Here is a 59,772-nt window from a genome sequence, read left to right as displayed (position 1 = left end):
GACTGTTTTTCTCAATGTCTTGATGTCCCAAAAGTGTTCTCTGTCAATTGACTGTCTGTTGTCGTATGAGAGTGGCTCCAACTACCGCAGACAAATTCCTTGTATGTTTTTTTTGGACATACTTGGCAAAATAAAGATGATTCTGATTCTGATGAGATGTGCAAACCAGTCACCCACCAAGACTGAAAATTAGCTGCAGCGAGACATCATCAATGTAGCGTTCCCATTTGTAAAGGCATCAAAGAGCAGTGGTAAGGAATGCACATTTCAGCAGTACAGTAGGCCTATAAATAATAACTACAAAATAAATCACTAAATATTGAAATAAAAAAGGATAAGAGTAACACGGCACATTTAAGATTATATTGTGATAGGATGTTTCCCATATCGCCCATCCCTAGATCGTGTTTATGTAAAACCAGTCCGTGGTGCAAAACAGATTGGGGACTGCTGCCCAAGAGCCAAATCAGCTGATCCCATACTGAAAGTGAGGTCGGTGGGTCATCAAAAAAAAAAAAAAAAAAAGAAAAGAGCACCAAGCAACAACGTCTGGTGCTCTTTTGAGAAGCGGACCAAAAATTTTAGGAAACATCCTCAAAGCACCTTTCCTAAGAATTTTTGAATTCGAACAACCGAGTACTTCCTGGTCATCGCGCTCAGCTAGTATGGGAAAGTTCCGAACAAAAAAAGCGAGTATCCCGAGGAGAATTTTTCTTAAAAGTGCACATACTGTATATGCAAACTGTAGTAAGTCGTACAACGTTCCACTTATGTCAGGGTTTCTCTCAAGCATAAATGTATTTTACAGAGGTGCACTATTCGAGAGAGTACACCAACCTGCACACACCAGCAGCTAAACTAGATATGACCCATTTAGGCACCTCATTGATTTTATGCAAACAGCAATGCTTGAGCAGGTTAAAGCATTAGCAGCTCTATAATAGTAGGGCTGTGCGGGCTGCACTGTGCATTCCATTCAAATAATTGGAAGCGATAATTGCGTAGGGGCGTTATGGAGAAATGTACTGAATTCATGGCAAGAGTATTGTGTCTCCTTACTGAACAAGTGCAGGGTTGATTTGTTCATGTTTGAGACGGAAGTCAGTTAGAAAGTGATCTCTTTTTACACGTGAATGTAGATTGGGGCAAAATATTCAAAAGCTATATATTGTGTACTATTGCACAGCGCAGGGTTTGGCAACCTTAAACACTCAAAAAGTCATTCAGACAGTCTCCCACGGGGGTGAAAAAAAAAGGGAGCCACAATTTTTATTTTTAACTGTATGCCTAATAACTATAATGTGCTGCATTCATGAAATCAATGAACTACTACGTAGAACACAAAATGATATTTCTGCAAGTAACAATTTGAACTTTGAAAAAAAAGACGCTTGGGTGAAGCTTACTTTTTACATGAACTATTCAATGTCTATTTCGAGTCGTCCTCCTGTTCATGAAATAAAAGCCAATCTTAAATGATCCACCTGCAACCAACCAAAAACGCTGTCTGCTTCTTTGTTCCGTTATCATTTTGTCGCATGGGAGCGTGCAGTCAGTTCTCAACTTAAATTCCATTGTTGTTCATTTTGTTTTCAGAGCCTTCATCAGGCCCACCTACATTACACATCACAACAAAGATTCACGGGAAAAACAAACAACAACAACAAAAAATAGATCACCATCGTCCTACCTCTTGGCAATGTTTTCACACATGAACAATATCACCCGGTCTGAATACTTTCACTTATGAAAAATCTAGTGCCTCTGTCCATCCCTCACCTATGTGTGTGTTTATTTGAAGTTTCAACAAAGATGAGAATGTTCCTCGTGGTTGTTACAGTGTAAATATCTGACTGTAAAAAGTGTGTTTGGCGTCAAAAATCACACGTTTATAGGATTCGAACACAATTGAAAATTATGTGGACGTGATTCACTATTATTATTGTTTTCTGTGTATTTTGAAGTAAATGTAAAAGTGATGATGCGCTTACTCTCAGTGTGATCTGGAGCTGGCAGGCTTATATGCAGGCAGTGATGAGCGCTGATGGAGAACAGGTGCACAAAGCGCCACCCAAGTTCCAAAAAAGGAACTGCAGGGCACAGACCATGACAGTACGAAGAATAGATTATTAGTACAGCACATGGTACATCAGTACAGTAGCCACACGTGATTCACTGATACAGTAGTTACTCAAAATACATGCTACAGAGTCGAACAAGTAAACAACATTAACGTAAAAGACACCAATGAATAATTTGATAAGATATGAAATCAAATACTGTTAAAACAAACAAAAAAAAACACATCATTTTATGCGGCCAGAGAAAACAAAACATTTGCGTCAACTTCCATGATTCTTGCTAAATCCTGTGCCAACATTTCAGATCGTAATTGGTAACAAATAATGTTGAGATACTGCAAGCATTTTTTGTGTTTCCAAGCCCCTTTTTACAGTAACTTCAATAATAGTTGAACAAATGATTATTCTTGACTTCTGATTTGAAAACTTGTTATCCATCATTCTGTTTCGTGTATATATAATACTATGATCAGGTGATGAAACATTTTGTGGTTTCACGGTCTGAGAGAAACGTACCAAAAATTTGTTTGACACCCCTGCCATAACCAATATAAAATTCTGACCCGCACCTTCAAGACCATCAACAACCTCGCGCCGCCATATCTTGCTGACCTCCTTCACGTTGCCATACCATCCCACTCGCTCTCTCTCTCTCTCTGATTTCTTTGTTCTCCTTCCACTTCGCCGTCCCTTCTGCCCGTCTGTCCACCGTGGGGGACAGGCCTCTGCCTCCCATCTTTGAAACTCACTACCACCTGACCTCCGAAAGACAGACTCATTAACCCTCCTCAAATCCAAACTCAAGAGACACCCATTCCTGACTGCCTACTCACTTTATTTCACCTTCATTTTGCATAACATTTACCTTATTGATTGATGTTTTATGCTTTTCTTATTGTTATTCTATTGTACCATTTCTTTTAACTACGTTTGAACAACACCATGAGTGGCTCCAAAGCCGCCAATCAATAAAATGTATTATTATTATTTTTATTATTAGTTTTTAAATAAAATCTGTCCTCAAATGTTCTCAGCTCCTGTTTCTATGTTGAGGAGATGAATGTTGCCCAGAGGACTAGTACCATATTTGAATGTGTTTATTAACGTGGCTGTTATTTGAACGGGTGTAGAAATGCCTTGTTTCTTACTGGACTGTATCAAGTATTTTGTAACACTCCTCGGTGCACTTCTACACCACCCCAAACTGCAACCACAACAATAAACATACTGTTAAATGAATGCAGTACATCAAGTGAATGCAAGTGACAACAGAGGAGAGTGGAAGACAAAACAGGAAGTGAAAAGGATGTATTTTTCATAACATTTACCAGCACTGAGTATGGTCTGGATAACCCTGAGATGAAAACCACAGTGTTGGAACCACAAACAACGTAAGGATATGTACACAAGGTTCACGTTTATTAATTTTGACACAGCTTTTCCTGCTTCGTCACATCAGAAAAGCGTTCGTATCACACTAGTCTCGTGTGACAACTGGATCAGTGGTTCTAAAGCAATATAAGCTGCTGCTCCGCTGGCTCTTTGTGGCAGCAAAGAGGAGCCTCGCACGTTTGCAGCTGGAAGGTCAGCAGCCAAGAGTCTGACAACCAGTGGAACTGCTCAGTCCTCAATTTTAAGCTCAATTAGTTTTGTCGTTGGGAAGGCAAGCCAGTCAAGGTTGTTGTCAGGGCTGTGGGGATTGGAAGCTGCTCTGATTATAGTTAGAGGCCTCCCGGCGGAGCACAGAGAGTCTAAACGCAGTAAGGTACAAGAGCGGACATGATGGATGTCATCCCGTGCAATTGCATGCAAATAGTCAAGCCTTTTAAGGCATTTTGCACGTCATCCTCAGCATAAAGCTGTCGCCTGTCATTTAATCCACACTGCCTTCAAATGTGATGGGATGCAAAACATTGCATGCCTGACAATACAGACCATTAAGTCAAAAGTCACTTTGGAAGAATACAATCATGCGGATAAAAGCCAGTTGGGATTAAGCACAAAAGTAATGATGATGATGATGATGATTGTTCTTTTGTTGATTGCATTTATTTTCATAGTATTTTAATTACTACAGTGGTGCCCTAACATTTGTTCCATGACCATGCTCGTAACTAAAAAAAAAAACCTCATAACTCAAATCATCTTCTCCCATTGAAATCAATTGAAATGATTTTAATCCGTTCAAGACTTCCCCCCAAAAAATTACAAACATTTATGTAACGTGTATTTTAATCAGTGTTGGGAACATGACATTGGAAATGTAGCTGGTTACAATTACAAATTAACCAGTTGAAAATGTAATAGCAGTGTAAGTAATTCAATTAATTTCTTAAAGTAAATACATTTGATTAAATTTTTATTAGTTTTCTTAATTTTGAATGAATGCATCAACAGGATGCCTGGATGTTTCCTCTAAAAACATGGATTCAATCTGTAGTTTATTATTTTGGAATTAACCACATATTTGTCCATTACACAAATCATAAAATAACAAAACATGATGAAAGGTAAATACATAATAAAAAAAATTTGTTTGTTGCATTATACTGTATGTGTGGGCCCATCATGTGGAAAACCATTTTACCATACCATGCTCACCTAATGACAAATGTACCATTTTCTGTACCGCTTATCCTCACTAGGGTCGCGGGCGTGCTGGAGCCCATCCCAGTTATCTTCGGGCGAGACAGTATCGCTGCATATGACAACCCAGATAGGTGAATGTTCCATAAAAAAAAGCCCAAATTTAACCAGATGAAATTGTTCAAAAGTCAATGTTCTTTTATGTGTTCAAAACTATGAGTCTTTCCAAATCTCTGACAAACTAATAGATTGCACCACAAGGTGGCGCTTCGAGGTCATATTTGGAAAAATATGTTATTGTTTGAGACACCAGCAGAATAGCACATGACCAGAAAGAGACAATCAGTTTTGCCTTTAGAAGGAGGAAGTGATATGGGGGGGGGGGGGGGGGGAAACTAACCTTTCGTGGCTATTTTTCAAAAATTACATTACATCATTTTATTACATGTAATTAGTTACTCCCTAAGACTGATTTTAATGTAGAAAAATAGCCCTCCATAATATTGCATTATCCCCCTACCCACCCTTGAGGACTTGCACGCTGCCAGAACGAAGACAAGAGAGTGCAAAATCCTCTCGGACCCTCCGCATCCCGGTCACCAGCTCTTCCAGCTCCTTCCCTCAGGTAGGCGCTACCGAACAATGCAAATTAAAACTAGCAGACATTCTAACAGCTTCTTCCCTCTTGCCATCAACTTCTTAAACAGCTAACTTACAATTCCATTGCAACATGCCGCCAATTTTTTGTCTTGAGTTTGTTGTCACATTTCTGTCGGGCCAATTATACATACTCTGTTGTTGAGAAATACTGGCCACTCATGCCAGAGCAGCATCTGCACCACTTGCACACTGACTGAGGAGTATCTGCAACATTTGCACAATCGACATTGTCCCAGATTATCGCACTACTAGTCACTTTAAACTGCATACATTCCTTGAAGTCTCAGCACCCTTTGCACAATGGTCATTGCACCGGAATATTGCTATATTAGTCATTCAAACTGCTTTAATTGCTAAAGGACTCTTGGTCCTATCTTTTTGCACAATTGTCCCAAAAAATAAAAATAAATAAATAAATAATGTTTTTAAATTAAAAAATTGTACCGGCATTACCAGATTACTAACAAAATTTTATTGCTCAGTGATTGTTTTTCTCAATGTCTTGATGTGTCAAAAGTGTTCTCTGTCATTTGACTGTCTGTTGTCGTACTGGATCGGCTCCAACTCCCGCAGACAAATTCCTTGTGTGTTTTTTGGACATACTGGGCAAAATAAAGATGATTCTGATTCTGATATAGAAACATACAGTAAGGACATAATTAACTATAATTGAAAATATTTTGTTTCTCCCACTGCATCAATTGAATGGCCGTTGTGCTTTTCTTTCTGGTGTGCCTAACAGACTGAAGGATATACTGTTCATTGAGACGTTTCAAATCCTCCGACTCATCAGTACAGCACTAAGTCCTTTGCAGAGGGTAAAGAATATAGTGCAGTACTGTTATGTTGCCTTTCTACATGTGTTGCTTTATCGTTTGTGTTCAATCCGCTGCTTAAATGGTGATAGCACAGCAATATAGATGCTATTCCGAAAGGCTAACATATGTGGTTGTTTTGAATATACAAAGTGTAATTCTCTTTGTTTTAAGTTTAGTTTGAAAGCAAAATTCAACTGGGAGTGGTAAAATGGGTTGTCGCAAATCACTTTGTGTATATACAGTGGGTACAAAAAGTATTCAGACCCCCTTAAAATTTGCACTCTTTGTTATATTGCAGCCATTTGCTAAAATCATTTAAGTTCATGTTTTTCCTCATTAATGTACACACAGCACCCCATATTGGCAGAAAAAAAAACGGAATTGTTGAATTCTTTTCAGATTTATTAAAAAAGAAAAACTGAAATATCACACAGCCATAAGTATTCAGACCCTTTGCTGTGACACTCATATTTAACTCGGGTGCTGTCCATTTCTTCTGATCATCCTTGAGATGGTTCTACACCTTCATTGGAGTCCAGCTGTGTTTGATTATCCTGATTGGACTTGATTAGGAAAGCCACACACCTGTCTACATACGACCTTACAGCTCACAGTGCAGGTCAGAGCAAATGAGAATCATGAGGTCCAAGGAACTGCCTGAAGAGCTCAGGGACAGAATTGTGGCAAGGCACAGATCTGGCCAAGGTTACAAAAAAAATTTCTGCTGCACTTAAGGTTCCTAAGCGCACAGTGGCCTCCATAATCCTGAAATGGAAGACGTTTGGGACGACCAGAATCGTTTCTAGGGCTGGCCGTCTGGCCAAACTGAGCAATTGGGGGAGAAGAGTCTTGGTGAGAGAGGTCACGAAGAACCCAAAGATCACTGTGGCTGAGCTCCAGAGATGCAGTCGGGAGATGGGAGAAAGTTCTAGAAAGTCAACCATCACTGCAGCCCTCCACCAGTTGGGAGTTTATGGGGGTCAGAGTGGCCCATCCCACATTCCATGTCTCGTTGCTCAAGCCTGTCTCCACCTGCACCCTTGTGACATCGTCACATGGTCACATGGGTTACGCGGCCAATCGGGTGCTTATATACTGTAACTAGGAAGTGAAGTGACCGCCGTAGCAGAATGGCTAACTGGCGTGCCTGCGTATATTCCAAAACTTAATTTTAAGCATAAAGACTCATTATCTTATACAGAGACAAGACCACGACGACATCGAGGCCCTTATAATACCGCAATATTGTGAATATTGTGACATCCCTACTCATAAGTCAAGGTACTAGTGTAGTATGATCATACAGAGCAGAGCGGGGAAATTGGAACACTTTGAAAATGTGACCATATAATGTAGGGCTCATTCTTCACATGTGAGTGACTTGACTTTTAACCCCAGAATCTAAACCTTCAACCTGCTCGCTCTAATCCCAACATTCCACAGTCACCACTTTCTGATGCCCCATTTAAAAAAAGAAAAAGCTCTCAGCATCTTCTTTGTCGCCCTGTCTTATCCATCACCCTGTGACTCTCGACCTTCTCCAGCCTTCAGGGAAGCCCCTCTTCCCTTCCCTCTCCAAACTGCTTCCTCTCCTGTCACACTCCAGTGCCAGTAACACCACTGCCTCATTTATTCCTTCTATCTACTGCTGACTAACTGCTGTCTGTGCAGCCATTCGGTGGCCCCCTGCAGCCACTAGTGGTGGATACTTACTCCTGCTTGAATGGCACTCGTCTTGGTTGAGATTTTTAATTAAGTCATGTTTGTCCCCACAATTCTTCCAGAAGGAGACCCTCAGTCATTCTTCCCTTTTTTTTCGGGGCACTTTTCAACAGGATTAATTTTGCTATTGTGGAACAAAAAAAAAGCTGTACAGTATAGAATTTCTTTTCAGTGCAATACAGCGACCAAAACTTATTGTATAATAAATCCCAAACACACCACAATGCCACATTTGCATTTTGAAATAATATATAAATTACTACATTTGCTCTATATACGGATAGAAAATGCATGGACATGTGGAAATAGTCTTTACATATATATACAAATACAAGTACAAGATGTAGATAGACAACTGTGAGACAGAAGTTGTTTTGTTTTTTTAGATGTGTTGATAATAATAACAACAGTTATGTTAATATTAGCTGTCTTGGCAACTGATCAGTGTCTCTTTTGAACTCAAATGTGTTCATGTGTTAAAAGACGTAAACTATTTTGTCCAGTTTCTTGAGAGTTGTTATTGTTCAATTGTGAATGCAAGAGGCAAATGTGACCCAACTAACACCAAACATTTGTGTAATGAATTAAACCTGTGTTTACCCGATATTTTTTAAACATTCAACACTTTACTAATTGTCATATTCAGGGCATCAAACTGTAATTATCAAGTCTGCAGGTTTAGAAAAAAAAAAAAAGAAACAACGAGGCACACCTGGATAAGACACGAGTGGCTGCCGCGAGCTAATTGGTTGGCACACGGTAGAGGGGCTGATGGGAACAGGTGGCAATGAAAACCAAATGAGCGGACAAAACATGAACATGGAACACAGGAAAAGGTGAAAAAATCTAATCAAAACCAAGTCAGCAAAAACATACATAATGACAGTAATAATCTGACTCATCCAACTCGTAACCTGTTAATATTTCAAATATTTTAATGTGACCTGTGTGTCCAGAATTGATGTTATTTCCTTTCGATTCCTGAACTTTATTTTATTTTATGCAGAGTATTTGTATTTTTATACCTTCTCTTCACTAAGATAAGCATGCAATCCAGTATGTGTGCTGTGTATGTATGTTAACACGTGAAGGACATCACTAAGCGAGCATAAGTTTAAAAAAACGGACTATTTCATGTAGTTGTCCCAAATATGTAATACTGTATATTTGTACGCTTTTTGACAGTGGTGGGAAGTAACAAAGTACAAATAAATCCTGACGACTTTTTAATGTTACTCCCTACGTTTGAGAACATACATATGTACTTGCTACTCCTTACCTTGTCAAAATAGGCTTGTAAAATATTTTTTTAACCAACTAGTTGACAACTGACATGAAAAAGTTAACCTTGGTCAAGATCTTGATGGAGTGAGTGATTGCGATCCTGGCGATTTAGCGACATGGGGGAACGCTATCTAGGGAGCGTAAACGATGTTGGCAACAGGTTCTGAAAAGGATATTCTCGATGCATGGCCTTATTTAAGAGAATTGTTATGATTGTGTTGGCGACAAGAATGACTCGTGTTGAATGCGTTCTTGTGCCAGTTTAAAAACCACCAGCTTCTGACATTAAAAGATTATCTGTCAAGTGTCAGGTGTATTTTTCTTCAGTTGCTATCATTAGTTAATTTGGCATTTTTGCGTTCGTCAATTCACAACATCAGCAAAGGTATGGGAACACGTTGTTTTGATAGCATAAAGCCAAGCCAATGCTAGTTAGCTCTTAAACAACAAAATGAGACATGGAATGTGATTTTTTTTTCCTTCTCAGTATGTGCACTATGTAAGTTAATAAAGGAGGGGAAACTATTTTGTGTGGAGAGAGGTTTTTGTTCCCTTGCCAGGTTATCAAACAAGGTATCCTAAAAAAAATACCTGTACTTCTACTTAAAGACTCTGGAAAGTCATTTCCATAGTTCCATCCATTTTCTATACCGCTTATCCTCCGCTTATCCTCACCAGGGTCGCGGGTATTCTGGAGCATATCCCAGCTAACTGTGGGCGAGACATGGGGTACACCCTGAACTGGTCGCCAGACAATCGTAGCGCACACATAAACAAACAACCATTCACAGTCACATTAATACCTACGGGCAATTGAGAGTCTTCAATTAACCTACCATGCATGTTTTGGGGATGTGGGAGTAAACTGAAGTACCCGGAGAAAACCCACGCAGGCACGGGAAGAACATGCAAACTCCACACAGGTGAGGCCAGATTTGAACCCGGGTCCTCAGAACAGTGAGGCGGATGTGCTAACCAGTCGTACAGCGTGCAGTCATTTCCATGTATCTATATATTTTTTGGGTGTGAGCCACAAGCTGTATTTTTGACACGGACATGTACTTGATTGACAACTGAAGGGGAGCATTCAGAGAAAACGCCCACACAGACCTGCAGCTCGAGGGCGGACTATATTTTTCATGATTTGGGAGCCTTATTTTATATAATTGGCAATTTTATTAATCATTCAAATGTGACAGACTTGTTAACAACACTCTTCCAGGTGGTGTGTCAAATTTAAAAGACATTTCTTTGGTCCTTAGTGAGTACGTTAGCCACCTCTGCTTTTTTTATTTGCCTGGCCTTCTGATATAACAATAGAACCTATCTGTAACGTAACAATAAAAGCTGCAATGACTAACAATTACTAGCGGGCACCACTGAGCACTTGAGCCCTGAGGGAAAACAACTGGAGGGGAAATGTATTGCTCAATCAGAGCTATTATGGAGTTACCTCAGAGGCCATTTGAACCAGCTGTAAGGTTTGCACCACCTTTGTCTGCTTCCTGGACTCAGCACCTGGGCCTGCAGAATGGATTAGCCCATGACATAGTTGTGTGCTCACCACACATTCTCTAATGCAGTTGTGTAGCGCATAAATATCGAGCTGGGTGCTGAAAGGGCAGGTATAAATCGTAACTGTCCTGCGAATGATAATGGACATCGTTGGACTACAGGAAACACATCAGACTGCTGATCACAGTGCCAGAAAACGCACATACATAAACGTATGTGCGTTTATCCCCCTTGCCATATATATATATGTTAGATTAGAAGAGCTACAACATATATATATATATATATATATATATATATATATATATATATATATATATATATATATATAAATAATTGGACTTGGTGAAATACGTCGGAAAGATGAAGCTATGTTGACTCTCAATAATGGCCATCTATTTTATTACAGAGGATCAGAAAGCGGACGCAATGGTGGAGTTGGTTTCATTATTAATAAAAGTATCGCCAATTACATTACCAGCGTCACAAGTGTGTCCGATAGAATCGCCACATGTACCATCTCTATTAGAAAGCGTTACTCGCTTCAATTGATACAAATATGTGTGCCGACCATCAGCCACACCGACGATGAGGTGGTTACCAAATTTAACTTTATTCAAGAAAGAAGCGACGAGTTTCAAATACTAATCGCTTTAAAGCTCTTCTAACGCTGGAAGACAGATCTGTCAACACACTGACGAAATTGTAAACGGGATTGCTCAAACGGCACACAAAGTAGCGCCATCAACGAGAAAGACGACAACATCCATAATATCAAAAGCTACTCTCGACTTAATGAAAACACGACGAGAAATGAAGAAAAGGGGCAGCATTATCAACAAAATTGAATATGTTGAATTGGGCAAGACGATTCGGAAAAAGATACGACAAGAATTGAGAATTTACAACATTCGGCTTGTTCAGAAAACGCTTGAAGCGGGACATGGAATAAAAAATGTAAAACGTGCATTAATTCGCCACAAGAAAATAATTTTTGGTTTGAAAATGGAAGATTGAACGATATGTCACAGCCCCCAAGAAATTGTACAACGAGTTAAAGAATTTTATACAAACCTATACAGTGACCCTCACCGAATGATTACTAGAAAGCTAAAAGCAGACCCAGTTCCATGCATCATGAATGAAGAGGTTGAAAATGCTATTAGTTCACTTAAGGCCTTGAAAAGCTTGTGGTCTGGATTAAATTTCTGTTGAAATGCTTAAAGCAGGAGGGAATGAACTTAATAAGATCCTTGTAAAACTATTTCAACGCTGCTTGGACTTGCAAGAAGTACCGGCGACATGGAAAGACGCAGAAATCATTTTGCTACATAAATAACACGATAAAATGGACCTGAGAAATTATCGCCCAATAAGCCTGCTCGCAACGATTTATTAAGTCTTTGCAAAGATATTGGACAAACGAATTGGAATCAAACTCAGCAAAGCACAGCCGATAGAACAAGCTTGTTTTCGTAGCGGTTTTAATACTATGGACCACATACAGACAGTTCAACAAATAATCGAACGACACAACGAGTACGAAATGCCTCTGTGTAAGTGTTAACCTTAGCCTTCATCGACTATGAAAAAGCGTTTCACTCAGTCACCACCACTTCGTTACTGCAGGTGCTAGTAAATCAAGGGATAGAGCCGACCTATATCAACATTCTACAATCAATATACAACGATTCTTCAGGTTCAATATGAATTGATGATGAAAGAGTGTGAATGAGTCGAGGAAAAGGGGTCAGGCAAGGCGACACACTGTCTCTGAAGCTATTTACAGCTTGCCTTGAAGAAATATTTAAAAAGCTCAATTGGGGAAAAGAAGGACTAAAAATGAATCTTCCAGCCATCTTTGTTTAGCAGACGACATCATTTTATTCTCCTACGATGGTGAACAACTACAGCGTCGCATTCAAGATTTAGAGTTAGAAAGCCATCGCTCAAGTCGGAAAATGAACAAAAGCAAAACAAAGGTCATGTTTAATCGTTACTGTCCACAAAAATATATCAAAATGGAGGACTATGTCCTAGACGCTGTCGACAACTACATCTATTTAGGCCAACTTGTAACAATGGATGGAAATACAAGCACTGAAGTTGAACGCCGCATAAAGCTTGCCTTACAGGCTTATGGCAGGCTTTGTGTTATATTCAAGAACAATCTTCCCATTTGCTTGAAAAGAAAAGTTTTCGATCAATGTATTTTACCAGTCCTCACTTACAATAGTGAAACTTGGACTACGAATGCCAAAGTTATACAAAGACTACGTGTAACTCAAAGGAACATGGAACGCCAAATGTTGAAAATGAGCATTCGCGACAAGAAAAGCTGCAGTTGGATAAGACAGCAGACGTGAGTAAAAAGCCTTAAATGGAAATGGGCTGGCCACGTTGCCTGAAGAGCTGACAAAAGGCGGACCACAGAAACTATCAATTGGATACCACTGGACACAAAGCGACCACGGCGAAGACCTAAAAATGGATGGATAGATGAAATCATTAAACACACCTCTTCTTCTTCACGTTTCCAACCACTACGACATTTTGCAATTTGTTGCCAGTGTATTCCGGTGTCTTTAATGATATATATATATATATATATATATATATATATATATATATATATATATATATATATCAAACTGCTGATACTCACCAGACTGCATCACGGGCTCAGGGAGTGCACACACATGAATGGGTGTGTGCATACTGTTTACTCCTTGCATTTGCTGAGTGGGGTACTAAGATGAGAGATGAGATAAGATGACAAATAGTATAAAATGCATGTCCATACATGTACTACTGTAAGCACTGTGGCCTGCACAGAAGATAAGTATTTATTGATTCGACAGTAGAACATGAAGACGTCCTTAATGTTGTCTCCTCTGACTGCAATGACCCCAGACCTCCATATTTATGACCAGGCTTCATCGTCCCTCCCTTTCTCAACCTCAGCAAATTGATTGTCATCTCTTTCATCAATTAGACCGTAACATCATGATATCACACCTTTGTTCATGTGATGTCACAAAAACACGCCTCTGTAGTGCATCTGAGGACTACTGTTATCAACTGCAAAGGACTAAAAACTGTTATTTTTTGGGGGCATCTAGTTATACGACAACAGCCTAAGGTGGACCACAGCACCCTTGATGCCATCTCCAGATAAGTGTACATTTAAGACACAGCTACTGAGACCAGTGGAGTCTCATGACTTACATAAGGCCCAGTACACATATAAAGATAATCAGGCTGTTTTTTGTTATATATATATATATATATATATATATATATATATATATATATATATATATATATATATATATATATATATATATAAACATGCATTAATTGGAGACTCTAAATTGCCCGTAGGTGTGAATGTGAGTGCCGATGGTTGTTTGTTTCTATGTGCCCTGCGATTGGCTGGCAACCAGTTCAGGGTGTACCCCGCCTCCTGCCTGATGACAGCTGGGATAGGCTCCAGCATGCCCGCGACCCTAGTGAGGAGAAGCGGCTCAGAAAATGGATGGATGGATGGACCCTATTGAAAATGTAGCAAACAGTCTTTAAAATGCATTATACAACTCTTACAATCCTGCCTGGTCTTTGTTCCCTTGCCTGTGGTGTATTGCAAAATTCAGTTTTTGGCCGGATTTTATTTTCTGTTTATATTCTGCCCCTTAGCCAAATAATTGAGCTCCTTTCACTACTATGCAGACGACACACAGATATATCTTCCACTGAGACCAGAAGATACTAGAAACAGAGCTGCTTTTAAAGAATGCTCTTCTTCTGCTCTTCAGTTGCTGGATGACACAAAACGTTCCCCAATTTATCCCCAAATTATCTTCAACATGCAAAACTCTACCCACATTGTTAAATCCAGCCATTGACTATTGCAGAAAATATCACAAACACAGCCAAAAATAGTAATATATAATAATAAAGTATTTTTTAAATTCATATTTCACCTTCACAACCAACATCAATAAAGTCATCCAGTCATATTTCTTCCACATACAGCCAAAATGAAATTAATAATTTCTAAATCCAACTGTGAAGGATTGATCCATACTCTAATTTTCCCCAGATTTGATTACTGCAATTCACTGCTCTCCAATATCAATCAGAAATCACTCTCTCGCCACCAGCTGCTTTAGAATGCAATGTAAGGCAAGCACCCGTTGGTTGTAGCGCTGACCTTTCTCTCCGCCGAAGAAGCGGTGTGCTGGGATCCGAGAGACGAAGGTGAAATTAACGTAGCGCAAATCGGTGAGATTAACGTCAGTCTACTTTCCTAACATAACGTTAGTGCTGCTGATGCTGTTAATTATGAGTACCATTGAATGTTGGGCTTATTTATTACAAAGGTGACAAGTACAGTATAACTCAACCATCACAACCATAACATAACATACAGGGTGTTTTTCCTCAGTGTAGTCACTTTACTTTTATTTGACCATTTGTTTGACTCAGAGGGGCCAGTTGTTGTAGTGAGGGCTCCTAACCCTCTCAACTTGGGAAAACCACTTAATTTTTACCATTAACACAACCATATGATTGACATACATTTAAAAAGTATTGGATAAGTGCACCACCACCATATAAATGTACCATTTATGATTATTCACATTTTTATTTTCTTTTTTTTGCAAATTATTTACCTATTTAAAATCATGGTCCCAAACAGAACATTTACAAATCACCCTGACTGCAAACATTGCACTTTATCTTAATAATAGTTTGTTTTCCTATACAATCCTCTTTAAGGGAGTCTGGGCTTTTTAACTTGGCACATATCTTCATATGTCTATGCTATGCTGGTCCAAGCATAGTGTCCCCAACCCCCCCCCCCCCCCCCCCCCCCCCCCCCCCAAAGAACCGCCACTGTAAGCGAACAAGACACTTATCTTATGTTTTTTTTTATGTATATGCTTTTTTCTGTGTGTCAAAGCACTTTTTAAATGTGTTTTGTTAGGTGCTATACACAGTAAATAAAAATATTATTATTATTATGGTTAAAGGTAAAAAGGCCATTTTTATTTACATGGATTATACAGAAGTTTGTTAGTTACACACTATCATTCATACAAAAGAAACAAACTGACTGTTCTGTTCATGGAATTTGACGCAGATGTCAAGTGTCTTATGTACGAGTCTTGTGGCTACATGCAAGTCCAACGCTGAGCTTTAATTGCTGAATCTGACTCCAATTCCACGGCTGTCACGACGTCCGTGGGATTATGTTGCTGTTTGCCACACATTTGTGTGTGTGTGTTTACATTACTTATGCTGTGGGGCCATCACTGTCACGGATTAGCATCAGCACAAGGAATTGTGTAAACGTGATGTGATCGGCACTGGCATGACGCCAGCATATACCCAGATTTGTGTGATGCCTTCAGGCTTCATTTTAGGCCGGGCGTCACAGTTTTAGGAATCATTTATTATCTGATAACGAGGGCGAGAGAACAAAAGATTTTCAAGGCTTATAGTCATGTGCATGTGTGTGTTGTCAGCATTGAACTGACACTGGTTTACTTCCGTTGTCGGAGAACATTCAAAATCAGTAGTATTCTCCCGTAGATCTAGTACAATAGTCCATTCCACGTGTCATGATTGAGCTGGAGCCTATCCCAGTTAACTTTGTTCGAGGGGTGAGGTACACACTGGACTGGTTTCCAGTCAGTTGCAGGAAACAGAGACAACAGCCAGTCACACTCACAATCACGTTGTACAAAATAGAGTTACAAACCTAGAGCCTCTCCATTCTAAGGCAGAGGTGCTAACGACTACCTCACCGTGCTACAAAATATTCTGTGATATGAATAACACTGGGGAACACAATTTTTGTTGAGTTAGGTCTCACAGCTGTTTTTAACTAATTTTTGGGAATGGAATCCAAAGGTTTTTTAACTATAGAATCCCTGTTTTCTTGAAAAATATGAAATTGAAAATACTGTACTTAACAGATATGGGCTTGTTTTATAAAAAAAAATCAAATATTGACATACAATGAAATATGAAAGAAACAGGCACAGCTGCAATGTTTATTTAACACTATTATGTTTTACAAAGCATATGGCACAAATCCTCTTAATTCCTACTATGCTAGCTTTCTGTTTGCGGATATTGATAGTACTGTCTCAATTGTGTCTGCACAAGCAAGTTGCTACGTAGCTGTAGATGAGTCCAATCGTAATCAGATGGCAAGTCTTACTCCAGCAAATCAGTGGAATTTTGCATATCTGGAGGGTTAGCTGTGGAGAAAAAAACTTGACATGCTAATAAATAAAAACAATTCAAAATCCAATTTTAGAATCAGCATGCCAATGTTCGTTTTAATCAGCAAAAAAAAACTCTTAACTCAACAGAATTTTTTTTTTCAAATTGTTCCCCATTGTAATAGGGTATGAATTTTTTTTATTGCTGCATAAATGAAAAGGAAGATGCAAATTTACTACAATACAGTTAACACTTATTACTTTTAGCTGAATACCAGCTAATAGTACAAGGCAGTTAGATGGAGAGTGATAGAGAATTGTGAGCCGTAGACAAGAAACGTTTATGCAACTACAATAAGATGTCAGCAGTGTTAAATGGCGTGATGCCTCTCTTTATAATGCTGAGTCAAGGTATCCATAAGTGAATATGAAATTGTTGCATCAGATCAGTGCGTTGCTTTCACTCTCCTTTATTGATCCAGTTAGCTAATATCAACTCATGAGTCCTGACATCCACCCACAATACAAACAAAAACTCACAGCTGCCGTGGCAGATGTAATGACAATAATTTATACTTCTTTATAGAATTGTTAAGTACTTGAATTTATCTCTGAGAATAGACAAAAATTGTACACAGGAAAAGCAAGAGAGGCGAGGCTGTTTGGCTCATTTGTTCCTACCAGTATAAAATATTTGACAATGTTATTCCTGTTGTTTCTTTTGTGATGGTCATAGTTATTCAAAATTATTCTTTAGGACCTTTAAAAAGATGCAGCGAGAAGCTATTAGTCATTGGTTTTGTGTTTTTACAGTTGCACAAGTGGTCCCTCAGCTTGTTGTGCACTAGTCAAAGTCCACAAACCAACGTGTGTGTGAGGGAGTAACTTCATAAACTGAAACTGCTCTTCCATCGTAATAATACAACATTCATGCTACAAGGAGTGTATCCACATTTTTTGTTCCCTTACTGCCACAATGTGTTTGCTGTTTAAGTTCTTAATTTGTTTTTTTTTTTGTTTTTTTTTTGGGTTTTGTCCTTGAGCTCTTCGGAAAGAAAAATAGGGCTTTAAGCAGGAGAGTAGAAAAGAATCCAAAGTCCAAAGTCAAAACAGAACAAGGTCCTGAGATACTGTTAGTTAGGTTTGTGCACCTCCAGTGCACAGGTTTAAGTAAAACTGACATGATTTAATTTGCCTCCCAATTAATTACTGTGAGGAAGCTTATCTGTACTGCTGAAAGAAATAAAAACATAACCAAGCTCATTGGTGCCATTCTTAAAATGGGCCACTGAAAACAGCTACACTGTACTTTTTTGCAGGTGACGAACATGTCTCAGTAATTTATTGAACTTTGTAAATGTCAAAAAGACACGCTTGTTCTCTTACCTAAGATTTTGAATATTTATTTACAGTCATGGCCAGTAGCCATGACTATGTAAAAAGACATGTCTTTTTCCCCTGCCTGTCTGACATGAAATCAGACTAAATGTTTCCTGTTTTAGGTCAATTAGGATTACCAAAATTATTTCTCTTTGCTAAATGCCACAATAATGAGAGAATGATTAAATGATTTTTAGTTTCTCTCTCTCTCTCTCTCTCTCTCTCTCTCTCTCTCTCTCTCTCTCTCTCTCTCTCTCTCTCTCTCTCTCTCTCTCTCTCTCTCTCTCTCTCTCTCTCTCTCTCTCTCTCTCTCTCTCTCTCTCTCTATATATATATATATATATATATATATACACACACACACACACACACAGTGGGTACAGAAAGAATTAAGACCCCCTTAAAATTTTCAGTCTTTGTTATATTGCAGCCATTTGCAGATTTATTATTAAAGAAAAACTGAAATATTACACAGCCATAAGTATTCAGACCCTTTGCTCAGTGTTTCGTAGAAGCACCCTTTTGAGCTAAGCCATGAGTCTTTTTGGGAATGATGCAACAAGTTTTTGACACCTGGATTTGGGTATTCTGTGCCATTCCTCCATGCAGATCCTCTCCAGTTCTGTCAGGTTGGATGGTGAATGTTGGTGGAGAGCCATTTTCGGCTCTCTCCAGAGATGCTCAATTGGGTTTAAATCAGGGCTCTGGCTGCGCCATTCAAGAACAGTCACAGAATTGTTCTGAAGCCACTCCTTCGTTATTTTAGCTGTGTGCTTTGGGTCATTGTACTTGTTGGAATGTGAACCTTCAGCCCAGTCTGAGGTCCTGAGCACTCTGGAGAAGGTTTTCATCCCCCACAGCATGATGCTGCCACCACCATGCTTCATTGTTGGGAATGTATTGGACAGGTGATGAGCAGTACCTGGTTTTCTCCACACATACCGCGCGCAAGACTGTGATCGTGGACTTCAGGAGGCATCCTTCGCCACAGCTGCCCCTCATGTTGTCCAGCTGCCTTGTGTCAACCGTCGAGACCTTCAAGTTCCTGGGAATTACAATCTCTCAGGACCTGAAGTGGGCGACTAACATCAACTCCGTCCTCAAAAAGGCCCAGCAGAGGATGTACTTCCTGCGGCTTCTGAGAGTGCACGGCCTGCCACCGGAGCTGCTGAGACAGTTCTACACAGCGGTCATCGAATCAGTCCTGTGTTCTTCCATCACAGTCTGGTTTGGTGCTGCTACAAAAAAGGACAAACTCCGACTGCAACGGACAATCAAAACTGCTGAAAGGATTGTCGGTACCCCCCTACCCACCCTTGAGGACTTGCACGCTGCCAGAACTAAGACAAGGGCGTGCAAAATCCTCTCGGACCCTCCGCACCCCGGTCACCAGCTCTTCCAGCTCCTTCCCTCAGGTAGGCGCTACCGATCAATGCAAACTAGAACTAGTAGACATTCCAACAGCTTCTTCCCTCTTGCAATCAACTTCTTAAACAGCTAACCTATAATTCCATTACAACAAGCTGGCAATTTTTTGACTTGAGTTCGTTGTCACATTTCTGTGACAATTATGTATTACTCGTGCACTCACTGTAGTTGTCTCGCCATGCTGCACTATTTGCATATACTGGCCACTCATGCCAGAGTAGCATCTGCTCCATTTGCACACTGATTGAGGAGTATATGTAACATTTGCACAACCAACATTGTCCCAGATTATTGCACTACTCGTCACTTTAAACCGCATACACTCCTTGAAGTCTCAGCGCCCTTTGCACAATGGTCATTGCACCGGACTATTGCAATATTAGTCATTCGAACTGCTCTAAGTGCTAGAGGACTCTGCATCTTTTTGCAGAATTGTTTTTTGTCCATGTCTTTATGTCTCCAAAGTGTTCTGTAAATTGACTGTCTGTTGTACTAGAGCGGCTCCAACTACCGGAGACAAATTCCTTGTGTGTTTTGGACATACTTGGCAAATAAAGATGATTCTGACTCTGATCAGTATAATCAAACACGACTGGACTCTAATGAAGATGTAGAACCATCTCAAGGATGATCAGAAAAAATGGACAGCACCCGAATTAAATATGAGTGTCACAGAAAAGTGTCTGAATACTTATGGCTGTGTGATATTTCAGTTTTTTGTTTTTTAATAAATCTACAAAAATGTCAACAATTCTGGTTTTTTTCTGGCAATATGGGGTGCTGTGTGTACATTAAAGAGGGAAAAAATAAACTTAAATGATTTTAGCAAATGGCTGCAATATAATAAAGAGTGAAAAAATTAAGGGGGTCTGAATACTGTCAGTGCCCACTATATATATATATATATATATATATATATATATATATATATATATATACACACACACACAGTATACACCTATACACCACACAATACAGTCATGATGCTTGATGCTTGAATGGGTTTGATGCCAAAAAAAAAACTTGACCTAAATGCCCTCAAACACCCTTAAGATGAACTAGGTTACAAGGTAATGTCAATATGAATTAATAATGGAATCAGGGGGTCATAAAAGGAAGCTCAATTTTGACCCAATGATGCTAAAATTGGTCCCAAAGCAAAAACCTGTAAACCTGAGTTACACTATTACTGACTTGGATCAACTGAGACCAACAAACTCAGCAATTTCTTCATCAAAACTAGATACATCTTATATCTCCTGTTGGATCAGAATATGGCAGGACAAGTTGAGGTTGAAAAGGCTGGAGAGTGAGGTCAGGTGGCGAATAGGTGCTGGAGGAAGAGGGCTAAAGTGCATCAGAGTGTCAGGTGAGGAGGACATACTTTAAGTAAGGTCATGTGATAAAAAGATTGGCTTGGCGCTTTGAAGAGGAGGGTAGGAATTAAGGTAGACTTTTTTTCCAAGTTCAGGTGTCACCCTTCAGTTCTGGTCCATGTCTTCAACAATGGGGGTGTTGTAACTCTGGAACAGAGGCTGCATGAAGAGGCCCACGGTTCCCGCCACACATACACAAACAAAGATCCACAGGAAGAGGCGGTCAATCACCATCGCCACGTACTTCCAATCCTCAATGATCTGTAAGGACACAGAGGTTCGTGTTTAAAAAATAAAATAAAAACACCATTGTTGTGTTTTATGTACAGTGTGTAATCTGGTATAATATAAATAAATCTTCAGTGTTTTGTTTAGTTAATTTAGTTTTGTTGGGGTTCACCCCGGTGGACGACAGGGTAGCCTCCCTCCACCTTCGGGTGGGGGGGACGAGTCCTAACTGTTGTTTGTGCCTATGCACCAAACTGCAGTTCAGAGTACCCAGAGTCCATAACGAACACCATGTACAAGCATAAGAGTGTCCAGGACACTTTGCACCAGGACACCTTAGGTGGCAGTTTGATGATCGACTTTGTGGTCATGTCATCAGACTTGCGGCCGCATCTCTTGGACACTCGGGTGAAGAGAGGGGCGAAGCTGTCAACTGATCACCACCTGGTGGTGAGTTGGCTCCGATGGTGGGGGAAGATGCCGGTCCGACGTGGCAGGCCCAAACGTATTGTGAGGGTCTGCTGGGAACGTCTGGCAGAATCCCCTGTCAGAAGGAATTTCAACTCCCACCTCCGACAGAACTTTGCTCATGTTCCGGGGGAAGCGGGAGACATCGAGTCCGAGTGGACCATGTTCCTCCATTGCTAAGGCGGCCGACCGGAGCTGTGGCCGTAAGGTGGTCCATGCCGTCAAGCTGAAGAAGGAGTCCTATCGGGCCTTTTTGGCCTGTGGGACTCCTGAGGCAGCTGATGGGTACCGGCTGGCCAAGCGGAATGCAGCTTTGGTTTTCACTGAAGCAAAAACCCGGGTATGGGAGGAGTTCGGTGAGGCCATGGAGAAAGACTTCCGGACGGCTTCAAGGAAATTCTGGTCCACCATCCGGCGTCTTAGGAGGGGGGAGCAGTGCACCATCAACACTGTGTATAGTGGGGATGGGGCTCTGCTGACCTCGACTCGGGACGTTGTGAGTCGGTGAGGAGAATACTTCGAAGACCTCCTCAATTCCACCGACACGCCTTCCCATGAGGAAGGTTCTCTCATGAGGAGGTTCTCTGATGCGGGCTCTCCTATTTCTGGGGTTGAGGTCACCGAGGTGGTTAAAAAGCTTGAGGTCACCGAGGTGGTTAAAAAGCTCCTTGGTGGCATGGCCCCGGGGGTGGATGAGATTCGCCCAGAGTTCCTAAAGGCTCTGGATGTTGTGGGGCTGTCCTGGTTGACACGCCTCTGCAACATCGCGTGGACATCGGGGACAGTGCCTCTGGATTGACAGACTGTGGTGGTGGTCCCCCCTTTTTAAGAGTAGTAGTCTCAAGTACTCTTGAGTAGTTTTTTCATTGAGTACTTTCTTATTCTTACTCAAGTATATATTTGGATGACTACTTTTTAGTTTTACAACCCTAATTCCAATGAAGTTGGGACGATGTGTTAATGAACATTGTACAGCATCTTGCCATCGTAATGAACACTCTACAGCATTGGACTATTGATAAATATTGCCCACTCGACAACCATTGCAGCCTGGTCATCCTTGAAGGGGGATCCCCCCCATCTTCACTCCCTTCTCAAGGTTTCTTTTTTTTCCCCAAATGGGGTTTTGAGTTTTTCCTTGCCCGATTGGGGGGTTGAGATTAGGGGATTTCGTCAATCATTGCCAACTCTGTGGGCCTGTGAAGCCCTTTGAGACGCTTGTGATTAAGGAATATCCAAATCAACTTGACTTGACTTTGTTTTTAATGGTCCGTTAAAAAAGTAGTCAGGTCCTAATGTACTCGCGTAGTTTTTTCATTGAGTACTTTCTTATTCTTACTCAGTAAATATTTGGATGATTACTTTTTAGTTTTACAACACCAATTCCAATGAAGTTGGGACGATGTGTTAAACATAAATAAAAACAGAATACAATGATTTGCAAATCATGTTCAACCTATATTTAATTGAATACACTATAAAGATAAGGACTTGGAGAAGGTGTTCGACCGTGTCCCTCGGGGAGTCCTGTGGGGGGTGCTTCGGGAGTATGGGGTACCATACCATAAGGGAGAGCCCGGACACCCTGCTGAGGAAACTCATTTCAGTCACTTGTATCCGGGATCTTGTTCTGTCGGTCACGACCCACAGCTCGTGACCATAGGTGAGTGTAGGAACATAGATCGACCGGTAAATTGAGAGCTTCACCTTTCGGCTGAGCTACTTCTTTACCACAACGGACCGATACAAAATCCGCATCACTGCAGATGCTGCACCGATCCGCCTGTCGATCTCCCGTTCCATTCTTCCCTCACTCGTGAACAAGACCACAAGATACTTGAACTCCTCCACTTGGGGCAGGATCTCATGCCCGACCCGGAGAGGGCACGCCACCCTTTTCCAACTGAGGACCATGGTCTCAGATTATGAGGTGCTGATTCTCATCCCAGCCGCTTCACACTCTCGGCTGTGAACAGCTCCAGTGAGAGTTGGCGATCCCGGCTTGATGAAGGCAACAGAACCACATCGTCTGCAAAAAGCAAAAAATACAATACTGAGGCCACCAAACCGGACCTCCTCTACACCTCGGCTGCGCCTTGAAATTCTGTCCATTAAATTTATGAACAGAATCGGTGACAAAGGGCAGCCTTGGCAGAGTCCAATCCTCACCGGTCCTCCTGTATGTTGTGGGGGCTGTCCTGGTTGACACGCCTCTGCAACATCGCGTGGACATCGGGGACAGTGCCTCTGGATTGGCAGACTGTGGTGGTGGTACTCTCATGAGCATTGAAATCCCCCAGCGGAGTCCCCAGAGGGAGTGCTCTCCAGCACCCCCTTCAAGGACTCCAAAAAGAGTGGGTACTCTGAACTGCTGTTTAGTGCATATGCACAAACAACAGTCAGGACCCGTCCCCCCACCCGAAGGCGGAGAGAGGCCACCCTCTTGTCCACCGGGGTGAACCCCAACGTATAGGCACAGAGCCGGGGGGCAATAAGTATACCCACACCTGCTCTGTGCCTCTCACCGTGGGCAACTCCAGAGTGGAAGAGAGTCCAACCCCTCTCAAGAGGACTGGTACCGGAGCCCGACTATATCTAGTCGGAACTTCTCGACCTCACACACCAGCTCGGGCTGCTTCCCTGCCAGAGAGGTGACGTTACACGTCCCTAGAGCCAGCTTTTGTAGTCGGGGATCGGATCACCAAGGTCCCCGCCTCCAGCCACCGCCCAGCTCACATTGCACCCGACCCCTATGGCCCCTCCCACAGGTAGTGAACCCATGGGAAGGGGGACCCACGTTACCCTTTTGGGCTGTGCCAGGCCGGGCCCCATAGGTGCAGGCCCGGCCACCAGACGCTCGCCTTCGAGCCCCACCTCCAGGCCTGGCTCCAGAGGAGTGCCCCGGTGACCCGCGTCCAGCCAAGGGAAAACGTCTTCCTGAATTTTTTAACATCATAGGGGTTTTTGAAGCTGTGCTTTGTCTGGTCCCTCACCTAGGACCAGTTTGCCATGGGTGACCCTTCCAGGGGCATAAAGCCCCAGACAACTTAGCTCCTAGGATCATTGGGACACACAAACCCCTCCACCACGATAAGGTGACAGCTCAAGGAGGGGCCAAAATCAAAGTATTCGATGAAAAATTATTTGCAGATTTAAGGCACTTCCTTTCAAAAGCCTACCCCTTCATCGTCATCCTCACTCTTCATCTTGTCGGCAATGTAGCGCACGCCATCCACGGCATCCTCCACATCAATGCTGCTTTTCAGTGTCGTCCTCTTCCTGAACTCTGTGTTGTCGGCAAAGTCGCTGAACGGCCAGCGTTTGGCCGACTCCTCGTTGACGTAGAAGGATGACGAGGAGTCTGCCAGTCCCACAGAACCTGTCCCCGCATCTGCACCCGCTTTCTTCTCAGAGTACGATTGTTGTTGGTATTTTTTCCGGAACCGCTCACGTATGTTGGATCTGCCAGGTCTTCGCATGAAAAGATACGAGGGAAGTTGATACATAAAGATGCGTTTGACCCAAGGAGGCATGGTGTGCGTACTAGGGGAGCGATGGTGGACGTTGAGCACACAAACACTGGTGACGATGGAAAAGGTGACCAGCACCATAGTAAACATCAGGTACTTCCCGATCAGAGGCACTGCTAAAGATGTGGGTGGCACAATCTTTGAGATAAGAAGTAAAAACACAGTGAGGGCCAGGAGCACAGAGATGCAAAGCGTCATCTTCTCACCACAGTCTGATGGCAGGTAGAAGACCAGAATGGCCAAAGATGTGATCAGGATACAGGGGATGATCAGGTTGATGGTGTAGAAGAGAGGTTTTCTCTTAATGATGAAGTCATAAGTGATGTCCAGGTACCTGATGTCATCTGGGTCTTCATTCTTGCGTCCTGGCAGTGACACAATATCCCACTCGCCGCTGGGTTTGAAATCGTCGCGGCTGGCAAAGTCACTCAGGAGGATGAGGTCGATCTCAGTGTGGTCGTACGTCCACGAGCGAAACTTAAGGGTGCAGTTCTGCTGGTCAAAGGGAAAGTCGCGGACTTCAATCTTGCAGGCCGACTTGTAGATGGCGGGAGGGAGCCAGGCCACCTCGCCATTGTTAGAGACCACAGCATTGGAGTAGAAGGAGACTTCATAGGTGCCGTCAGCACTGGGAGAAAGACAAGGAAAGATTTAAAACGACATCTAAATAAAGCACATCACTACAATCCAGCCTGTATCGCTATAACATTACCGCACACCTTTGATTGTCTATCTACTGCGACAAGTTCTTGTTCTATGATGTACAGTATAAAACCTGGAAGGTAATGAACTTGCACTGGTTCCCATTCCACCGAGATGTGATTTTAAGGTTTTGTCACTTCCTCATAAAATACTACGTCTTCGCACCTTCCTATCAGGCTAACTTAGTGGTTATGTTCTATCTTGAGCCCTGCGCTCACAATATTCTAGTCTTTTTGTGACTCAGACAGCTGAAAAGAAGTCAGTAGGTTCTAGAGGATTTTCTACATAGGCCCCAGTACTATGGAATGCCCAACCCATTGAAATTAGGGTGGCTAGCTCTGTGAAAATTTTAAAGACTTAAGACTTATTTCAACATTGCCTCACTACCTGACTCTGGACTTTGGCATGTCTAACTGGCGCTTCTCTTCTCTCCTGCTCTCTCGAGAGAGGTGGGGTACACACTGAACTGGTCGCCAGCCAATCACAGGGCACATAGAAACAAACAACCATTCGCACTCACATTCACACCGACAGGAGATTTAGAGTCTTCAATCAACCCACCATGCATGTTTTTGGAATGTGGGAGAAAACTGGAGTGCCCAGAGAAAACCCTTGCAGGCACGGAGAGAACATGCAAACTGCACACAGGGGAGGCCGTATTTCTTCCCGGGTCCTCAGAACTGTGAGGCAGACGAGCTAACTAGTGCAGATTGTAATGGTGTTGGTGAAGGAAATAGGGGTGATGAAGAAGTGATGGGTAAGTACGGCATTCAGGAAAGGAACTTGGATGGACAGATGGTGGTAGACTTTGCAAAAAGGATGCAAATGGCTGTAGTGAACACTTTTTTTCCAGAAGAGGCACGAACATAGGGTGACCTACAAGAGCGGAGATAGAATCACGCAGGTGGATTACATCTTGTCCAGACGATGTAATCTGAAGGAGGTTACCGACTGTAAGGTAGTGGTAGGGGAGAGTGTGGCTAGACAGCTTAGGATGGTGGTGTGTAAGATGACTCTGGTGGTGGGGAGGAAGATTAGGAAGACAAAGGCAGAGCAGAGAACCATATGGTGGAAGCTGAGACAGGACGAGTGTTGTGCAGCTTTTCGGGAAGAGGTGAGGCAGGCTCTCGGTGGACAGGAGGAGCTTCCAGAAGACTGGACCACTGCAGCCAAGGTGATCAAAGAGGCAGGCAGGACAGTACTTGGTGTATCTTCTGGCAGGAAAGGAGAGAAGGAGACTTGGTGGTGTAACCTCACAGTACAGGAAATCATACAAGGAAAAAGGTTAGCTCAGAAGAAGTGACACTGAGAGGACCGAGGAGAGGCGAAAGGAATACATTGAGATGTGACATAGGGCAAAGGTAGAGGTGGCAAAGGCCAAACAAGAGGCATATGATGACATGTATGCCAGGTTGGACACTAAAGAAGGAGAAAAGGATCTATACAGGCTGGCCAGACAGAGGGATAGAGATGGGAAGGATGTGCACCAGGTTAGGGTGATTAAGGATACAGATGGAAATATGTTGACTGGTGCCAGTAGTGTGCTAGATAGATGGAAAGAATACTTCGAGGAGTTGATGAATGAGGAAAATGAGAGAGAAGGGAGAGTAGAAGAGGCCAGTATGGTGGACCAGGAAGTGGCAATGATTAGTAAGGGGGAAGTTAGAAAGGCATTAAAGAGGATGAAAAATGGAAAGGCAGTTGGTCCTGATGACATTCCTGTGGAGGTATGGAAGCATCTAGGAGAGGTGTCTGTGGAGTTTTTGACCAGCTTGTTCAATAGAATTCTTCAGAGCTGTGGGAGCTATAGAGGAATAAAGTTGATGAGCCACACAATGAAGTTATGGGAAAGAGTAGTGGAGGCTTGATTCAGGACAGAAGTGATTATTTGCAAGCAACGGTATGATTTCATGGCTAGAAAAAGTACCACAGATGCATTATCTGCCTTGAGGATGTTGATGGAAAAGTACAGAGAAGGTCAGAAGGAGCTGCATTGTGTCTTTGTAGATCTAAAGAAAGCCTATGACAGAGTATCCAGAGAGGAACTGTGGTACTGCATGCGGAAGTCTGGAGTGGCAGAGAAGTATGTTAGAGTAATACAGGACATGTACGAGGGCAGCAGAACAGCGGTGAGGTGTGCTGTAGGTGTGACAGACGAATTTAGCGTGGAGGTGGGACTGCATCAGGGATCAGCCCTCAGCCCCTTCCTGTTTGCAATTGTGATGAATAGGCTGACAGATGAAGTTAGACTGGAATCCCCGTGGACCATGATGTTTGCAGATGACATTGTGATCTGCAGTGAAAGCAGGGAGTAGGTGGAGGAACCGTTAGAAAGATGGAGGCATGCACTGGAAAGCAGAGGAATGAAGATTAGCCGAAGTAAGACAGAATATATGTGCATGAATGAGAGGGGTGCTGGGGGAAGAGTGAGGCTACAGGGAGAAAAGATAGCAAGGGTGGATGACTTTAGATACTTGGGGTCAACCTGTTTCTTCACTTCCTGACCACACTCACCATTGCTCTGGACAGCAATGGTGAGTGTGGTCAGGAAGTGAAGAAACAGGTCCAAGCAGGTTGGAACGGGTGGAGGAAGGTGTCAGGTGTGTTATGTGACAGAAGAGTCTCTGCTAGGATGAAGGGCAAAGTTTATAAAACATTGGTGAGGCCAGCCATGATGTACGGATTAGAGACAACTGGAAGCAGAGCTTGAGGTGGAAGATGTTGAGGTTCGCTCTCGGAGTGACCGGGTTGGATAAAATTAGAAATGAGCTCATCAGAAGGACAGCCAAGGTTCTATGTTTTGGAGACAAAGTTAGAGAGGGCAGACTTTGATGGTTTGGACACGTCCAAAGGAGGAATAGTGAGTATATTGGTAGAAGGATGATGAGGATGGAGCTGCCAGGCAAGAGAGCTAGAGGAAGACCAAAGAGAAGGTTGACGGATGTCATGAGGGAAGGCATGAGGGCAGTTGGTGTTCGAGAAGAGGATGCAGGAGTTAGGCTTACATGGAAAAGGATGACGCGCTGTGGCGACCCCTAAAGGGACAAGCCGAAAGGAAAAGAAGGACATCATCTTCTTTATCATCATCTTGAGACAATGTATTTATTATTGTGAGACTGTTTCTGTGGAGGCGGCAAGGTGGACAACTGGTTTTCACATCTGCCTCACAGTTTTGAGGACCTGGATTCAAATCCTGGCACCGCCTGTGTGGAGTTTGCATTTTCTCCCCTTGCCTGCGTGAGCTTTCTCCGGGTACTCCGGTTTCCTCCCACATCCCAAAAAGATGCGTGGTAGGTTGATTGAAGACTGTAAATTTCCCGTAGGTGAGAATGTGAGTGCGAATGGTTGTTTGTTTACATGTGCCCTGCGATTGGCTGGCGACCAGTTCAGGGTGTACCCCGCCTCTCGCCCGAAGATAGCCGGGATAGGCTCCTGCACGCCCGTGACCTTAGTGAGGATAAGTGGTACGGAAAATGAATGAATGTTTCTGTGCATATTCCATAGTTATTTAATAGTTCCATTTAACATGTGCATGTTCAGTGTTACAGAATGTTGTCATCCTTGGGGAGAATTTCTGTATCAGAACAAACTGTAACAGCATGGCAGGCATCTCCCCCACACCTGCTTCCAATGTGCTGAGACGTTACTTGTGACTTGATCTCACCGAAGCTACAGGCGATACATTATTGATATGTGGGCTATCAATTATATAGTAGGCTAATAATCCAGCATCACATTCACTTTCGAATGCTAGGAGAGGTTGGGGCACGGTGCGTAACTTCAAACTACACTAAAAATGAGTACCTCCTTCATTCTGCGACCTCCAGCCCCATCATCTCTTATCATATGGCCTCAGGATCCATTTTGCTTTGTTGTGCGGTCTTAACGTTGACTGGTAATCTGTCCTAATTAAAGTTTCATGGCTACGAGGCGAGTATAAACAGTGGTGCACCACCGCTGACCACAACACACGTGAAGCATATCCCTACAACCAGATTAGCTGGACCCATCTCCCATTTTTAGTAGATTGATTGATTGATTGATTGATTGATTGATTGATTGATTGACATTCCCAAGAGGCAGCATAGTATTGGTCTTACAATTTACTACACCAGTGATTACTAACATCCATGTGTGGCGGTGTTGATTCCCTTGACAAACACCCTATTGGATTTAGTCGATTGGTGTGGGGCCACTCTCTAATTGCTACACACAGTCCTGATTGATGGCTATGTTATCTTCTTGCAGTGTCCTCTGATTGGCACTCAAATTCTGTCCTGTCTTGTCCTGTCCTGTTTGCTATGCTTCCGGTCATTCTCTTTGGGCGTAGCACTACCTTCCCAATTCACATCCTGTATACAGGTCAATAGCACTCAAAAGTGAAAAGCCTTTTTCTAATTTCCCTCACAAAAAGAATAAAGTTTCTATCTGTCTGTCTGTCTATCTATCTATTACTATATCTTTGGTGTCCTCATCACAATCACTCAACAGTCATTAAAATGTAGCAAAATAGACAAACTCCATTCGGTCTAATTATATGTGGCCACCCTTTTCCACACATATGAGTAGAATGATCTCGTAAAATGTGTTTCTTTTATTTTATACCCCTTTTTTTCACTGGATGTATGTGATTTGGGCAAGTCCAAGACAATGCTCTGCTACCTACGGTGTGTGAAATAAGTGGTTAAATGATAATAAACACCACCCTCCCCCCCAAAAAAACAAAAAACTCACATGGTATTATCATTCACAGCAGGTTATTTGATAAAACAGGTGGATTATGTATATTCTATTTTCATGATGGTATTGAGTTTGAATTAAATAATACTATTTTTGGACTGATTGAAAATGATCCAAAAATAGTATAATTAAACTGTAAGGCAAAAAAAGAAAATGTGAATAAATTTCAAATTAAACTGTGAACCATTTTCTACACCCAAAATATCTCAACATCCTTACTATATTCTCATTAAAATTCATGTCGGTGTTAAAAACAAGCAATTATTACAATAGCAAATGCACCAAATTATTGCAGTCCGTATAACTACTATGATGTATGGATGAACACAAAGCAAAAACGCATAACGATTGAGATCTTCTTTCAGCAAACTAGTGGTAGTTCATCCCAAAGTGTAACAAAATAAATGACCTTTCGGATTTGACCAGCGCCAAAGTCTCATTAGTCTTTTATCCCTTGAAATACAAAATTCAATTTTGACATTATTATCCTAAAAGAGGTGTGAGACAATAAGAGGATAGGTGTGTGGACTAAGCGGATATGAAAATCATTTTAGAAAAATTGCTGTGTGTCCATCATTTAGTTTCACAAGAAGTCAGTGTAGCCTTACTTGTTGTAGAGGACGATGTCTGGCAGCCAAATGTGTTGTGTCGGGAGGCGGATTTTCTTGATGCCATCATACTCATCGGGGTCCCACATTAATCTGTAGTCGTTCCACACCTGATGATTGTTTCAAAAGAAGTTATGAAGAATACAGAAACACCACATGTATCTTTATCCTCAACCACACAACCAGAAATTCTGCAGCAAAACACTATGTACTGGGGTGTTAATTCTTTATCAGGTACTCAATGAAATATTCTAAAGAAATTAATTGGAATACATTCCAATTTTGTGACTATTTACAAAATGTTTCACAATTTTTTTAAACATGAATAACCCAAGAGTTGAAAAGTTTAGAATTCCACTAATGTTTTCATGAAAACTTGCCTTACGACTCACACAAAATTTGGGATTCTTACAAGAATTCAGCTCAGCGAATGTCAAAGGATGAACTTTGCAGCAGTGTTTTGCTTTTTCTTTGGCTTTTGGGGACTGTACCAGACTGTATCTCGACCAGAGATAGCTGGGATGGGCTCCAGCACGCCCGCAACCCTAGTGAGGCTAAGCGGAACGAAAGATGAATGAATGAATTAATGTATTAGGCTACAGATTTTCCCAATTACAATGTGTCTTTGTTGGTTGGCTGGTAGGACGCACTATCTTGTCAGTGTGCTGATTTTTTGGGACGATAACTGAAACGAGTGAGTGTGATCACACACGTGCACACACAGGATACATGTAAGTGAAGACAAAGCCAAGAGAAGACCAACCTGAGTGAGCCAACAGTTGGTGGTCATGATCTGTTCCCTCTCATTCTGAAACACACACAGACTGAAGGTTCACATACAGCTCCTGATGCCTCTTAATAAAAATGCTTTTCAACCGCGTCATCATTATCATTATTTTAGAAGGCACGGCCGATGTTCCTCACCACATTGATCAGCTGAGCGAGAGACACTTGGATGTAAATGGTGACTTGCTGGCTGTTGTTGACGGCCGGTCTGATCAGTTTGTTGTAGCGGTCACCCGACAACAGGTGACCCACCAGACGCTCCTCCACCTCTGCACAAAAGGCTGCTGCAAGTGCACACACACACACACAAAATATCATTGTTAACAGGACTGTGCTTGACATCCAACAGACACTCACTGGCAACTACAGTAGGTACACCTTTGTTGTGTCTGAGAAATGTGGAAAGAAATTCAAGAATTCAATCATGTTCAACAAAGTATGTAACTCCAAATCGGAGTTCAAATTACAAAAATAAAAACTCCTAAAATTTCAAGATATTTGACATGCTTTTCAGTGGACAGTGACATTATTCTATTATTAGTTATAGTTTTTTGTTGTTTTTAGTATTTTTGTTCATGTTTGAAAGATACAGTCAGGAGATCTGAGTTTGAATCTCCGTTGGAGCATACTCTATGCGGAGTTTGCATGTGCTTCCCGTGTTTGAGTGGGTTTTCTCTGCGTACTATGGCTTAACGCTCACATCCCAAAATATGCATATTAGTTAACGAGGTGAAATGGAGACTACATTGTCCATTGGTGTGAATGTGATTGTGAATGGTTGTTGTCGACAGATTTCCCTGTGTTTGGCTGGCAGCCAGTAACCAAAGTCAGGCTTCGGTTAATCTAATGAGGAGCAGGGCCATAGAAAATAGAAGGATGGATGGATGGATCTCACAGTATAACATAGTGCAGTTCTACCACTTATTACACTACTAAAATTGACTTCATCAAGCCCGGAGTTTATATGTGTGTGCGTGTGTGTGTGTGTGTGTGTGTGTGTGTGTGTGTACAGAAGTTGGTCGAGTAGCCAAATATTGTACTCAAGTAAGAGTACTTTAACTTTCGAATAATATGACTCAAGTACAACCCCAATTCCAATGAAGTTTGGACATTGTGTTAAACATAAATAAAAAAAAGAATACAATGATTTCCAAATCATGTTCAGCCTATATTTAATTGAATACACTACAAAGACAAGATATTTCATGTTCAAATTGATAAACTTTATTGTTTTTAGCAAATAATCATTAACTTAGACTTTTATGGCTCCAACACGTTCCAAAATTGCTGGGACAGGTGGCAAAAAAGACTGAGAAAGTTGAGGAATCCTCATCAAACACCTGTTTGGAACATCCTATCCATCCAGGCTAATTGGGAACAGGTGGGTGCTATGATTGGGTATAAAAGGAGCTTCCCTGAATTGCTCAGTCATTCACAAGCAAAGATGAGGCGAGGTTCACCTCTTTATGAACAAGTGCGTGAGAAAATAGTCAAACAGTTTAAGGACAATGTTCCTCAACGTACAATTGCGAGGAATTTAGGGATTTCATCATCTACGGTCCATAACTTCATCAAAAGGTCCAGAGAATCTCGATAAATCACTGCATGTAAGCGGCAAGGCCGAAAATCAACATTGAATGCCCGTGACCTTCGATCCCTCAGGCAGCACTGCATCAAAAACCGACATCAATGTGTAAAGGATATCACCACACGGGCTCAGGATCACTTCAGAAAACCAATGTCAGTAAATACAGTTTGGCGCTACATTCGTAAGTGCAACTTGAAACTCTACTATGCAAAGCAAAAGCCATTTATCAACAACACCCAGAAACGCTGCCGGCTTCTCTGGGCCCGAGCTCATCTAAGATGGACTGGTGCAAAGTGGAAAAGTGTTCTGTGGTCCGACGAGTACACATTTAAAATTGTTTTTGGAAATTGTGGACGTCGTGTCCTCCAGGTCAAAGAGGAAAAGAACCATCCGGACTGTTATGGACGCAAAGTTCAAAAGCCAGCATCTGTGATGGTATGGGGCTGTGTAACTTACACATCTGGGAAGGCACCATTAATTCTGAAAGGTACATACAGGTTTTGGAGAAACATATGCTGCCATCCAAGCAACATCTTTTTCATGGAAGCCCCTTATTATTTCAGCAACACAATGCCGAACCACATTCTGCACGCGTAACAACAGCGTGGCTTCATAGTAAAAGAGTGCGGGTACTCGACTGGCCTGCCTTCAGTCCAGACCTGTCTCCCATTGAAAATGTGTGGCGCATTATGAAGCGTAAAATACGACAACGGAGACCCCAGACTGTTGAACAGCTGAAGCTGTACATATAGCAAGAATGGGAAAGAATTCCACCTACAAAGCTTCAACAATTACTGTCCTCAGTTCCCAAACATTTATTGAATGTTGTTAAAAGAAAAGGTGATGTAACACAGTGGTAAACATGACCCTGTCCCAGCTGTTTTGGAACGTGTTGCAGCCATTAAATTCTAAGATAATGATTATTTACTAAAAACAATAAAGTTTCAAACTGATGAAGATTAAATATCTTGTCTTTGTCCATCCATCCATCCATTTTCTACCGCTTATCTGAGGTCGGGTCGCAAGAGCAGCTTTAGCAGGGACGCCCAGACTTCCCTCTCCCCAGCCACTTCATCCCGCTCTTCCGGGGGGATCCCAAGGCTTTCCCAGGCCAGCCGAAAGACGTAGTCTATCCAGCGTGTCCTGGGTCGTCCCCGGGGTCTCCTCCTGGTGGGACGTGCCTGGAACACCTCACCGGGGAGGCGTCCGGGAGGCATCCGAATCAGATGCCCCAGCCACCTCATCTAGCTCCTCTCAATGCGGAGAAGCAGCGGCTCTACTCTGACCCCCTCCCGGATGACCGAGCTTCTCACCCTATCTCTAAGGGAGAGCCCGGACACCCTGCGGAGGAAACTCATTTCGGCCGCTTGTATCCTGGATCTTGTTCTTTCGGTCACGACCCACAGCTCGTGACCATAGGTGAGGGTAGGAACGTAGATCGATCGGTAAATCGAGAGCTTCGCCTTTCGGCTTAGCTCCTTCTTTACCACAACGGACCGATACAAAGTCCGCATCACTGCAGACGCTGCACCGATTCGCCTGTTGATCTCTTTTTCCATTCTTCCCTCACTTGTGAACAAGACCCCAAGATACTTGAACTCCTCCACTTGGGGCAGGATCACATCCCTGACCTGGAGAGTGCACGCTACGCTTTTCCGACTGAGGACCATGGTCTCAGATTTGGAGGTGCTGATTCTCATCTCAGCCGCTTCACACTCGCCTGCGAACTGCTCCAGTGAGAGTTGGAGGGCATGGCTTGATGTAGCCAACAGAACCACATCCTCTTCAAAAAGCAGAGATGCAATAGTGAGGCCACCAAACCGGACCCACTCTATGCCTCGGTTGCGCATTGAAATTCTGTCCATAAAAGTTATGAACAGAATCGATGACAAAGGGCAGCCTTGGCGGAGTCCAACCCTCACCGGGAACGAGTCCGACTTACTGCTGGATATGCGGACCAGCCCGTATCAGGGGGTTCGGTACCCCATACTCCCGAAGCCCCCTCCCCCCCAGGACTCCCCGAGGGACACGGTCGAACGCCTTCTCCAAGTCCTTGTCTTTGTAGTGTATTAAATTAAATATAGGTTGAACATGATTTGCAAATCATTGTATTCTGTTTTTATTTATGTTTAACACATCGTCCCAACTTCATTGGAATTGGGTTGTAAAAAAGTAGTCATCCAAATATTTACTTGAGTAAGAATAAGAAAGTACTCAATGAAAAGTACTCAATGAAAAAACTACTCAAGAGTACATTAGGACCTGACTACTTTTTTAACGGACCATTAAAAACAAAGTCAAGTCATGTTGATTTGGATATCCCTTAATCACAAGCGTCTCAAAGGGCTTCACAGGCCCACAGAGTTGGCAATGATTGACGAAATCCCCTAATCTCAACCCCCCAATCGGGCAAGGAAAAACTCAAAACCCCATTTGGGAAAAAAAAGAAACCTTGAGAAGGGACTGAAGATGGGGGGGGATCCCCCTTCAAGGATGACCAGGCTGCAATGGATGTTGAGTGGGCAATATTTATCACATAGTCCAATGCTGTAGAGTGTTCATTACAATGGCAAGATGCTGTACAATGTTCATTAGGAAATGCAAAAGAGTCCATTTTAAGAGAAAAGGCGCCGCAGGGTAGACGCCTTTAGTGGTTCTGCCTCAGGACCTGGCACGGTCGGTCAGAGCAGAACCCTCCATGGGGAAGTGATCCACCTCAGATCTTGTCCCAGTTGGTCGGTGCAGAACCCAAAACAGCAACAGCAAAGATCAACAAAAGTGTCCAAAACCTAAATAAAACTCCAAACAAAACAAAATAATTTCATTAAACAAATGGAGATTCACACTTGTGGAACCTTAAAATGTGAATTACCACAAATGCAAATTAAATTCCTGTATATCATTTGTGGTTAATGCAAAAATGCACTGTAACTGTTTGGAACAACAAAATAGACATTCAAACACAAGCCAGAAGGGAAATTTAAAACATATGTCACAAACCTAAATAGTCATGAGAGAACATAACATCTAATATATTGAATGCAATGAGAAGAGGCTCTAACTGCTGCTTTTGTGTTCAGTACCACTTATCCAGATGTGACAACATGGTTCAAATGGTTCAAAACAATTTAGGAGAGCAAAGCTTTATTGTGGCTCAATGGATACATTCTGACAAGTTAATTTAATCTGATAGCACTGACACGCTAAATATGTGTGCATCCAAACATGATTTTTGTTGTCAACATGTTTTCTTTTTGTACCTCAGTGGACATTAACTATACTCCATAAAATGAAGCAAAACATGTTCCCATGAGAATATAATGGAAAATCATACAAAGCGTTTAGCAACCGGCCTTACATTCAAAGCAGTACTTCTGCAGTGTTCATGTAGGGCCATGTTCTCCCGTGTGCGTAAGTCAGAAAAAGCCTTTGCTAACTTGGACCACATGAGGGGAATCGGGCTCAACATTGGCTTATCGATATGTATGTTCCTGGCTTAAGACTCTAGTGTCAACAAACATGTCATCACGCATTGTGAAATTTAAAGACCTTGTTAGATCATTAGTTAAATGTTACTTAAAACATTACCTGCACAGGTAATACAGGTGGTTAAAAATGTCTGTTATATACTATTACACTGCATTACCTATCAAATAAAATCCAACTTAATTCTTGGAAGAGCAAACGGAAGTATCCTAACAAATTTCATTCCAAAAAGCCAAAATATCCTCTGGTTGTTATGCAATGCTGTTCCATTAGACGCCATGCCATAAATGTCCAACCGCAGAGTGGAACTGCCTCTAAATAAACATTCCACTTCTCTGATTTTCACTTCTCTAATTTCATCATCTCAGTCGAGTGCTTATCGGGACGATGCATTCATATCAGGCTAACGTGGGGTGTTGAGGGGGCCTCGCGTTGCATAATGTGTGTGTCTGAAGCGATTAGCTATGCTGACTAGTTACCTGGGGCCAGATGTAAACACACTTGGTTTGATCCCGCCGCCATGCACAGGTAGATGTTTGCGCTCCTTCTGATAGGATGCGTCACATCTGAGTTGTTGTGTACCACTTTCTTTGGCTCCAGCGAGTGGACGTTAACTGGTAAAAGTGATATTGTAAACACAAACTGTTGTCGGAAAAGGTCTACGGAGCCACAAACGTGACATGGCTGCAGAATTGTGGCCACGGAATAGGTATAACGTGCGTGGAAAATGTAAAAGGTTTTGACATCATTCAAATGAACAACCTGGATGTCTGCGCACTCCTTCACGAGAAACCGCAATACCCAACGTCCCGAAATGACCTAATGTAAACATTGGCACTTATTCCATAGTTCTGGACTTATAATTGATGTCTGCAGAAAGAAATTCCCCCAAAAAAGACTCAGTAGTAATTTTCGCCATGTTTTCTGATTACATCATTTATTTTCAGACAGATTTTGGCCCTCCCCATTTAGATTGAAACCTGCATGAACCTGCTGGCGTCAGAGACAGAAGACGAGCATATTTCCGTATACTAGTACGGGTTCTTGGTTGCTTCACAAATCGAAACTATTGGTCTGTCCCCAGTTTGTTTTTTTTACGCATTATTAACCAATTTAAAGTAGTGAAAATAGCTTGAGAACAAATCTATAAACAGTCTTGAACGTTCAAAATGTCTATGAAGTGTTGTAAAACTGGCTATTTCCTCATTCCGCGGAAGCCTTGTGGTATATTGTTGCCTCTATTCAAAGTATGGATGTTTATTTTTAGACAGTAATGAGGGAAAATAGTAAGGTTAGATAATGTACATTTGAGTAGGCTTGTTTTGTTAAAATCAATCGCTGAAATGGTTCATTGCAGAAGGAAGCTGCATGAGCCACGAAGGAAAGTGCCTGCAGAATAATTTCCACAAAAAACAGGTAATTGTTTTATTTATTGCATCTGAGACCTTAGAAAAAGCACCTGGTGAGGACACGCAACACCGAACTGACAGGATGTGGGAAATGAGCACGGCAGTCCTACTGATCAGTGGTGCGGTGGGATGCTTTTATAGTGTCTAAACACCTCTAAGAAACTGAGTTGACATCGTAATACAACCTAAAGCCTATAGCGTGTCTATAGAACTTATTAGTAAATTAACACCATATTACATGCATGTTAGTCAAGTGGTGTATGAAGTTGCTGTGCCGGCACACTGAGGAAGGGGTGGATGTGGCCCGCAAGTGGGAGGGGTTGGGGGGCGGAGGGGGCCCTGCGTCCATCCCGTGGGGGAATCAGTGAGGGGGACGCTACCCAATCCCAAGGACCCAGGGTAGTCCCCCAGCCCAACCGAAGGGTGCCAGTAGAGGGAAGAGGAAGGCAGGGACACACAATGGGATGTCTCCCCACGGCCCGAAAACTGAGAGGGGGTTCACAGACCCCACGAGTTAAGCTACGAGAAATGTGAATACCCACCACCTACACTATTACTATGGTTCCCACGTCCCCAACTGGCAACCATTGTCCCTGTCCCGTGATCGTGTGTGGTGGGGTCACGAGGCAATGACAGTCACCCCCACCCAGGCCAACCAGCTCCCCAAAGGATGTACGAATGTATGTGGTGCATTAAAAATCCTCCATATGAATCTGATGTTGCAAGCAGAAGATTCTGACCTGGAAAATGTTAAAATCCAAAATGCAATCAATTCTGAGAGATTTCTTAGCCACCATTCAAATAAAAGCATTTTAAAAAACTTGATATTCAAAGTTAGCGGCCCGGAGGGGGCAGTTAGCTGGGATAGGCTCCAGCATACATGCGACCCAAGTGAGGACAATGAATGGATGGATGGATGGATATTCAAAGTGTCCTTCCTGTTATTTGCTGACCTATTGAAGATTACCAATGTAGATTGAATGATCAAGAAGCATACACACACGCCCACGGCAATAGTTGGTGAAGCAATGTTTAAATGTCGTGCTGCAAGGCCTCACCAATTTGTTGCTCGAGCAAAATAGCATGCTGCTTGATTGAGTGGGTGTTGAAAGTATTGTGCGTGCGTGCGTGCGTGCGTGTGTGTGTGTGTGTGTGTGCGTGCGTGAGCTCCTGAACAGATGTATTTGTGCATCAATACTGACTACCTACTCGGTAAAAATAAAGGATCATACAGGACCTTGCATGTCAGCAGTGCTTGCAATGTGCCGCCCGTACGACCATAAAGATTTGACACAAGCGCACACACATATTCACCGCAGGGCTGTTTTCATCCATGTAATGAACACAGAACACAGTCTGACTGAGTCACAGGACTTCAGTGACAGTGGCTGATTTCAAACACGCTGCCAGAGTTTTGTACATTATAAACTCCTGAGCCCACGTTATTAAGTTTGTTTCTAAACAATCACAAATGTTGCAAATAACATTTAATAGCCTTATGTTGCTATTCCAGTCTTTCTTCTTATTGTGTGTTATTTAAGGCATTTGTGGCAGCCTGGTTTACTATTCATGAATCATGTTTGCTTGACAGGACAGTTGAAACTGCAGGGCAAAAACAGTACAAAGCAAATGTAGATGAGGTAAGAGGTCAATGGTTGTATTTACAGCCAAAAGGGACAAATGCATCCGCCTAGAACAACAAAAATATGTTGCTTAATATGTTATTTGCTGATCTTTCAGAAGTAGTGGCAAGAATTAGTTTTGCTTTTATTTTAATAGTCACGGATTAGAGTTTGTGTGAAGCAAGTTGGTACATTTGGCACACATTCAAGGGGCTCAGGGTTCAAATCTCATCTCAGGCTTTGCAGTGTGGAATTTGGATGTTCTCTCCGGGTGCTCTGGTGTCCTCCCATATTCCAAAAACCATGTAGTTTAATTGAAGGCTAAATTGTCAGTAGGTGTGAATGTGAGTGTGAATGTTGATTTTGTCAATAAGTGCCCTTTGATTGTTTTGTTTTTTTATTTCGCTTCTCACAGCAAAGTCAGCTGGGATACGTTCAAGCCCACCCAAGATCCTGATGAGGACAAGCGCTATAGAAAATGCAGAGGTGAAGTTACTCATTTTAAAAGACAGTAATATCATTTGAAGCTGTGACGAGAACACATGTACAGAAGCGGTGGACCACAACTAAGTCCATACAGCATTACTGTCACACCAATACCCAGTAACAACTGACAAATTCTATTCAAAACAAAACTATTCATTCCAAATGTGTCTCCAAGTCAGCTCAAGGATGACATGCTGCTGTTGATCCAAATGGATTTTGTGCTTTAGAAATTGTAGATGTGCCTGTAGCGCTCTCTAAATATGCAAACATCTGACTAGTTTAGAAGACTTCCAAGATGGTTCATTTCATATTTATAGGCTCACTGTATTTATTTTAGCATGTTTTGTCTGAGTACAAATGAATCAGACAAGGTCCTGATGACCATGCAGGAAATGAAGTTTCCGCATCATAACTGTAGGGGAGCTCAGAAGCAACCGTCCATTGTCTTCGGGGTCACATGTGCAGGCTGCAGCCTATCCCAGCTGACTTGAGGCTTGACTGTACAACTAATACAGCAGCAGTAAGTTTGGAAATTGAGTGTAAGAAAATTAAGCGTTCCCTTTTAAAGGGAGCAACGTGTAGTCATTTGAACCTAAAATAATCTGCTTCACAACGAATTGAAATAAGAGTTTTTCTTAAAAGCTCAATCTCAAATCACCTGAGTGGTCCATTTTGTAATATTGCTGGACCAGCCCGGCCACCTACGGTGTTAGGACTAGCATCTGTGTGCATTTGAACTGTTATGAGTTCTGTTTAGTACGTTTTAAACAGCTTTACCGCACACTAATTTATTATTCAAGGTATTTCAATTTGACACGGTGCACAACTGGTTAGCACATCTGCCTCACAGTTCTGAAGATCCGGATTCAAATCCGGCCTCGCCTGTGTGGACTTTGCACGTTCTCCCCATGCTTCCGTGAGTTTTCTCCGGGTAGTCCGGTTTCCTCCCACATCACCAAAACATGCATGGTAGATTAATTGAAAACTCTAAATTGCCCGTAGGTGTGAATGTGAGTGCAAATGGTTGTTTGTTTATGTGTGCCCTGCGATTGGCTGGCGACCACTTCCGGGTGTACGCCGCCTCTCGCCCAGAGTCAGCCGGGATAGGCTCCGGCACGCCCGCGACCCTAGTGAGGATAAGCGGTATGGAAAATGGATGGATGGTATTTCAACTAACAAGCTAAATGATGTTAGAAGTTATGACACAGGTGAGTCCAATTTGTGTGTAGCATGAACAAATGCACAATTGCTGTTGCCAAATTCTATATTTTACAGTTTTCTGAAAGTATATTACACTTTACAGCTGTAAGGGAGTCTTAACAAAATTGTGTGATTTAACCAAACAAGTACAGTGCAAACTCCGTTCCAGGAAGGTGCTCTCTGATTTTTTTTCAGATTTTATAACAATTTTTTGTATGGAAAATTATTAAAATATAATAATAATAATAATAATAATGACAGGTGCCCATCAATGGGTAAAAAGATTCCATCAGAACAGCCCTAACTCACCAGCCCCGACCCCACCACTCCCAGTGGATGAATGAGAAAATTCGCTCAGCACCAAAGACCCCGAATATATTAGGATGGCGAAAACTTACAATCTAAAATTGTGGCTGGTGACCAAAACAGTTCATGTCAAGCCCTGTTTATCTTTCATTACAACGTTCGTCTCTGTTGCGGGCCTACCGGGCTAATTAATTATGATGTCATTGTTTCAAATTGTATAAAAGGGCACCAGACACCAAAATAAGCAACACTACTGTCGGAATCCTTTTCAAAGGCAGTTAATTAGGCAAAAAGGAATCTGGACACTTTCAGTCTGACACGGTCACAGTTCCTACTGATCCATTTTTGTCTTTTATAACCGGAATGTGCCTGTGTAAAGAATTCACCATTTACATCCAGATTAATGTTAAATGGGAGTCAGCACAGGCCTGCCACCATTTAACATGCCTCTGATTAACCCCAAATACATTTCAGATGTTCCAGTAGGGGTTGAATTTCCAAAAGGTTTGTTTGCAAACACAACGTGGCTCATCACCAAAAGAACACCATAGCAACAGTGGCGCATGGTGGTGGCAGCATCGTGCTTTGGGGCTGTCTTTCTTTAGCTAGACCTGGGGCCTTAGGTGAGGTAGAGGGAATTTGGAGCAGTCCATATACTGTAGCAGTCAGTATTTGCGCAAAACCTTCAGGCTTGTGCTCAAAAGAAATAAAAATGTCAGGAAAAGCATACCAAAGTAGTTGAACTTTATTTGTGGTTAATCAGCAGCAATTGAGACATTTGTGTGCTGACTCCCATTTAACATAAGTTTGAATGTAATTGGTTAGTTCAGAAGAGGATGTGCACACTTGTGCAACCGCATTGTCGCATTTGTTTATTTTTACTTCCGATCTTGGAAAGATTTTTTTTTTCAACTGATCTGTAGAGGCTAAAGGTCACATTATTAGTGGGAAAAGTTTTGAAATGATTTATCTTGGCCTCTTTTTTAATATCACATTTTTAAATATCATTTGAACAGGGTTGTCTAGACTTTTTACATCCATTGTATTATCCGATGGCACCAAAGTTTGGTGCAATTTTAGAGGCGTAATTTCCCAAATATTTAGGTTAATCTGGGTAATTTTACTATGGTTTGTTTTCCCAAGAAGGGGACTCTCGTGGCTTTGTTTCACTGCATGATAGTTCTGTGTTATTTTAACACAATCGGAGTTACTATGCAATTTCTCATTTCTGTGAGATCAGTGACTTGGTCGAGTGATAGCTTCCATGCATGTTTGGGTGTGAAAAAAACATTGCACATTTGATTTCGCTGGTTTGCTTAAGCCGACCGCCTGGAGCATTTGTGGGCTGTCGCGTTTGACAGGGTAGCAAACCCAAGTATGACAGCTGCATGGCCAGTTTCCATGTCGACGTCACCCAGGGCAAAAATCACCAGAGGAATATGTGCGTGGTTAAGCATTCAGCCCAGACCTGTTGTGCAAACACTTTTGATCTGACATCAGCAAGATACACGTCTCCTGACATCTCAAAGTGTGCAAGTTGGCAGCTTTGGATGACAGAATCACGGGGTTTTGCATTTGCGGCCACGCTGAAGGCTGTCACATTCGTCACGCCTGCAATGGAACGACCGGATGACTGCAAAGAAGAGGTGCTCTGCCAGAAAGCAGAGGTACATTGTACACACATCACTCCACATTACCATATCACATATATCTGACTGAGGAAGACAACTTTTGAGAATTGGAGCATCACGACAATCAATGACAAGGTTTAAAATCCCTGCAGACAACAAGTGGTCTGTCAGGATGATACAGAGAGGAGCACTACAATAAATGTAGACTGTCATGGTAAGACAATCGCATGATCAAATTCAATTTATATCATGTTGAATTAGTGATTATCACATTTAATCCTAATAGGTCAGAGCCAGCCAGAAAATCCTTGTTTTTTTTGTTTGCAATAAAAGCTGTTTCAGTCCATGCAACTTTAATTCAAGGCAAATTCAGACCATATTTTTAAATCCAGTCCTCGGGCAGGCAAAATTCACTTTGACACCACCTTTTCCAGCTCCTTCCCTCCTGTCAACACTATCGAACAATGATGCTGATCCTGAAACAGACTGTCCACACATTGGGGAAAGCTTGTATCAGATCCTAAAAGACAGTGGGTACCCGAGCATCAGTTTTTAGGCAGGACGTGTTTGTTTGCATCAACACAAGAAAAGGAACGAAAGCCATTTGTGCGCCACTCACACAGGATGTGATGACATCATTGGAAGACACGCATGTGGTGGCAAAGGAGACCGGATAGAAGAGGAATACAAGAAGACGAACTTCAGTCCTCGCCAGGAGCAGAACTGGCTACAGACAAAATTTTAAAGACTGTTACTTTTTAACTTTTGCCATAAATATATTTTTTTATTCTTATGTTAGTTAATAAATCAATGATGGTGAATTCAAAACCTGACCAAGCGCCTCAGTCATTGTTGTACGTGTGTCGGCCCTTCTGTTTGAGAGAAACGGTTACTCCCGTTTTTAGCCGACAAGAGTACCCAGAGAAAGCACGCAAGCACAGGGAGAATATGGAAACTATACACAGGAAGACCATATCCGGGATTCAAACCCCCAATCTCCAAACTGTGAGGTGGATGTTGTAACCACTCATCCAGATGCTGCAGGATTAAGAGATCAAAATCAAACTTTTACCAAAACAACCAGCAGCAAAAGGTAAAAGAGAGGCCAAAAGGATGGCTAACTAAAAGGTGTTCTGTGAGTGTAAAATGTGGCGTGGGATTCCATAAACGTATTAGCAGGATTCATATCCATCACACTTCCTACAAAAAGCAAGCACTAGAAATTTCATTAAAAAAATCACACGCGAATGCTGAAAAATTCTCTTGCACACGCCACCATGGGATCTTTTGAAGTGTAGACAATTAATCAGAATCTGAATCCTCTTTATTGCCAAGTATGTCAAAAACACACAAGGATTTGTCTCCGGTAGTTGGAGCCGCTCTAGTATGACAATAAACAGCCATTTTGACAGTAAATACTTTGAGACATAAAAACACACTGCAGAGTCACTTAGCCTCAAGAGGGAAGAAGCTGTTGGAATGTCTGCTTGTTATAGTTTGCATTGTTGGATAGCGCCTACCTGAGGGAAGGAGCTGGAAGAGGTGGTTACCAGAATGTGGAGGCTCCAAGAGGATTTTGCATGCTCTTGTCTTAGTTCTGGCAGCGTGCAAAGTCCTCGAGGGGGGGTAGGGCGGTACAGACAATTTTTCTGGCAGTGCTAATTGTCCGTTGCAGTCAGAGTTTGTCCTTTTTTGTGGCAGCACCAAACCAGACTGTGATGGATGAACACACGACTGATTCGATGACTGCTGTGTAGAACTGCCTCAACAGCTCCTGTGGCAGGCCGTGCTTCCTCAGAAGCCACAGGAAGTATAGCCTCTGCTGGGCCTTTTTGAGGCTGGACTTGATGTTGGTCTCCCACTTCAGGTCCCGAGAAACTGTAATTCCAGGGAACTCCAGCCGTTCCACTTCCTGTCTATACGCAGACTCGTCACCGTCTTTGATGAGGCTGATGACTGTGGTGACATCTGAAAACTTCAGGAGTTTGACAGCCGGCTGCGTTGAGGTGCAGTAGTTCGTGTAGAGGCGCCCCTGGTGCTGATGGTGCGTGTGGATGAGCTGGTGTCCCCTAGCCTCACCTGCTGTGTCCTGCCAGTCCATTGGCAGATGGCAGGCGAGACGCTGAGCTGGAGAAGCTTGGAGGAGAGGAGCTCCCCGAACTCCTCTCCTCCTGGTGTTGAACGCAGAGCTGAAGTGCACGAACACGATCCTCGCGTAGGTCCCCGCACCGTCGAGGTGTTCTAGAATGAAGTGCAGTCCCATGTTGACTGCGTCATCCACAGACCTGATTGCTCGGTAAGCAAACTGCAGCGGTCCAGCAGGGGTCCTGTGATGCTCTTGAGGTGGTCCAGCACGAGGCGTTCAAATGACTTCCTGACCACAGATGTCAGGGCAACAGGCCTGTAGTCATTCAGACCCAAAATTTTAGGTTTCTCGGGGACTGGGATGATAGTGGAGTGTTTGAAACAGGATGGTACTTTACACATTTCCAGAGATCTATTGAAGATCTGTGTGAAGACCATGCAGACTTTGAGGTAGGAAGCGGAGACCACTTTGTTGATCTTTTGTAGTTTGAAGATCCGTCTCACATCCTGTTTATGAATGGTCAACGCAGACCTCAGAGGTGTGATGGTGGTCGGTGGTACGGCTGGGTGGATGTGGGGTTAGAAAGTGTCGTTTTCAAATCTGCAATAGAAGGTGTTCAAATCGTCAGCTCGTCCTCTTTTGTTCTCCGCTTGGGGGAATGGTCGCTTGTAGTTGGTTAGCGATTTTAATCCTCACCAGACTTAAGAGTCGTTGGCACCAAACTGTTTTTCTGCATAACTTTGCAGAAATTGCTTAATTGCTTAATTGGTCAACTTCTTCACTCTTTTCACTGTAGGCTTTGCACATTTAAGTTTGTTTCTGTATGTTGGTATTAAGTGAATTAGGCAGTAATCAGACAAACCCAGAGCTGCACGGGGGATGTGTCATTTAGCTTACAGTTTACTATTTAGCGTACAGTGGTCCGGAATGTTGTTTTCCCTTGTAGGACAGTCAATGTGCTCCTTGTATTTAGGGAGTTCGTGGTTGAGTTTAGCTTTTTTTCAAGTTTATTTACTTGTTCAGCAAGCGTTAGCAGTGCAGCGTTCAGCCTGGAGAGGAATGTACACACCCGTGAGGATGAAAGAGGTGAACTCGCGTGGTAAGGAGAATGGCTTACAGTTCAAAAATAGCAACTCCAAGTCCAGGCTGCAGTGTGTGATGAGCTCTGTGTTGTCGGTACACCATTTTCCGTTGATATAGAAGAATATTCCGCCGCCTTTTGTTTTCCCCGATAGCTCCGTGACGCAGTCCGCTGACGTGGTTGGGAGGCTGGAAGCATTACAGCACCATCGGGGACGTAGCCATGTCTCCGTGAAGTACAGGGCAGCGGAAAATCCGGTCTTCACTGGTCTTTGTGAGAAGATGAAGCTTGTCCATTTTATTGGGTAGAGGGCGTAGATTTGCGAGGTGAATCGATGGGAGAGGCATTCGGAATCCTCTCTTACGGAGCTTGACCTGCTCTCCGACTCGCTTCCCCATGTGGCATCGCCTTCATGCACCGTAGATGACAGCCAATCCACCACTTCGTCACTCAGAGAAAAACATTTGTAAAAGTTGGTGGAAGGAATTCCGCAGTAGACTCCTTTATGTTTAACAAGTCTTACCTTGTGTAATGTCTCCAAAGACGAAGAAAAACACAAGAACATAGAACTGGAGAGCTCGTTACCGAGGCGACCACACGGTTAGGCGCCATGATGTAGCTATGTACAATGATTCCATTCTGACAGGTCACAAGGACTCTACTGTGACTACAGAAGATAGGTGGCGCTAGTGACATGGCACTCAGCTTCCAACATATGGAGAGAGGTCTTGAGCAGTCAGAACAAAGCCAAAACCAATGGCTGGGACACATATGAGGGTTTTGAGACTTTGGGGAGAATACCAGGAGATCTCGTCACACGTATGCAGACACACACATACACTAGTGTCTGCCTTGCTGCACTCTCCACACCTCAATAATTTATCGCCTCTAAAAATAAGAATGCCATCATCTTACAAGTGCTAAAACCGCAACACAATCAAAGGTTGTCCACCGAGACTCTCACGCCAAATCAACGTGTGCTAAACGAAAGCTGGTCAGGTTGGAAAAAGGATAAAGAGGCCGATGCCGTTCCAAACTTTGTTTCCTGCATGGTTACTTTTAAGATAGTGATGTAGTGATGAAGTAAATTATTCAACTGTTGGCCATCCATTTGGCGGCCTTTCTCATGCCAAAACAAGTTGACATCTAAACATCTTTGGTTTTGTGAAGCCTTAAATGCACATGGCTAAAGAGAGAGGAAGATTCTCCTTCCTTCATTGATTTTATTTCCCCTTAACACATTTTGAGTATTTTTTGACAATACAGTCCTATAATTTCAGAAAATAAAGGCCTTTTCCGGAATAAAATGCATAGTATAGTAGGCACGGGGAGAACATGCAAACTACACACTGGCAGGGCCAGGGATTGAACCCCGGTCCTGAGAACTGTGAGGCTGACGCTCTAACCAGTCGGCCATTTGGTGATTCAAATGTAGTGTTTTCACCAAACATAACTTTTGGAATTACAGCCAAAAAGTTTAACCTTGGTTTTATTGGACGAAAACAAAATCTCTCAAACTTGGGTCCTGTGGTATTTTTACTTCCACTCTCGAAAACATTTCTCTTTTTTTTCCAATTCAGTTGAACAGGTTATAGGTCACAACAATGATGAAAACAGTTTACTAGCATTTGAACAAGAGTGTGTTTTATAAACACTGTACATCTTTGATCTTGTAAAGATTACTACTTTTGTTTCATTAAAAATACAGCTTCATTCTCATAATATTATTACATTTTTATCCATCCAGTTTCTGAGCCGCTTCTCCTCACTAGGGTCGCGGGCGTGCTGGAGCCTATCCCAGCTGTCATCGGGCAGGAGGCAGGGTACACCCTGAACTGGTTGCCAGCCAATCGCAGGGCACATAGAAACAAACAACCATTCGCACTCACAGTCATGCCTACGGGCAATTTAGAGTCTCCAATTAATGTTTTTGGGATGTGGGAGGAAACTGGAGTGCCCGGAGAAAACCCACGCAGGCACGGGGAGAACATGCAAACTCCACACAGGCGGGACCGGGGATTGAACCCGGGTCCTCAGAACTGTGAGGCTGACGCTCTAACCAGTCGTCCACCGTGCCGCCTATTACATTTTTATATTTAGAATATTTTTTTTCTTAAAAATAGGCAACATCTAAGGGTACACATGGTAGTTCTGTTTCATTGGTGTTAGGAATATAAAGGGGTCCTTGGAAAATTTCTCCCGCCCTCAGGTCCCTGGACCCAAAAAGTTTGAGAACCCCTGTTGTAAACGATGACAAGTGGGGACAACAAGCTCTTCCTTCCCTCAACTTTTCAACACTTAGCATGCAGCAGTGAGCGGATACGCGGTACTCAGAGAGCAACAACATACAAATAGGTGCCAACAACATAATTTATGACTCATCTTCGTCTGCTCTTGCCAAGGAGCTCATTTGAAGCACGTCAAGCCACAGCTTTTGGTCTGAGAACAACACTACGATGAAACGAGCATGTTTCTGCCTCCACATACTGTATGCAGTAGGACCCAGGGCCACACAGAGTAGTGTGAGGGGCTCTGTGCACTTTAGCCATCCATCCATTTTCTGTAGCACTTATCCTCACTAGGGTTGCTGGAGCCTAAGATTGCTGCTTCGTGCGAGAGGCGGGGTACACCCTGAACTGGTCGCCAGCCAATCGCAGGGCACATATAAACAAACCACCATTCTCACTCCCATTCATACCTACGGACAATTTAGAGTGGCTCTATACTCAATTCCATCCATCCATCCATCCATTTTCCGTAACGCTTATACTCACGCAGGTCGCAGGTGTACTGAAGCCTATCCCAGCTAATTGTGGCGAGAGGCCAGGTACACCCTGAACTGGTCGCCAGCCAATCGCAGGACACAAACAAACCACCATTCACACTCCCATTCATACCTACGGACAATTTAAAGCAAGGGTGTCAAACTCATTTTTATCACGGACCACATCGTAGTTATGACTTGCCTCAGAGGGCCGTTATGACTATGAACCCATATAAATAAATCATCACCTCATATAATTACATATACACAACAAATTGATAGATAACTAGTTTTTAAATCATAAGCCTTTAAAAACATGTTTTTCCAACTCATTAAAAACGTGTTAAAAAGGGGATTGGCAAGAAAAATGCTTGCAATTTCTAAGCGTTATTACAAGTGAAGACAATTAGCAATTTTAATATTTTCACAAGAAACATTAAGGCGACGGACATGATTTGCTTTCGAGGGCCACATAAAATGATGCGGCGGGCCGGATCTGGCCCCCGAGCCGCCAGTTTGACACCCGTGATTGAGAGTCTTCAATTAACCTAGCATGCATGTTTTGGGGAATGTGGGAGGAAAACAGAGTACCTGGAGAAAACCCACGCATTCCCATAAACGTACTCCTTTGTTGAAAGCCCACAACAGTTGAGGCTGTGATCGGTGCAAAGGGTAGACCAACATCACATTAAACCATATGGATTTAGAATGCGATATCACTTAAAGTCATCTGTGAGTGTGAGTTTGCAAATCATCCATGCTTTGAATTCACACTCAAACCAAGACAAAGTTTCAGTTTAGGCCTGTTGAGTTGTACAGCAGCTCATGGACTGACACAGTACCGGCACACCAAACCAACTCAACATCGGTTCAGCGTCCCGTAATTAAGGTTTAGGATATTTTATTCAAATTCTGTAAAAGAATCAGCTTCCAACACTCATCTTTAGATGGCATTGACATTGATGGAAAGCCATTAAGGCATATGTGGATCGCAAGATCACGTCATGAAATTGCATCATGTACAATGCAGTGTGTGCGTGTGTGTGTTGTCAAATTCTGTGAAACGTACAGTTTGTAGTTTGTGTTGTTGCTTCACACGCTTTCCTCGTCTTTTGCACAACCTGATGCAATGTGATGCAAGAGCCGTATCAAAAACTCTTGTTAAAGTCCTTGTATGTGGATTTAAGTTTGTTTTATTGGCCCCTTCTGAGTTTCAATGATTGCTTTCAATGAGGGCTTTTATTGTTTTTGTATTCGCCATCTAAAGAATTCGCCTTTGAGACAAAAAAAAATAAGTTCATTTATATATATATATATATATATATATATATAGTCATGTAACCGTATTCTTTTGAGTGGCATTAAAAACGTTTTCGAATATTTTGCTTACAATAGTTATGTTCATACTTGTGAGAGTAACAAGGTACAGGTTAGAAACCGTTCTCTATGTAAAATTCCAACTGCAACAATATATATATATATATATATATATATATATATATATATATAATTTTATTTTTTTCCTAATAAATATCTCTTGTATTGTCTGCCCATGTCATTTGATAGCGCTCTTTTTGATATTGATTGTATATGTGTACCTAATGAAGTGTCCAACTGAATTCCTTTAGTGGAAAGTCGCACTTCAGGAATTGAGACGTGTACCGCTTCGCTCACACTCGGCTGTGACCTTCGTTGCAGTGTTATTTGAAATATGCATATATACTGTATACGATTAAGCTTTCCCCTAAAGAGTCAACGCGTCGCTGCGCATGTGACAAGTGACGATTTGACAACGGAACGGCCAAAACATGTTTGATCCTCTTTGACTGAGCGACGCCCCGAAGTACAAGCCCACCGGTGCCGCTTTGGAAGGGTTTGAAAAAGGGGAATTACTCACTTTGTGAGACGGTGACAATCAGGAGAAGCAGCGCCGCTTTCGCCGTCACCGCCATCGTGCAGAGGCTGCACAGTCGACGCGCGTAAACTTGCAGATGAGGCTGTTTTTGTGCTCTTCTTTCACTCGAGGCTCGGAGTGAAACAATAATGGATTATAAAAGGGCGTCGATGCGTGGAATCCCGCCGGAGGAAAGTGTCTATTTGCGGCTCGGATGCATGGAGAGCTCCGCTGACCGCAGCCTGGGCGCAGTCAGTCTGCAGGAGCGCACCGAATGTGCGCAGCGGCACCCGGCTAAAAAGAGCACAGCGTCCCCCACCTTGTTTTATGTCCTCTTGGCCGATGCAAACGGGGAGTCGAGTGGAGAAATGTGCGGCCATGCAGGAGCAAGCAGCAGTGTCACAATCGTTCTCTCTGCAACGTGGGCATTCCTCCGATAAAAGATTCAAGCTCCCCCGTCTTCTCGTGGCTCTGCAGCCCGCCCAATGCGCTTCCCAGCCGGGGGTCACTTAGTTGCTCGCTCCTAATGGACAGAGGACATCTGTGAGAAAAACTACCCGAGATATTCTCTCAGGGATGAATATTTCAAAGTGAAAAGAAGAATTGGTGGCATGATTAATTAAGCTGATTAAATGTTTCTGAATATAACCTTGGACTCTTTTGAAGTTATTCTAAAAGTACAAACCAAATATGCTCGTCCCTTCTCTTTCTTGATCAAGACAAAAATCATTACAACGACTGGCTTGTGTTGTTGGCCTTATCAGCAGCAAGAACATTTATGTTCTTGTTTGTGTCAAGCAGACCTTCCCTCAGAGAGGCTGGCTCTGATGAGGGAAGGTCTGCCATTAAGTCCGCTACAGGAAGCAGAAAATCCCATCAAGTTCTCACATGTCCGGGAAACCAAAAACTATTTTATAAAAAAAAGTGAATGTGGCATTATAAAGCACAGTGAAGTAATGCACCTCCCCGCCCCTGGGAGGTCAAAGGTCAGGTCGATGCGCCGGACACAGACGCTTCATCAGGACAAGCAAGTGGTCATAAAGACAGATCTGAGATCTGCAGAAGTGACACTCCGTGGCTTTCCAAAATCGAATTCTGATTTAGTTTGACTGAGAGTGGACTTTTAACAATCATTTAAAGTTTTCGTAGTTGCGTTAATGCACCTTTAAAGGGAGGTTGGTCTTGTGCAGAAAATGTTAACATTTAGAGGTGTACCCAGCAAGAAAAAGAAAAGCGCATAGGTGAAGCACAAGCAATTGGGAAGCTGAGAGAACAGAAAATTAAGAGTCATTGCACAAACATTGTCTACAACCAGTTTGAACGTCTAGTAGAAGAAAGAAGCCACTGGTTTATTAAGTAACAACTTTTAATGGTTAGACCAAATAAAGGAAACTGCAGAAACAAAAGCATTTTGAAAGCTGTCCCTAAAACAACTGTTAAGTGACAGCAGCCACAAACCTCCAGCGGGCAGCAGTGAGGTGATCGAAGCTCGAAGAGGCAAACCACGCATTCTCAAGAAGAATAGGAAGGCCTGGCAACATTTTGCCTTCCCATTTAAAGAAACATGTAACCAAATTGATTGGGAGAGCCAAGCTAATGAGGCAAAACACACAAAAACTAAAAGGGGTTCATCGGAGGAGAGAAGTGGAAGGTTTTAGACTGGCCAAATCAATGTCGACACTAAAAAAAAAAACCTGTAGAGGATTATTTTATTTTTTATTTTTTTTAAGAATAGTAACTGCCCCACAGCAAACGACTCAAATAGACTGCAGGGAAAGAAGCACAGAAGAAAAATGCAAAAGTGTGGTTATGTCAATGGGTAAGTTTACATAAGAACAGGCTACACTGAGAATTTATAGTCTCAAGATCAGTGAGAGTTTCTGGTATGTGCAATATGTGCAGCAACAAAGGGCAGCATTTCGGGGGGCAGGGGGGTGCATCCCCACCCCAAAAAAGGGTTAATGAATTGCTTTTCTATTAGCATAATTAAATGTACACAGTGGCTGAAGTAAGTATTTAACATGTCACCATTTTTCTCACTAAATATATATCCAAAGGTGTTATTGACTTGAAATTTTCACCAGGTGTTGGGAACAACCCAAGTAGTCCATACGTACAAAGAAAGTAGAACAAATAAGATCAGAAATTAAGTTGTCTGTAATAATGTGAAATGACGCAGAGAAAAAGTATTGAATACATGAAGAAAGGGAGGTGCAAAAAGGCATGGAAAGCCAAGACAACATCTAAAATCTATCAATAATCAAACAGCAATCCAACCCCTTGATGCAATCCAAATGAATATCAGCTGGTTCAGTCCGAATTGATGGCCTACAAAAAGGTCTCAATGCTAAGGTGTGAGTCAAGACATATCTCATGATGAGTAAGCAAGGCAAAGCAAATGTATTTATATAGCGCATTTCATACACAAGGTAACGCAATGTGCTTTACATGATTAAAAGCATTTAAAAACAAAGAAAAAAACAGCTTATAAACATTTAAAACAAAGAGCAAAAGAAATAAAAGTACAATTGAAGCAGCGTACAGTGCAAGAAATAAACGTGGAAATGCTCTAAAAATGTCACGGACGGCAATGCCGTAAGGGCAGATCCCAAAAAAGAGACTCTAGGAATGAGGTCCGAACAATTTTAATTCAATGACCGAGCATGTGATGGCGAGACATACAAAACTAAAGGGACTCACCACCAGAGAGAATCAAAAAACAGATAACGCAGAGAGACACGACAAAAGGTCTGTGTGGTATAATCATGTAGAACCTAAATTTTGACAGAACGGTGGCAAACACGGGGCAAAAATGAGTGAATATTCCGACGCCCACACACTGTCACGGTGCCCCCTAAAAAGGCTGTTGATTACAATGCATGACAGGTGCGTCACCGATGTCAACGCCCACCTTCGCTCACCCAGACACTGCAACACAAAGAAAAACAATTTGAAACACAGGGCCATGACAGCATCCCCCCCCCTCAAAGGACGCCCCCTGGCGGACCACCCGGCTTCTGCGGGTGGAGAGAGTGGAAGGCCCGGAGCAGGGACGGAGAACCCAGGAATGCTCCTCAGGGCCGTAACCCTCCCAGTCGACCAAATACTGCACACCCCTGCCCCTTCTTCTGGAATCCAATATTTCACCCACCGTGTACACTGGCTCACCATCAACCAGGAGGAGGAGGCACCGCTGGAGGACACAGAGGGCTGGAGGAAACCGGTTTGAGCAAGGAGACATGGAATACAGGGTGAACTTTCATGGCGGGAGGGAGCCGAAGTTTAACTGCCACCAGGTTAACAACAGAGTCAATTTCGAAAGGACCAACATACCGAGGACCCAGTTTTTTAGAACCCCCAGCCAAATGCAAATCTCGTGTGGACAACCAGACCTTTTCACCAGGACGGTAGGGAGGAGCTGAGATCCGATGAAGATCAGCTAACTGCCGGTTCCGAGCCTCTCAGTACGGGACAAGGCCGCCTTTGCATCCCGCCACACCCGATGAGCCCTTCAGAGATGGAACTGTACAGACGGGACGACCACCTCCCTCTCCTGAGAAGGGAACAACGGCGGCTAATAACCGTATGCAGTCATGAACGGCGACCGTCCAGTGGAAGAGCAAACAAGGGTGTTATGCGCATATTCCACCCAAGGCAGGTGAGAAGACCACGAGGAGGGGTGCTGATGGCAAACACAGCGAAGAGCAGCCTCCACATCTTGATTCGCCATCTCAGCCTGGCCGTTGGTCTGCGGGTGGAAACCGGACGAACGACTGGAGGAAGCCCCCAGCGCTTTGCAGAACAACCTCCAGACCCGAGAGACGAACTGCGGCCTCCTGTCAGACACCAGATCAGCAGGAATACCATGAACTTGGAAGACAAGGAGATTAGCAGTCTCAAAGGAGGACGGCAGCTTCGGCAGAGCAACGAAATGGGCCATCTTGGAAAATCTGTCGACAACACTCAGGAGGACCGAGTTCCCTCTGGACAGCGGAAGGCCTGTGATGAAGTCCAAGGTGATGTGGGACCAGGGGCGGGAAGGAATGGGCAGTGGACGAAGAAGACCAGCTGGAGGACGATGGGACATCTTGCTACGGGCACACACTGAGCATGCTGAAACATATTCCTTAACGTCCCTGCGTAGTCCCTGCCACCAGAACCGTTGGGAAATCAGGAAAAATTTCTGACTGACCCCAGGATGGCAAGCGACTCTAGAAGTGTGTCCCCACCTCAACACCTCTGGACATAAACCGACCGGAACAAACAACTTGCCATCAGGAACACCTCCCGGAGCCTGGATGTCCCTCCCCGCCTCCACCACCTTCTTCTCAACCTCCCGCTGAAGCGCTCCCACCACCCGGGTCCCAGGTAGAATGGTCTCCACAACAGGCTGAACAGCAAACGGGCCATGCAGCCGAGACAAGGCATCAGGTTTGCCCTTCTTCAACCCAGGGCGGTAAGTGATGATGAAATCGAAACGGGTAAGGAACAGGGCCCAACGTGCTTGACGGGGGTTGAGTCTCTTAGCAGTCTGGAGGTAAGACAGGTTCTTGTGGTCGGTGACCATTGCAAACTAATTGTTGCAAAACATAACGATGGCATTGGTTACAGGCGCATATCCAAGCTCCTGAATGTTCCAGTGAGCACGGTTGGGGCCATAATAGGTACGTGGAAAGCCAATCATACCACCATAGATTTGCCTCAATCAGGTGCTCCTTGCAAGATTTCTGACGGAGGAGTGCAAAGAATAATCAGAAGAATTGTCCAAGAGCCAGGGACCTCCTTTGGAGAGTGTCAAAAAGACCTGGAAATAGCAGGTATTGTTGTCACAAGGAAAACAGTGAGTAATGCACTCCGCCGCCATGGCCTTTATGCACGCTCACCACGCAAGAACCCATTGTTGGAAAAAAAAAAAAAGCATGTCAAAGCTCGTTCAAAGTTTGCTAAACAACATGTGGGCAAGCCAGTTAAATACTGGGAGAATAATAGTCTGGTCTGATGAGAGCAAAATGTAACTGTTTGGATGCCGTAATTCACACCACGTTTGAAGGAGAAATGGCACTGCACATCACCCTAAAAACACCATATCAACAGTGAAGTTCAGAGGTGGGAACATGATGGTGCGGGGCTGCTTTTCAGAAAATGGTACTGGTAAACTTCACATTATAGAAGGAAGGCTGAATGGGCAAATGTACCGAGACATTCTTGACAAAAATCTGCTGCCAACTTCGAGGATGATTAAAATGAAACGAGGGTGGACATTTCAGCAGGATAATGATCCAAAACATATTGCGAAGGAAACTCTCAATTGGTTTCAAAGAAGAAGAAAAAATCTACTAGAATGGCCCAGCCAATGACCTGACTTGAATGCAATCGAAAATCTATGGAAAGAACTGAAACTCAAGGTCCATAAAAGAACCCCACGGAACCTTCAAGATGTGAAGACTGCTTGTGTGGAGGAATGCGCCCAAATCACACCAGAACAATGCATGCAGCTAATTTCTCCATACAGGAGGCGTCTTGAAGCTGTCATTGGGCAAACGATCGCTTTTGTACAAAGTATTAAACAAATACCAGTTGACGTGTTCAATACTTTTTCCCTGTGTCATTTCACATTATTACACATAACTTAATTTCTGAGCTTATTTGTTCTACTTTCTTTGTATGTATGTCTAAATGGTGACATGTTAAATACTTATTTCAGCCAATGTATCATTGTCGCTCGTGCGGGAAATCTGCATCCCCTTGTGGAGACATAAGGGGTCTTCAAGGATTTTGCTAATAAATGTTCAAGTGAGTGGTTATCGATGCCAAGGAAGTAGGACCTGTTTGTTGTTCGAAGAGTCGCCGGGAGTGTCATGGCCGAATAAGCATTGTAATGCAGTAAAAGGAAGAGTCACTTAGCACTCGAAGCTAAGTGAAAAAAGATATTTCATTGACCGAGACCGTATCCTGGCACATTAATGTGGCTAGCTTCAATGGTCCAAAAATCATTTATTTACAACAAATAATGTATCTTTGTTCATCTATCCATACCAGCGATGTAGAGTGTCAGGCAGATCAATTCAAATGCTCTTCCATGGGATGGGAAAAGTTACAACTAACCTGTGACTCCTTTTGTGACATTTGTTTGGTGGTGTGCATGAAATACAAGCAATGAAATACAGTATTCAATTGAATATAGGTTGAAAAGGATTGGTTGGTTGGTTGGTCTGTTAAAAATGCAGTTGGCTGGCGACCAGTTCAGGGTGTACCCCGCCTCAGAATCAGGCATGGCGGCTAATGCTTTTTGTTGCACATTCATGTTACGGTGAGGCAGCCACAGCTGGTGGGTCAGAGGTCTGATCGGTCTTTTTGGAGGGGTGTGAGAGTTTGTTTATGAGTGGAAAGGCTCATGACTTCCTCAGTCTGCACATTTCTTGGCCTCCCTGAAGGCCCTTGTGTTGGTGAGGGGGGAGGGCTGGACGATACACAGACTTGAATGTGTGTCACTCAAAGTGTACACGCAGATGAAAAGGAATGAGTAAAAAAAAATAAAAAAACTGGGGGTCAGCTGAGGATGGCAAAAAGATTTGACATGAGGAGGAGTGCAGGACAAGGGTGGAGGGTGAATGTATCCATCCATCTATTTTCTATACCACTTATCTTTATTAGCAGGAGCCTATTCAACTAATAAATAGGCTTTATTAGCTGGAGCCTATCCCAGCTGACCTTACACGAGAGGCGGGGTCCACCCTGGACTGGTCACCAGCCAATCACATACTGTACAGTAGTTCATTGTGATTTTTCTTTTGTCTTAGGTCCCGAGGACATTTAAACTGCTTACATTTCTTGAAGTCTCTGCGCCATTAGCATAATAGTTACTGTACCAGACTATTGCTCTATGGGTAATTTCAAACTGCTCTAAATTGCTAGAGAACTATGCATCATTTTCACAATTGTCAAAAAAAAAAAAAAAAAAAGTTTCGGCATTACCACATTACTGGTAACCTTTCATTGCTCAGTTTTTCTCCGTACTGTGTTTTTATGTTTTTACGTCTCAAATGTAGCGACTGTCTGTTGTCGTACTAGAGCGGCTCCAACTCCAGGAGACAAATTCAATGTGTGTTTTTGACATACTTGGCAAATAAAGATGATTCTGATATATACTACTTTTAACAAACTGTATTTGTATTTTTTTTAAATAATAATTATTGTAATTATATTATTATTATTATTATTACGCCATTATTCCAAAAGAATCATGAAAAAATCCTGTATTGTATATATATATATATATATATATTTTTTTTTTTTTTTTTTACTGTATATGTATGACAAGGAGGATAAAAAAAACACATTTATGTGTGTGTATACTCTGACACTGTGATCAGCAGTTTCCTGTAGTCCAATGATTCCATCCATCTTGTCCATTATCATCCGGAGGACAGTTACGATTTATACCTGCCATTTCAGCACCCAGGTCGATATTTATGCGCTACACAACTGCATTAGAGAATATGTGGTGAGCACACAACTGTGTCACGGGCTAATCCATCCTGCAGGCCCAGCTGCTGAGTCCAGGGAGCAGACAAAGGTGGTGCAAACCTTACAGCAGGTTCAAATGGCTTCTGAGGTAACTCCATAATAGCTCTGATTGAGCAATACATTTCCCCTCCAGTTGTTTTCCCTCAGGGCTCAAGTGCTCAGTGGTGCCCGCTAGTGATTGCAACAGTCATTGCAGCTTTTATTGTTGCGTTACATATAAGTTCTATTGTTATATCAGAAGGCTAGTCAAATAAAAAAAGCAGAGGTCACAAAGGACCAAAGAAATATCTTTTAAATTTGACACACCACCTAGAAGAGTGTTGTTAACAAGTCTGCCACATTTGAATGATTAATAAAATCGCCAATTGTATAAAATATGGCTCCCAAATCATGAAAAATATTGTCCGCTCTCGAGCTGCAGGTCTGTGTGGGCGTTTCTGCTGAATGCTCCCCTTCAGCTGTCACTCAAGTACATGTCCATGTCAAAAATATACAGCGACAGTCAGCTTGTGGCTGTGTGAGCACACTGCCACCATATCAAATT

At 42.8% G+C, this 59,772-nt stretch overlaps 1 protein-coding gene across 1 annotated transcript; it reads right to left on the bottom strand.

The window, feature by feature from the left end:
* Positions 1-17,436: 17,436 nt before the first annotated feature.
* On the bottom strand, positions 17,437-52,474 carry LOC133485016 (neuronal acetylcholine receptor subunit beta-2-like). Its single transcript, XM_061788318.1, has 6 exons — positions 51,705-52,474; positions 32,287-32,432; positions 32,126-32,170; positions 31,363-31,472; positions 24,962-25,940; positions 17,437-21,347 (listed from the first exon to the last, which is right to left on the bottom strand). Exons 1-6 carry the CDS (start codon positions 51,757-51,759, stop codon positions 21,192-21,194), a joined length of 1,491 nt encoding a protein of 496 aa, XP_061644302.1. The 5' UTR covers positions 51,760-52,474; the 3' UTR covers positions 17,437-21,191.
* Positions 52,475-59,772: the final 7,298 nt, after the last annotated feature.

The sequence above is a fragment of the Phyllopteryx taeniolatus genome, chromosome 10 (assembly GCF_024500385.1).
Source record: "Phyllopteryx taeniolatus isolate TA_2022b chromosome 10, UOR_Ptae_1.2, whole genome shotgun sequence".
NCBI classification, from domain to species: domain Eukaryota; kingdom Metazoa; phylum Chordata; class Actinopteri; order Syngnathiformes; family Syngnathidae; genus Phyllopteryx; species Phyllopteryx taeniolatus.
The sequence above is the reverse complement of the archived record's forward strand: the minus strand, read 5'-3'. Positions and strand labels throughout refer to the sequence as shown.

Bases quoted from the DNA above. Each gene is read 5' to 3' on its own strand.
- LOC133485016 (XM_061788318.1), bottom strand. From the start codon at position 51,759: ATGGCGGTGACGGCGAAAGCGGCGCTGCTTCTCCTGATTGTCACCGTC. The intron at 31,473-32,125 runs GTTGGTCTTCTC...AACAATCATCAG, and splicing joins CCAACTGTTGGCTCACTCAG to GTGTGGAACGACTACAGATT. The intron at 21,348-24,961 runs GTAGGCTTTTGA...GTGTCCTTACAG, and splicing joins GTGAGGATGACGATGAAGGG to ATCATTGAGGATTGGAAGTA.